The sequence below is a fragment of the Notolepis coatsorum genome, assembly GCF_963971535.1.
Source record: "Notolepis coatsorum genome assembly, chromosome: 15".
Lineage (NCBI taxonomy): Eukaryota > Metazoa > Chordata > Actinopteri > Aulopiformes > Paralepididae > Notolepis > Notolepis coatsorum.
The window spans coordinates 10,676,902-10,748,990 of NC_140179.1; the positions used below are offsets into that span (position 1 = coordinate 10,676,902).

The 72,089-nt window shown below is 42.8% G+C and overlaps 1 protein-coding gene across 2 annotated transcripts; it reads left to right on the top strand.

Annotated features, from left to right (window-relative positions):
• The first annotated feature begins 21,362 nt into the window (after positions 1–21,362).
• LOC311241688 (phosducin-like protein 3) lies at positions 21,363–46,401 on the top strand. Of its 2 annotated transcripts, XM_084330567.1 has the most exons (7): positions 21,363–21,699; positions 37,916–37,984; positions 38,539–38,656; positions 39,454–39,544; positions 41,617–41,760; positions 44,055–44,263; positions 45,734–46,401. In XM_084330567.1, exons 2-7 carry the CDS (start codon positions 37,979–37,981, stop codon positions 45,877–45,879), a joined length of 714 nt encoding a protein of 237 aa, XP_084186693.1. In that variant the 5' UTR covers positions 21,363–21,699; positions 37,916–37,978; the 3' UTR covers positions 45,880–46,401. The 2 variants fall into 2 exon arrangements, with proteins under 2 accessions (XP_084186693.1, XP_084186694.1); XM_084330568.1 differs by lacking the exon at positions 37,916–37,984 and having other exon boundaries at positions 21,364–21,699.
• Positions 46,402–72,089: the final 25,688 nt, after the last annotated feature.

The window sequence follows — 72,089 nt, forward strand, 5'->3', positions numbered from 1 at the left end:
GGTGCCTGATCAGAGGGGAACTTACAGGTGTACACTTTGACCATAACCCCCTTTTCCCCTTCCTCTTATCATCGTTGTTTAAATGACATTTGTTTGCACAATTTACCTGGAACCCGATCCTACCTTAAACTATTATGCTGGTATGCTCTAATTTAATTTTGTTTTGAATTTTCCTTTATCCATTGGTACTATTACATTGCGACGTTGATGCGCAGACTCGGAAATAGATGGTTGCAGGGTTGATGTTGAGTTGTTATAATAATGACTATTTTTTATTTTCTCCTTTTCCATTATAGTTATCTCATGTTAGGGCCAAGGCTCACGGTGGTTTTCGACCGATATCTTTATTGAAACAATGTATGATAACAGGTGGTGTCAGGTGTTGCCTATTACCATCCCCAGATTAATGAATGTGTTTAATTCTATTCTTACATAGGTTATGTCATTTCAGCCGTTGTGCCTGATCAGAGGGACTGCTTCAGGGGTGCACTTTAACCATAACCCCTTTTTTCCCTTTCTTATTATTGTCATTGTTTAATTGACATTGTTCACACAATTTTGCACAATTAACCTGTGACCCGATCCTGCCTTAGACGATCGGCTGGGATGCTTTAATTTAATTTTGTTTTGAATTTTCCTGTACCCATTTGGGCTATAACAATGCGACGTTGAAGCGCAGATTCGGAAATAGATGGTTGCAGGTTGATGTGGAGTTATTATTTAATAATGGCTATTTTTACCATTATGGTTGTCTCATGTTGGGGCCAAGGCTCAGGTGGTTTTCGACCGATATCTTTATTGAATTTTATTTTTATTATTATTTGTGTTTATTGGACTAGTGGGGGTTTACTCAGGGGTTTATCTAGAGGGGGGTTGGAGTGGGGAGCGTCTTATTGGATCCATGTCTCTAGTGGGAAGTGATAGGAAGATGACCATCCTCAGTGGATGGGGCATAGGGTGGGGATTGGAGAGTGGGTATAGGGGGGCTTATAATAGGACGGGTGGGTTAGGGTTTAGAGTAGAAGGAGGGGGGGTTGTAGCTGGGGTGGTATTTTTATGTGTTTTATGTACTGTTGTCTTATATGTGTGTAATTGTTCCTCCTCTGAACTCCTGGGATTGACCGTCTGGGCCCGCCTGGATCAGCGCCTCTGTACTCAGCCTGGCTGCACTGGTATGTTCTCTACGCATTTAGACAAGCTCGACCATGGCTAAATTGAATATTTTAATTTGGAACGCAGGAGGGCTTAACGCCCCACACAAGCGTGCCAGTGTCCTTTGGCTATTGAAGAGGAGAAATATTGACCTTGCTCTCCTTAGTGAGACGCATTTATTGGTAGGTGACGTGTCAAGACTGGCAAATCGGCAATATCACGTTATCTCCTCATCCTCAGCCGATGATAAAACGAAAGGAGTAGTCATAGTTACAAGACGTAACCTTGATATCAAAGTCTTGGATGTATGGTCGGACACGGAGGGAAGGATTACTATAGCAAAAGTTGAATTCTCGCATAGGAAGATGGCTATAATAGCATTGTATGCTCCTAACACATTTGATTCAGCGTTCTATAATACAATCACGAAGAATATGTTGGAACTTAATGGATACGCTCTCATTGTGGGTGGCGATTTTAATGCGTGCTGGGATGCGGAGGTGGATAGGTCCGGGCCCTCTGAAACGAGCGACCAAAAACGGGCCTCTAAGGCCCTTAGGATGTGGGCCAAGGACACGGGGCTCACAGACCTTTGGCGCTTATCCAACCCCACCCTCAAAGATTACTCTCACCTGTCAGCCAGACACAAAAGCTTCTCTTGAATTGACTATGCATTCGCGTCCCCTAATATGTTTGATAGTTTCGATGTCTCATTGGTTCCCTTGGCTCTCTCAGACCACAAGGGGATTTTCCTTACGGCAACCTTTGGCAGGCTCTCCGCAAGAGCTCCCAGGTGGCGTTTTAATTCGACCTTGCTAAAGAACGATGACTTCTGTTCTGAGTTCAGGAGTAAACTAGCTGAATTTTTGCAGATCAACGTTGGCACAGTAGAAGACCCTAGGGTCCTGTGGAACGCATTGAAAGGATTTATCAGGGGTCATGTCACACTATTTGCCTCCAATTTGCGAAAATCCCGGTCAAAAAAGCTAGAAGGACTGGAATCATTATATGCGGACCTATACGCATCCTTGCAAACTAACTATAATGAACGACTAAACACACAACGTAAGATAGTCAAAAAAGAAATAAACTCCATACTTAAACAACAGTCTGAGTTCTTGATACATAGGACAAGACAAAATTACTACTTTCACGGCTCCAGACCTAGCCATCTATTGGCAATGAAAATACGCTCAAATGATCATTTCTCGGATATCCCCTCGATTAGGACGAGCCAGGGTGCAGTCACTACTGATTCGAAAAAGATCAATGACACTTTTAAAGAATTTTACTCACAGTTATATAGCTCAGAGGGTAATCTTGATGACTCTAAATTTGAATCGTTCATTGGCGGGCTTGAGATACCGGCCTGGCCGTGTGGCAATAAAAGAAACTTGAAACTTGAACTTGAAACCCCACATTTCTGAGGAAGAGGCCAAGGAACTGGGGAGACTCTCGTGGAATTGAGGGAGACGATTGTTGAAATGCAGAGGGGTAAGGCACCAGGCTGGGATGGTATTCCACCCGAAGTGTATTTAGCTTTCTGGGACCAACTGGGTCCATTGATGCTCGATATGATCAATTACGCTATCGAACAAGGGGAGTTCTCAAGAGATGTCAATATGGCGTTGATTTCTTTACTTCTCAAGAAGGACAAAGATCCCAATGATTGTGGTAGCTATAGACCCTTGAGTCTTCTCTGGGCCGATTTAAAAGTGTTTGCCAAGGTGCTGGCCCGTCGCCTGCAGAGATTTATGTCTGTATTGGTACACTGCGATCACTGGTTTTATTCCGGGGCGTCTGGCTGCAGATAATCTTAGGAGGCTGTTGCATGTAATCGATAACAGTAAAGACAATACAACTCCATCCACAGTTCTGTCTTTGGATGCCATGAAGGCGTTTGACAGACTTGAGTGGTCATACCTGTGGAAGGTACTTGAGGTCATGGGTCTTGGGAAGAGTTTTATTCATATGATTAAAGTCCTGTATGCCTCGCCGTCTGCGATGATACTGACAGGCAAAAACTGTTCCACACTCTTTCCGGTCTCCAGATCTTCTAGACAGGGTTGTCCTCTGAGTCCAGGACTGTTCGCGCTTTCCCTCGAACCTTTGGCCCAATTTATTAGGCAATCGGAGGACATCGTCCCCATAATGGTCAATAATACTCCACACAAAATTGCTCTCTACGCGGATGACCTGCTGATTTTCATGGACGACCCCTCCCGGTCGGCCACAAAATTATTGAGGATAATCGACGACTTTGGTAAATTGTCAGGCTTTAAGATTAACTGGAACAAATCAGCCTGCCTACCTCTTAATGAGCTGGCCAAGGCGGTACGACTACCAGCTGATATACCCATAGTAGAACATTTTAAATACTTGGGCATAGAGATATTCCCCACGCTGAACCAAACTACTAAGTACAACTTCACGGGTACTTATGATAAAATACGCCAGGATCTAGACAGGTGGTCGTCCCTTCCTAACTCCTTACAAGCCCGGGCTTCCATAATCAAAATGAACATCCTGCCTAGGATAAATTTTATTAGCTCAATGCTCCCCCTGCCCCCTCCAATAGACCACTGGCGCAAGGTACAATCGATGGTATCTAAGTTTATCTGGAATAACAAACGCCCGATAATCAAAAGGGCTACTACTCAACGTAGAAAACAAGATGGGGGCCTCGCAATCCCTGATTTTAAACTTTATTTCTGGTCCTTTTCACTGAGACCTCTGATGTGCTGGCTAGACCCTGTAGAGGCTGTATCGTGGCGCTCCTTAGAAGCGGCGGCGGTGTCTCCGCTAAGATTGCAGGATGTGGTGTACTCCACTGTCTCTATTTCGAAATGCCGGCTGAGGTATGGACCGATCATAACTCACGTGATCCAAACGTGGCGTAATGTACAGAGGTTGTGTGGGGTTAAATGCCCATGGCACCTGGACTCTCCAATTTTTAATAACCAGCAATTACTTGTAGGGCACAAGCCGGTTAATATTACTCAATGGCAAAGGAGGGGAGTGCATACTCTGGAGGATATTTATGATAAGAACGGCCTCCGTGCGTTTCAGGACTTAAGAGAATTTTATGATCTTCCCGGCGAGTCCTTCTTTCTTTACCTTCAACTAAGGTCAGCACTGAGGGCGCATGGCGTACCGTGGGCTCAAGCTTTGCACCCACACCCCTTCCTCAGGCTCATAGTGGACAGAACGACATCCAGAGGGTTTGTCTCAGACTTTTATACGCTCTTAATTCAATCCACGTATAAAAATTTATCATTGGATACAATCTGGCGTGTGGATATCCCGGAGTTGGACCCCGAGTTTGACTGGGATGATGTTTGGGCAAATGTGGCATTATCTTCCCGCAACCCCAATCACCAGCAAATTAATTTTAATTATATTCATAGGACCTATCTTACACCTAGGAAGCTATTTGCTATGGGACTGATAACCGACTCTCGGTGCACTTTGTGCTCTCAAAAGGCCACTGGCACTTATATGCATATGTATTGGGATTGCCCACCAGTGGCCCGCTTCTGGAGGTCAATAACGGACAAACTTTCAGATCTGTGTGGCTTAACTTCAACGTTGCAATGTTATAGCCCAAATGGGTACAGGAAAATTCAAAACAAAATTAAATTAAAGCATCCCAGCCGATAGTCTAAGGCAGGATCGGGTCACAGGTTAATTGTGCAAAATTGTGTGAACAATGTCAATTAAACAATGACAATAATAAGAAAGGGAAAAAAGGGGTTATGGTTAAAGTGCACCCCTGAAGCAGTCCCTCTGATCAGGCACAACGGCTGAAATGACATAACCTATGTAAGAATAGAATTAAACACATTCATTAATCCGGGGATGGTAATAGGCAACACCTGACACCACCTGTTATCATACATTGTTTCAATAAAGATATCGGTCGAAAACCACCGTGAGCCTTGGCCCTAACATGAGATAACTATAATGGAAAAGGAGAAAATAAAAAATAGTCATTATTATAACAACTCAACATCAACCCTGCAACCATCTATTTCCGAGTCTGCGCATCAACGTCGCAATGTAATAGTACCAATGGATAAAGGAAAATTCAAAACAAAATTAAATTAGAGCATACCAGCATAATAGTTTAAGGTAGGATCGGGTTCCAGGTAAATTGTGCAAACAAATGTCATTTAAACAACGATGATAAGAGGAAGGGGAAAAGGGGGTTATGGTCAAAGTGTACACCTGTAAGTTCCCCTCTGATCAGGCACCACGGCTGGAATGACATAACCTATGTAAGAATAGAATTAAACACATTCATTGCCCACCAGTGGCCCGCTTCTGGAGGTCAATAACGGACAAACTTTCAGATCTGTGTGGCTTAACTATCCCATTCACAGCTGTTACGCTACTCCTGAACGATATAACGACACTACCCGCGTCCGTACAACTGAAAAGGGTTGTCCTAGCGGGCGTCACAGCAGCGAAGAAGCTTATAGCAATGAGATGGAAGGAGCCTGAGAAGCTTACAATGATTAACTGGTCCCTAACTCTATTGGATGTGATTTATCTTGAGATATCCACGGCTCGGGTGATTGGGGTAGGGCAGGCTGGCATTGACCTGTGGTTCGCAGCAGCTGAGAAGGTAAAGACCGCCGTGTGCGGCTGAGCGGGGTTGGGGCGCTTGATCGGGGGGGTCCGGCGGTCTCTGGGGAGGGGGAGGAGGAAATGTCTTGTCTGTCTTGGTTTTTGTCTTGTCCTTCTTAACTTTTACTGGGGGAATTTTAGGGCGGGTTGATATTTAGCTACTCTGCGCTATATGTCAATTCACATGCCATCTCCCCAAGGGACTAATATTGGCAGACTGATTGACCTGTCAACCAACCTGGAGGAAGATTTTCTTTCTTCTTACACTTTACCTTCTGCGAGTTTGGCAGTCTTGAACATGTGTAAGGGACCTAGGCTATCTACAGTAAATCTGCGGCAATACTCTCGTAAACAATCTGTGAAGTCACTCCACTTTGTAAAGGTGGGGAAAGGTTGGCATGTTTGAAAACCTTTTTGTTATTGAAATAGCCATCTATATTGATAGGTTGGACGCTGTTTCTTTTTCTTTTTGTCTTTATAATTTATTATTCTGTATTATTCTGTATTATTATTGGTGGTTATTCTCCTGTGAAGTTATGTGTTTTTTGTTACTGTGGTTATTGTGTTGTCTTGTTTCATGTGATTAATAATAAAAAAAAAATTGATCAAAAAAAAAATCTTACTCAGCACTTAAGTGGCAGATTCTCAACAGCTAATTCTACAGAGTATGTAAACAATACAGTACAGCATCATCTGCATGAAAATGAGATGAGACGATATCAATAATAGAAATAGTAAACAGGACAGGACCCAACATTGATCCCTCTGGAACACATTTAGTTACCGGTAAGAACTTGGGATAGGGTTCAATTGATCCCTGTTGAATCAAAACCAATCCTACGTAATCTCTCTAAAAGCAGTGAATTGTATCAAATGCAATCCAGATTGATGAAAAGAACAGCACAATGTTTTCTGTTGCCCATAGCAGATACACTATTTAAGACTAAATAACAACAGAGATGGTGCTTAACTCTGAAACTAACTGTTGAGAGCTCAATAGAGACTACATTGGGTTGATTATTCATTACAGGATTTTTGTTAGACAGTATAATTTGGAAATTGGTCTGTAATTATTGAGATAACTTCTATCTTCACCATTATGTAAAGGAATGAGTCATGACTTTCAAAAATCTACAAACTATGCCAGATTAAATATGATTAAAATAGGTGTTATTTACTCTGTAATCAATGGAGCAGATAGCTTTAGAAAAGTGATCAGTTCTCCTCTTATCAATGGCTTGCAATTCCTCAATAACACTAGGAGAGGAAGGCTGTATGTTTACAGAGAAAAATGACTTATTGGGTGCACAGCCTCTTAACATGCAAGGGCCCACATGTGGGCCTTTTTTAGGACGATTTGCCCACCGGCACTTTGGCGACCACTAGTGGCTCGGGTGTGCATATTTCGTAATTTGTTGCCTGTCGAGAGCCCTTTCAGTTGACAAAATCCGTTCAGCGGTTCTCGAGTTACATGCCGGTATTTGAGGCTTGTGCAAAGTACACGGTATTGCGCAAAATACCACTCCAGACTCTTGGGGCTCTAGTTCCGTCAATCATTTGGCGATCTCGAAAATGAACATGGAGGGTTGTAGCCAATGAGTGTGGCTTTCCAATGATACCCCATGTGGGGATGTATGAATCAGGGATCTAGGTGAAAAACTAACAAGCGAAAACAGGGAGAGAAAAACAGCCGAATGAATTGAAGTCTATGAGAAAACTGAGTTTTTCTTTTGTACACAGTTTACCAAAATCACTCCTAATCACTCATTTCTCAATGGATCTTTATCAAATTTGGACATGTACTACATAAGGCAATTCTTTTAAAGCCATACCACCTTCTGGGGAAATACTACCTCTGGGCTACTAACTACTACAGAAAAACTAGAGTAACATGTTTTTCTACAATTCAAGTTCAGACCTATGTTACTCTATTTCATTAGCATTAAAAGTGATCTTTCTTTTTGTATCATAAACTTCAGAATGTTATCTTTCAAAAGAGACCAGGCTCATGCATGTGCTATAAGTATAAAGTATAGTACTTTGGTTTGCAAAAAAAGTATGCAGTCCTCAAAAACGAAAACTAAAATGGCCACTTTTGGGGGCGCAGTTAAAAGGGACCGTGTTTTCATGTTTAAATACATGACCAGCAGACCAGCAGCAAAATGTGTATTAAAGGCTAATCTCTTTCATCTCAGATATTAAACAGTCAACCTCACACTAGAAATAACGACCATCTATGACTGGAATTGTTTCTATACTCTGGCTAGTGGCTACTGAGTTATATATTGGGTATATATGGCTATATAAAATATACCCTCACCACCCCAACAACAGCCTGTTTAAGCTGCTGCGGTCAGGGAAGCGCCTACGGTCACACGCTGCAAGAACAGAGACTCCGACTCAACTTTTTCCCCCAGGCCATCAGAACACTGAACACTGAACTCTCCACTCACAAGTACACATGAGCACACACACACACAACACTCATGCGGCAACCACTAAAACAATCACTTTAAACAAAATGTCACTTTAAAAAATAGAATCTTTAGAAACACTTTAAAAGAAGGAGGTACTGTATAGTTTAGATACATTAAGAGTTAACATTGTAAATTGTATATTGCATAGTAGTGTATATAAGAACCAGTTTCTCAGGAACCTAGCATGTATTTTTTTACCATGCATATCTTGTGTTTTATCTATTATATTTTTTCTATTTTATTCTATTTTATTATTGTATTTTGCACAATCAAGGTGGGCATGACCACCCGCATTTCACTGTATGCCCTGGTATGTATGTGACAAATAAACCTCTTGATTCTTCTTGATTCTGACTGTAGATCTGAATTAAAGGATCAACCACAAGGGGGGGCCAGTTTACCTGACATATTCTGCTCATAGAATTAAAGCCCTGTTTGTTGCCTGTCAATTATACCTACTTATTACATGGCGTTTTAACATTAGCCGAAATGCTTGATTGTGATTGGTCAATAGCGCTCGTCAGAGGTCCGTTATTACTCGATAACGGACCTCTGCCGAGCAATAATGACCGCTGTTCGCAGCTGTAGCAATCAAGCCTACTGACACACACTGCATCAGTGCAATCAGTCCACACACCTGCCGGCTGCCGGCGATAATAATAACTTTATTTGGGCTGACAGCGGACGGAGCCACAGAACAACTGCGTCTGCATTTGATCTCGTCTTGTCGATGGTGTAAAATGAATTAGGTATATTGTTAGTAAGTTAGCCATGTAATAAGCGGGATAATGTATAGCTATACTCGGTCATTGTCGCAAAATAATTGACCTTCACTACGTTTAAAACACCTCGGCGGGGCGCCTCGGTATTCTAAACTCTGTGTCGGTCAATTATTTTGCGACAATGACCTTGTAGCTATACATTATCCCTTACTTATGTAGCCACCTGAATATGTCTGGCTATTATTCAGGGTGTCTAACGTTAATCTCTTGCATTCCCTGTGTTCACAAGGACGTTGTAACCAGTTGACCGCGCTTGATCATCCCTCCCGGACATGGACACGTAACGTACGGTTCTCTTTGATCATTCCTACCCCGACATTGACTGTTAACTTGCTGCTTTCTGATTCTCCTTATCCAAAACAGGAAGGACATCAGGAGAAGAAGAAATGGTTCATCGCACGGTGCAGCGGGGAGGGGCTCCCTCTTCAGCGTTCTACACGGAGGAAGAAGGACGTCTGGAACGAGAGCCAGCGATTCAGCATGCAAGGAACAAACTCAGTTACCAAACGGGTTATCCTAGAAGAATATGCGGTAGTTTAGCGTTTGATTAATGCGCCAGATAAACTCAGTTACACAACGGGTTATCCTAGAAATATCTGTGGTAGCTTAGCGTTTGGTTAATGTGCCAGAGACACTGTGAATGAATTGACAGGCGAGCATCGCCGAAGACCAGGTGGTAGACATTGGCCACCTTGCGTTAGCTGTGTATAGGCGTCATAGCAGGAGGGTTCAGTGAATCCTAGGCCCCATCCGCTCCTGCTGCTCGACCTCCACTTTGACATTCCTGGCCTACAATCGGGGATCCAGCTAAACTCAGCTCTGCTGTGTCCCGCTACCAGGTGGCCGTGTACAACCACTCCCATAAAGCAGGGATAATCCACCCTGCTACAATTATTTAACCCTTTCCCCACCCCTGCCTATAGTTCATTGTTAAAGGTCTCTACAGGTCATTAAGGAAGGGTACTGCTTTGGGGAGCGAATACATCATCCATCTTACTGCCATCAGGTGTGGGAGGGCTCAGGAAGTATTGGGGGACCTGGGCCTGGGACCTGGGCTATGACCTCTGCCAGTGGGTCTTGGACTTCCTGACTGGCAGACCCCAGGTGGTGAGAGCAGGCAACTGCACCTCCTCATCCATCACCCTCAACATAGGGGCCCCCCAGGGCTGTGTTCTGAGTCCCCTCCTCTACTCCCTGTACACACACGACTGTGTGGCTCAGCGGAGTAGCAATACAATCATCAAATTTGCTGACGACACAGTGGTGGTGGGCCTGATCTCTGCCAACGACGAGAGGGCCTACCTGGAAGAGGTCAAGGTCCTGGCGGGATGGTGCCAGGAAAACAGCCTCTCCCTGAACGTCAGCAAAACAAAGGAGATGATTGTGGACTTCAGGAGGTCGGGGGTCAAGGACTACAGCCCCCTCAGCATCGACGGGGCACCGGTTGAGAGAGTCAACAGCTTTAAGTACCTCGGAGCCTACATATCCGAGGACTTGACATGGACCACACACATTGACAGTGTTGTGAAGAAGGCACGACAACGCCTCTACTTCCTCAGGCGCCTAAGGAAGTTCCAAGTCAGTCAGAAGATCCTTAAGAACTTCTACTCATGTACAATAGAGAGCATCTTGACCGGCAACATCACCTCCTGGTTTGGGAATAGCACTGCACAAGACCGAAGCAGACTACAAAGAGTGACACGTTCAGCCGAACGCACAATTGGAGGGGGGCTCCCCACCCTCCAGAACATTTACAACAAGCGTTGCAAGGGCAAGGCTAAGAGAATCATTAAAGACTCCAGTCACCCGAACAACTGCCTCTTTGAACTGCTGCGGTCAGGCAAGCGATACCGGAGTCTCAAGGCGAGCACAGAAAGACTCAGAAGAAGCTTCTATCCCCAGGCCATCAGGCTGCTAAACGAACAATGAATGAACACTACACAACAACAACCACCAAACGCACATAGCACACACATCCACACGCACACACTCACTTTAAACAAACACACTGTAGCACCCACTCCACACACTTTATAGCACACACCCACTTTAAACAAACACACTGTAGCACCCACTCCCCACACTTTATATTTATTGATGAAGGATTGCACTACAACTCGTACACCTTACTGTAAATTGTACCTAAAACTGTACCTCATCCCATTTCTGCTTTGCACTAGATAGTACTGTACATTAGTACACTGCATAGTATTGTATATTATATGGTAACTCAGAACATTGTACATATGTCTATACCGAACACTGTGACCTCATTTTTCTTCTTCTAAATTACATGCTATATTATGTTATTTGATACTATCTTGTCTAGCACAGTCTCTGGAGCGTAACAGTAAGAAGCATTTTGTATGAAAGTATTCTGTACTTCTGTATGACAACTATTAAAGAACTTGAACTTGAACTTGGAAGTGGGGGTGTGTGGGGAGCTACTGCTGATCGCCCTGGAGGGCAAGAAGGACCAGAGTACCATCCCTAAGTCAGTGAATCCTAGGCCCCATCCGCTCATGCTGCTCGACCTCCACTTCGACATTCCTGGCCTACAGTCGGGGATCCAGCTAGACTCAGCTCTGCTGTGTCCCGCTACCAGGTGGTCGTGTACAACCACTCCCATAAAGCAGGGATAATCCACCCTGCTACACTTATACACCTACATACAAGATACAAGATACAAGAGTTTTATTTGTCACGGCATACAGGTATACAGTGAAATGCGGGGGGTCTCGCCCGCAACGATGTGCAATAGTACAAGTAATAATAATAAGAGTCCAACCAATAGAGCGACATAGTGCAATAAACAAGTAAACAAAGTAGGCATATCGGTATCTGTACATGAGCTATTTACAGAGCATGGTAGGACATGCTAGGTCCTGTGGCAGTGCAGTACACTGTTAGCTACGGATGAGGCATTGGGTCTTTATGTACACTGCTATACAATGCTATATTATACGATCTCAAGCTATACTATTCTTAAAGTGATCTTTCCTTCTGTAAAGTGTCCATAGTGTGAGCGTGTGCAGCATGAGTGAGTGTGTGCTCATGTTAAAGTGGCTGCTAGTGTGTGAGCGTGTACAGTGTGTGTGTTGTGTGTGTGCTCATGTGTGCGTGTGCGTGGAGAGTTCAGTGTTCAAGGCTCTGATGGCCTGGGGGAAGAAGCTGAGCCTAAGTCTCTCTGTCCTCGTTACTGGTGCTCGCAGGCGTTTGCCTGACCGCAGCAGCGTGAACAAGTCAAGTCAAGAGTTTTAATTGTCACGGCATACAGGTATACAATGAAATGCTGACTGACAGGCTGTTGTTGGGGTGGTGAGGGTCTTTCATTATCCTGCAGGCTCTGGATTTGCACCTCTTGTTGTATAGGACCTGCAGGGTTGGTAGTGCAATACCCGTGGTACGCTCGGCTGAGCGCACCACTCTCTGTAGGGCCTTCTTGTCCTGTGCCGTGCTGTTGCCATACCAGGCAGTGATGTTTCCAGTCAAGATGCTCTCTACAGCTCCGGAGTAGAAGGACTGGAGTATCTTCCCAGATACTCTGAACTTCCTTAACTGTCTCAGGTGGTAGAGGCGCTGCTTCGCCTTTTTACGACTGAGTCTATGTGTGTTGTCCATGTCAGGTCCTCTGAGATGTTTCAAGTTTCTTTAATAGTTGTCATACAGAAGTACAGAATACTTTTATACAAAATGCTTCTTACTGTTACGCTCCAGAGACTGTGCAAGACAAGATAAGTATGAAATAAAATAACATAGTATAGCATGTAAATTAGAAGTACAAAAAAAAGGTCACAGTGTTCAGTATAGACATATGTACAATGTTCGATGCAGAATAGACGTAACTGAGTTACCATATAATATACAATATATGCAGTGTACTAATATACAATACTATATAGTGCAAGGCAGAAATGGGATGAGGTGCAATTTAGGTACAATTTACAGTAGGTGTACGAGTTGTAGTGCAAATCCTTTATCAATAAATATAAAGTGTGTTTGTGTGATCTAAAGTGTGGAAAGTGGGTGCTGCAGTGTGTTGTTTGTTTAAGTGAGTGTGTGGGTGTGTGGGTGTGTGTGCTGTGTGCATTTGGTGGTTGTTGCATAGTGTTTATTGTTCGTTTAGCAGCCTGATGGCCTGGGGATAGAAGCGTCTTCTGAGTCTTTCTGTGCTCGCCTTAAGACTCCGGTATCGCTTGCCTGACCGCAGCAGTTCAAAGAGGCAGTTGTTCGGGTGGCTGCAGTCCTTGATGATTCTCTTAGCCTTCCCCCTGCACCGCTTGTTGTAAATGTTCTGGAGGGTGGGAAGCCCCCCTCCAATTGTGCGTTCGGCTGAACGTGTCACTCTTTGTAGTCTGCTACGGTCTTGTGCAGTGCTATTCCCAAACCAGGAGGTGATGTTGCCAGTCAGGATGCTCTCTATTGTACACGAGTAGAAGTTCCTAAGGATCTTCTGACTGACTTGGAACTTCCTTAGGCGCCTGAGGAAGTAGAGGCGTTGTCGTGCCTTCTTCACAACACTGTCAATGTGTGTGGTCCATGTCAAGCAGTGGCGTCGCGTGGGTAAAATAACAGGGGAAGCCAAAAAAAAATTATTAAAAAAAAAATTATTAAATATTTTTATTAATAAATTTTTTTTTTTTAAGTCAAGCAGTCACCATGTACACTACAGTATGGCTCGGCGGCCAGTCAAACTTTCTTTTTATTTATTTAACAGATTGCAGAATGGGTACAATACAGTACAGCTCAATACACATTGTATAAGGGGATGCAGACCAGAGAAAGACGTTTGTCTTGTTTACATCAGGGTCATTAATACTGCTGGAGCATTGGTTCATTTTTGGTCCGATTTTTCCTTGCACGATTTTGCGCGCCGCGTGGGAGCAAATTCGAGACACATATTCGGTTGCAAAAAGGTGTCCCACGGTCTCCTCTATGGCCGTGAATATTTTCACGCGGATCGGAATCACGGCGCGCCCGTGGGACACTTTTCCGTTTCGGCGAGTTTATTCCACGCTTTCTGTTTTCCTTTTCTAAGCATTTTCGGGGCTACATGTGAATAAGTAAAAGTTGCGGGACGCCCAGATGTTTCCACGATAGAAAGCTCGCGTGGATCCCATAATAGGCTCACTTAATACAGCGTTTTTAAAATCACGCGACATTTTCAGGGTCGCGAGCCGACCTTTTCCCCTCGTTTTCGATGATGGAAGTGATTTAGGAAAAGCTTCGGCACGCCGAGAGGTCCCCGTGGATTTAATCTCGCGAGGATCGGGGCAATATTCGGCCCGTGGGAACAGTTACGGGTTAATACAATGTTCAGAGTGCAGAGGGGAAAATATGCTGAGTGTTTTCCTCACAGCCCCGTTTTAAACTTTTAGGGTGTGGCAGTCAGCTCGAATCTGATTGGCTAGGATCGGATTTGGACTCTATAATGCTGGAAGCCTGGAGAAAGAGACCTACCCCCTGCCTCTCTCCTATACTAGCATCAGTGAGCACAGTGAGTCTGACAGTGTGTTAGAGGGAGTGAGAAGGAGAAGAGGGAGACATTTAAAAAAAATAAAAATAAAAATTATAACACAGATGCACAGATGAAAAAGAATGTAAACTATATTAACACTTTGAGTGCCGGGACACGTCTTTTCACGTCTTTGCTGGCCATGCTAAAGTTGCCGGGGGACGCTGTACAGCGTCCTTATATCAATATTTCAAAAATCTGCGATCGGATTCATAATGTCCCTCCGCTGGCCTGAGATCCACCAGCAGGACCCACTGAGCTCTCTGGCGGTTCAGGAGCGCCATCTGGTGGCCGATCGGCGCAATCGCCAAAACAGGATGTTGAATAGAGGTTGTCATGACGACCGTAGTACTTCCGGGCGCTCGCTATGGTTCATGTGACTCTGGCTCGTCACGCTACACGGTGATCGATTGCCAATAACTCGATAAACAACATGATTTGGACGTATATACCATTATACAAGCTGGAGATGGACCGGGTAAAAATATATCCCATAATGATAAAATTTCTACTCGACGATGATCGCCCAACGGCGCGCGGAGACTGGGGTGAGTTTCAGCGTGTAACGTTACCTTCTTCGATAATAACTGATATTATCAACATTTGACCCACATTAGATGATTGGTATAACGCTGCCCACGGAATTATAAACGCCCCCTCGCCCATCCGGTCAACATCAGATGACGTGTAGTAACTTCTAGAAGTACGTCTAGTTGGAATTTTTTATATCGCGCTGATTGCCATCAAACTGTATTTCATCATCAATATAATGCATTTGGGGCTATATATCACGTTCTGGAGAAAGCTGCAGAAAGAGATGAAAACATACTTATACATTAGACCAGTGTTTCTCAACTGGTGGGTCGCGACCCAAAAGTGGGTCGCGGGGCCATTTTGAGTGGGTCGCGGATGTGTGTGCAAAAAAAAAAAAAAAAAAAATTATCTTTTTTTTTACTACCTATCTTTGTGAAAGTGGCTTCTCAGCTCTGGTCCAGCTGAAGACAAAGCAGAGAAACAGATTGGACATTGAGCATGACCTCAGAGTTGCTTTGTCTACCATCACCCCAGACTCTTGTCAGGAGCAAACAACATCCCCAGTTATCCCATTAGTTCCCTGGGATGTTAAGCTAAGAAGTCTGCTAAGAAGGATATATTATTTATTATTACTATTATTATTTTATTTCATTGTGTTTTTAGCCCTAGTTGCACTTTTGTTGCAACCCCAGTTATCCCATTAGTTCCCTCAAACTTACTGTATGTCTGTTATTTTAAGCTAAGAAGTCTGCTAAGAAGCATAATTATTTATTATTATTATTATTTTATTTCATTGAGTTTTTAGCCCTAGTTGCACTTTTGTTGCCCTTTTTTGTGTTTATTTCATGTTTTTAACAGTGCATGATAGATTGTGTAATACTGCAAAAAAAAAAAAAAAAAATTATAAATCATAGTGGTTCAAAAATGTGGGTCGCGACTTAATGACTAAGGAAAATGTTGGGTCCCGAGGCTAGACCAGTTGAGAACCACTGCATTAGACCATACTTTACTATGAATATGTGAATGAAAAAGTTTAACGTTGCTACACAATGAACAATACATATAGGACTTTGAATGGGCCCTAATAATGGCAATGTAGCAATAGAATTTAAAAAGTTATAGCCCTGCAAAGAAGGGGACTTTCTCCATAGACAAATAGCGCTGGCAATCTATGGTATATCATTAATTTAACCTTAGGCAACCAAAGTGTTAAAAAAAAATTATATATTTTTTTATTTATTTTTTTCATATTTCATATTTGATATTAATTCATATTTTAATATTAGGGAGGCATGGCTTCCGTTGGCTTCCATAAGGATTCGCCACTGATGTCAAGTCCTCGGATATGTGGGCTCCGAGGTACTTGAAACTGTTCACTCTCTCAACCGGTGCCCCGTCGATGCTGAGGGGGCTGTAGTCCTTGACCCCCGACCTCCTGAAGTCCACAATCATCTCTTTTGTTTGGCTGACGTTCAGGGAGAGGCAGTTCTCCTGACACCACTGTGACAGATTCTCTACCTCTTCCAGTGGTTCCCAAGGTACTTGAAGCTGCTCACCCTGTCCACGGTAGCCCCGTTTATCCTCAGAGGTGTGTGTGTCTCCTGCTGTCTCCTCCTAAAATCCACGATCAGCTCCTTGGTTTTACCAATGTTCAGGAGCAGGCTGTTGTCCTGGCACCAGCGTTCCAGTACCTCAACCTCCTCCCGGTAGGCCTTCTCGTCGTTGTCCGAGATCAGCCCCACCACCACTGTGTCGTCCGCAAACTTCAATAAAAAGTCAAAATTTTTCTTTTTGTTGCTTTATAATCCCATTAATGCAGTCCTTGATGATTGCTGTGTGCTATAAGTATAAAGTATAATAAATCGCAAATTACTTTGGGTATGCAATTGTCAGGCGTTTTATGCTAAATGTGGAGTATGCTTGCAGATATATAAAACGTTATACACTGTGTTATCTTCATTTTAAGGGTAAATAGGTTGTGCGGCTCCCTGAGCATTTTATTTTGTGGGACGGGGGAAACGTGGCTCTTTTGATAGTAAAGGTTGCTGACCCCTGGTCTACATCAATAGCATTAACCATACATTGTCGAGGTTGACAGAATAAAGTCTATATCAACTTATTTCCATCAAGGACCTTGGTGTAGGCTAATAACATTGGCTGTTAGTAGAGTTGTATGGAATCACGTTAATATAGAGAGATGAAAACAATACGTTATTTCGATTGATATGAATTGGATAATGCAGGCACGAGCAGGCAGCGTCTATTCTTTTACCAACGGATTTATTAGCGCACATAAAGTCATAGGCGGAAACACGGAAACAGCTGTTTGGCACTGGCGTAGATGCGCTATTTTCTTTCGTAGCCGCATTTTGCGGAGACGCTCTCTGATTGGCCACTTCATGTGACATGTGCGCCCAATCGGCAAAACTAGCGTACGTCAGTAAGTAAGTAAGTAAGTAAGTATTTATAAAGCACCTTTCATACATGTCATGTAGCTCAAAGTGCTGTACACAATTATAGGCATATATAACGATAAAAGCAATAAAGTCACAGTGATCAGTTAAGATCAGTGTTTAAAAAAAAAAAATAATAATAATAATAGTAACGTAAAAATGAAAATAACGTAAAAACAGTCATTTGCTTACCAGTTTGGGAGAACAGGTCCGCACAAACATTTCCGCTCAGTAGCAACCGGAAGTGCACTAAACCAATGCACTTGTATGGTAGGTAGCAATGTTTAGCTCTTATAACGCTAGTGTAGTTACGTTTTTATCAGTGGTCATAGTTGGGTCCATAGTGCTTTACCAAGTCCCATGGATCCATCAGTGGCCGTGTATTGTGTGCGTATGTACCCGTTCCCTCATGTGGTCAGTGGCCAGAGTTTGGGTCCATAGTGCTTTACCAAGTCCCATGGACCCATCAGAGGCCGCGTCTTGTGTGCGTATGTACCCGTTCCCTCATCTAAAGAGTTGGGTCCACAAGACTTTTCCAAGCCTTACGGATCCATCAGTGGTCGTGTATTGTGTGCGTATGTACCCGTTCCTTCATCTAAAAAGTTGGGTCCACAAGGCTTATCCTAGCCTCATGGATCCATCAGGTTTTTCCAAGCTATAACTATTTGTAAGCTAGACTGTATAGGTACGTTTTTAATTTTCCTTTAAAAATGTGTATAGAGCTGGCGTTTCTGATGTGTGTTGGTAGTGTGTTCCATAGTTTTGGGGCATAGTTGGCAAATGCCATACTTCCTATCCTTTTTTGGTTTCTGGGCGTGTCTAGTAAACCTGTAGTGGATGACCGTAGCGTTCTTGAGGGCAGATAACTAACTAGGGAATTTGCTATGTATTTTGGGCCTTGCTCATTAAGAGCTTTATATGTTAGGAAAAGGACCTTAAAATCAATTCTATGAGTTATTGGAAGCCAGTGCAGAGTGGCCAGGACTGGAGTGATATGTTCTTTTCTCCTTGTATGAGTTAGTAATCGAGCTGCAGAGTTTTGGATAAGCTGAAGCTTCCCAATGGTTGCTTTGGGAAGACCAGTGAACAGTGCATTACAATAGTCAAGCCGACTTGATACAAAAGCATGAATAAGTTTCTCTGCATCCTTTTTATTTACGAAAGGTCTTACTTTCGCTATGTTTCTTAGGTGGAAGAATGATGTTTTCATGGCCTTATTTATATGAGACTTAAAGGTCAGGTCTGAGTCCAAGATGACACCTAGGCTTGTAACCTCAGTCTTTACATAGGATGACAGACTCCCCAGGTTTTTACAAAGCACTTCCCTTTTCGCTTTTGGGCCGATCAATAGGATTTCGGTCTTGCTTTCGTTTAATTTTAGGAAGTTATTGTTCATCCACTTGTTTATTGCTAACAGACTATTTGTAATGGACTGTATGGCTGTAGTGTTATTTGGTTCTGCGGAGATATATAGTTGTGTATCATCAGCATAACTATGGAAGCATACATTGTGGTCTCGAATGATGTCCCCGAGGGGCAGCATATATAGTGAGAAGAGTAATGGACCAAGGCAGCTTCCTTGTGCGACTCCAAAATTGCTGTCATGTTCCTCGGATACATTGTCTCCAAGCTTAACATAGAACCTTCTCCCCTTAATGTAAGTTATGAGCCAATTTAGTACATGATCGGAAAAGCCAACCAGTCTTTCAAGACGACTGATCAAGATATTATGGTCAATCGTATCGAACGCTGCACTAAGGTCCAATAGGACAAGAATTGAGACTTTGCCAGCATCGGAGTTTAGCCTGAGGTCGCTAACTATTTTGGTAAGGGCAGTTTCAGTGCTGTGATTTGTTCTGAAGCCTGATTGTAGTTCCTCCATGATGTTATTATCTTTGAGAAAGGAGTTTATTTGTACTGAGACTATCTTTTCTAATATCTTGCTGATAAATGGAAGGTTCGATATTGGCCTATAGCTTTTTAGTTCGTTTACATCTAAGTTTGTTTTCTTTAGTAGTGGTTTTACTACAGCCGTTTTAAATGCATCTGGAAAAGTGCCTGTTTGAAGAGACATATTTATGATTTCAAGGACATGATTTGAGACACTATCAAACACCCGCTTGAGAAATGCTGTTGGTATAGGATCGAGGCAGGAGGTGGCAGAATTACACTCAGAGACAATCTTACAGAGGTCAGGTAATGTAATACATGTGAATTCCCCCATTGTTATCTCAGGTGGGTTTTCACTCACAGCCAGATCTATATCAGCGGTAATGCTTGCTCTAATCAATGATATTTTTTCATTAAAGAAAACTGCGAACTCTTCACATTTTGTGGCTGATTGCTGCGGTATATGGGGGGGTGGTATGTTAATCAGCCGGTCAATGGTGGAAAAAAGTACCCTGGAGTTACCCATATTTTCTGAGATCATTTTGGAAAAATATTCCTTTCTCGCAAGTTGTATTGCTTTATTGTATGCGCCCATGGCGCCTTTGTATAAATTAAAGTGAGCTGTGAGTTTGAATTTCCTCCATTTTCGCTCGGCTATCCTACATTTTCTCTTGTTATCTTTAACATTGGTTTTATTTAGCCATGGAGAGATTCTATCAGTTTTTACCTTTTTAACCTTTAGAGGGGCAACAGTATCTAACACTGTTGACAAGGTGCTGTGGAAGTTTTGCACTTTCTGATTTAAGGAGGATTCACTGCATTGGTCATATGATTTCATCATACTAGAGAATTTTGCTTCAGCTCTAGCGTCCAGAAGCCTTCTGTGAACTAGGAATTCGCTTCTGGTCTTATGTAATATTAGGCTTGTACCATAGAACACACAATAATGGTCAGAAATTGGAATTTGTTTTACTGATACATTCTCAATGTTTAGCCCTGTTGTTATTAGTAGGTCCAGAGTGCTGCCATGTTGGTGGGTGGCCTCGTGAACATGTTGCATCAGTCCAAAACTGTCCAGTAGGTTCAGAAACTCACAACCCCTGGGGTCATCCTTTTTGTTGATATGAATGTTTAGATCTCCATTAAGAATGATTCTATCATACCTGGTAATGCAGATCGATATGAGTTCTGAAAATTCCTGTATGAAGAGTGGCGAGTACCTTGGTGGTCGATACAATGTCACACATATTACTGGCATTTCTGTTTTCAATACAATAGCAAGGTATTCAAATGATAAAAATGTTCCCAGGTCAATATCATTGCACACAAATTGAGTGGAGATGATTGCTGCTATTCCGCCTCCCCTCCCACTCTGTCTGTTTGATTGATAGAATTTAAAATTGGAAGGGCAGGTCTCAATCAGTGTTGCTACACCAGTGATATTGTCTAACCATGTCTCTACTAAAAACATACAATGTACACCATGTTTTACTATGAGTTCGTTTATCAGAAATGATTTTTGTTTCAGCGCTCTAACGTTGAACAGTGCTAGTTTTAGCTGTACGGGTTCTGTAGTGGGGTGTGAGATAGTCTGTGGTTGAACACTGATATTGATAAGGTTAGATTTACATATGGGACGTGATAATGAGTAATTGATTAGTCTTTTGGTGATCAGAATCGGGATGACACTCAATGTGTTTTTTTTTAGCTTAGGCTGCAGTGGCCAATCAGATCGCAGAACGCGAACCCGGAACTGGAAATCCGTTGGTAAAAGAATAGACGCCCACCGGAGCGAGGTACCTGGGGCATGACGTCATCTAAGATGGCTGAGGGGAGGGGTCTACGGGGTCACCAGAGCGAGTTCTCAGGGGCGTGACGTCATCTAAGATGGCTGTGCGTCGCTGTTAAAATTAGCAGCTAACGTTTCTACAGCCAGACTGTTTACATTGAGGAGCTTTTAACTCGCTTCTCTGCTACAAAACCCTTATCAAAGGACAAGTTAAAAACAACACATCTGTGATCGCTCACCGTCAACTCCTCCGTGCGAACATGACTGCCTTTTAACCCGATTGGGAAGCAGATCAAGTGTGTTGTTGTCTTTGTTGTGAGTCGGAGCAGAGACATCATCCATGTTGGAGACAATGAAACGAGTCTCTTGCTAACGTCTCTGTGGAGAACAGAACTGTACTGGAGCAAGACTTCACATCTGATCCAAACCTTCTTCTTGTGGAAACAGATCACACTGTGGACAGGACACCACAACATCTGTAAGTACATTATGTTCACATTGTTTTCCTCTTCTTGCTGCTTCCTGAACGGAACTGTTGCGGCGACATGGAGGCTGTCAATAAAAAGATGAGGAGTAAACACTGACGCACATCTTATCATAATTCAGTTCCACGTCCTGAATATGATGCTTTTAAACCATTTATTCTTTCACTTAATGAAACACACGTACATACATAAACTAATACCACCTCCTAATGTGTTCCCTCCCCCTCGTATGTATATATAAATGTACTGTTCGGATATGTTAACAGTACTGTATATTATCTTGTATCTCACAAATGTAACGGTACTGTATATCTCATAAATGTCATGATTAGATTATTATATCTGTATATCTGTATGTTGTGTATGTCATAAATGTCATTATGAATTGAAAATGGGGGACCCTGATGTAAACAAGATGAAAGTCTTTCTCTGGTCTGCATCCCCTTAACAATTGTGTGTATTGAGCCGTACTGTATTGTACCCATTCTGCAATCTGTTAATTAATGTAATCAATCGCGATCTTGCGTTACTTGCGCTCTTGCAATACTTGCTGTCAATAGAAAATAATACGCTCCCTGAGCTCACCCCCTCTCTCCTCAACTCGCCCCTCTCTCCTGAACTCACCCCCTCTCTCCTGAACTCACCCCTCTCTCCTGAACTCACCCCCTCTCTCTAGCCCCTTTCGTGACTTTCGGTTTCCAAGCCTGGGGCTTTTGTGACCGCAGTCACTTATATTTACGGCGCGATTACCCAGTAAAGAAACAACCAAGCGTGATCGCGGGGCTCGCAGTGGGTCAAAAATACATCAGATCTGAATTTCAAAGATACCCAGCGTACAATATGGGTCTAACACAGCTTCACGATGGGGTCTGGAAGCTCGGAGTTGCTGATAAACATTTTAAATCATTTTCATAAAACAAGTGTACTCACAGAGCGAACCTTGGCAAAATGGCTGGTGCGTCCAGCGATCACTGCGCTCCCTATCGGTCCCTGTTGGTCATTACAACAATACACAGGAGACGCGCTCAGCAGATTCTACCCTGTAATGGCCTATAGGTAATGACCAACAGGGACCGATAGGGAGCGCAGTGATTGCTAAATGCACCAGGAATGCGACAAGGAAAGTTGCAGAAGGAGAAGACGCCATCTTGCTGCCAGAGTTCGCTGTGAGTACCACTTGTGTTTCCCAACAATGTTTTAAACTGTTTATTAGCAACTCCGAGCTTCCAGACCCCAATCGTGAAGCTGTGTTAGACCCATATTGTACGCTGGGTATCTTTGAAATTCAGATCTGATGTATTTTTGACCCACCGCGAGCCCCGCGATCACGCTTGGTTGTTTCTTTACTGGGTAATCGCGCCGTAAATATAAGTGACTGCGGTCACAAAAGCCCCAGGCTTGCAAACCGAAAGTCACGAAAGGGGCTACCCCTCTCTCCTGAACTCACCCCTCTCTCCTGAACTCACCCCAAGAAAGAGTGGTACTGTCAGTTAAGTAAACATAGTGGGTGATTGATATGTGTGATTGTGTGATTGTTGAACTTAGATTTTTAATATATTTGTATATTGTATTGAGATGTATTGTTGAGCTTTAAGTGAAAATATATGCCTTGAAACATGATCGAGTAGATGGGTATGTGTGATTGGTGAACTTAGATATTTTATTATATAATATTTTTAGGTGTTATTGAGGTGTATTGTATTGTTTTATTGTATTGTATTAATTGTATTGTATTGATTTTATTGTATTGTATTGATTTGTGTGGACCCCAGTAATAGTAGCCTATGCCTGTGGCAATGGCTAATGGGGATCCGAATAAACTAAACTAAACTAAACCCCCTCTCTCCTGAACTCACCCCTCTCTCCTGAACTCACCCCCTCTCTCCTGAACTCACCCCTTCTCTCCTGAACTCAACCCCTCTCTCCTGAACTCACCCCTTCTCTCCTGAACTCAACCCCTCTCTCCTGAACTCACCCCCTCTCTCCTGAGCTCACCCCCCTCTCCTGAGCTCACCCCCTCTCTCCTGAACTCACCCCCTCTCTCCTGAGCTCACCCCCCTCTCTCCTGAACAGTAGATTGATTGATTGAATGAAAGTTTTATTAACAGATTGCAGAATGGGTACAATACAGTACGGCTCAATACACACAATTGTTAAGGGGATGCAGACCAGAGAAAGACTTTCGTCTTGTTTACATCAGGGTCCCCCATTTTCAATTCATAATTTCATAATGAATTGTAAGGGTGCAACTTGCTCCGTCCAATCCATTCTTTGAGGATCTAGCCCTGAGTCTGCACTTGTCTGGTGAACCCATACAACAGGTTGATACGGTTAAATTACTGGGAGTCATAATGGGTGGGTGGGAGAAAATATATACATACGGTGGGGAGGAGACTGTCTATTAGGGGGGGGGGGGGCGTTTGGACGTTTACGTGGCCAGTTTCGAATTGCAGCCCCCCGTAGGTGCTCTTTAACCCTTTCACCGCCGCACTACCAAATGGTTAACCCTTTCACTGCGGCAATACACAGAAGGTTAACCCTTTCACTGCCATACGCCAGCCGTCGGTAGTGTGATAGTAAAGGGGTAACCTTCTGTCGCGTGGCAGTGAAAGGGCTAAGAGCGGTTTTGAATGTGGGTAGGGATTCACATTTGTTTACGGCTGTAGGGCGTTCCACATTGTTGTGGCATAATTGCGAAACGTGTTTAGTCCCTGCAGAGACAGCGTTTTTTTGGCTGACTAGAGGAAACTAGTGACAGTATTTAAAAAAAATAAATTACATTAGAATCTAACATCCCAACAGGCCACATTGTTTATGGTTTGATTCAGTTTTAAATAGACAATAATAAAAAGAGTAAGATAAAATAGACGAGTAAAATAGTGCAATAGTGCAGTGCAATCAAATTGTAGAATAGAATAGATTAAAAATATATATATATTTTACAGTGCAATAAAATAGTTCTGGATTACTGTTCAACAGTTCAAAGTCGTCTTTACCTTCTCTGTTTGGTATCCACAGTTTAAGACTTGACAGTCTTCCCTCCTGTTTGATACCCACTTTGACCCGCCTTTGAACCTCCCTCCCAGGGCACAGTTCCCTCTCTCAGGGTGCAGTTCTAGGCCTGGATCCTACAGTTTTAAAGCCTGACAGTCTCTTGTTTGATACCCACACACAGGGAGCGAAATTAACTTTTTGACTCACCGGCCAGTGGCGGGTAGATGGGAAGAGTCTACCCGCCAAGCATATTTCTTACCTGCCAATATATATTTTATATAGGGATGCACCGATATGAAAATTGGCCGCCGATACCGATACCGATTGTTCAACTAACACTATCGGCCGATACCGATACCGATACCGATATTTGTATATTTGTATATAAGTATTTGTAAAATTTTTTTTTTTTTTTTTTTTTTTTTTTTTTTTTTTTTTTAATGAAACTACTGTATATTTGTATGTGTATGTTTGTATTTGTAGGCCTCTTTACTTACTTAAAAAAAGGAAACATCAAGAAATATGTTTATGGTATCACTATCTCTCTCCCAGTATCGTCTTGCGGCCTGCAGAGGGATACTATTTTCTCAACCAGAGCTTTCAACCAATGCAATGGAACCATTCTTGCGGCCTGCAGCAGGATACTATTCTCTCAACCAGCGCTTTCAACCAATGCAATGGAACCATTTTGATTGACAGTCGATTCGGCCAATTACGCCACACCGGTGACCGCTAGCACCCACCTCCTGCTGTCCTTACCACCAATCGGCAAGCGTTTATAAATTTTTCTACTTCCGGGCATTCTGTTTGCGAGAGCAGAACACACTTAGCTACGTTAGCTGCCCGGCCCGCCGACCGGCGCTCCACGCATGACCAAATGAGACATAATGATTTTACTGCAACAAATGTTATAATAAAACAAAGCCTTTCTATACATTTGTCTGGTTGAAAACTTTATTAACAGATTGCAGAATGTGTAGTTGGGTACGGAATGAGCAACGGAATGGAACCGAGCTATGAACGTACTAACGGAGTAATGCCTTGTTTACTGCTATCTTCGGGTAAATAATATGCTTGTTATTGAACGTGTAACACTTCATTTTAACAGCAGATACTTTCTTAAATGCCATCTTCCCGAGAGAGGGTGTTGACGGGGAGTTGTGTTATTAATAGCATTGAACAGCTAACCGAAAGCTAGCGTTAACTATTGTTAAAGGTTTAGCCATAACGTTACCTTGGCTAAAGTTGCGGCTATTCATAATGCAGCAATAATGACTGCAGACCTGCAAGTAAAGTACAGCAAGTTGACAAAGGAGTATTCCAACGCAAATCACATTTTCACCAGTAACGTTAGTCTTGCATCTAATAGCTAATAACGTAGCTACGTTAGCTGCCCGGCCCGCCGACCGGCGCTCCACGCATGACCAAATGAGACATAATGATTTTACTGCAACAAATGTTATAATAAAACAAAGCCTTTCTATACATTTGTCTGGTTGAAAACTTTATTAACAGATTGCAGAATGTGTAGTTGGGTACGGAATGAGCAACGGAATGGAACCGAGCTAATGAACGGACTCGGAGTAATGCCTTGCTGCTATGGGTAATAATAATATGCTGATGTTATTGTCCGTGTAACACTAACTATATAACGCTAATGCCACAAAACGAATGCCTTGTTAATAATCATAAGTAGTTACTTTGATGCAGTAGATTGTGTGTGTGTGTGTGGGGGACGGCGGGCGTTGTGCAGGTAGATCGCCCGAGTGAACTTTTTTTTTTTGCCTTTTGACGCTACACAAATTGATGGGTATTTATCGGCGACTGCTATCGGCACATTTGAGCTTATCGGCCGATAGGCCGATAGCAGTCAACAAGGCACTTATCGGCCGATACCGATACCCGACCGATATATCGGTGCACCCCTAATTTTATATATACAATTTTTTTTTAAATAAAATATATATTATATAATCATACTTGTAGTTGTATTATCTGCGAGACATCGCCACCACGCAATAAGTCAAAATGCTTGCTATCTGCAAACAGCTCCACTGTCTGTTTTGGCTGTGTTGCTCTTTTAGAAAAATAATCCTTTCAGGGTTGCCTATTGAAATACTGTACACTTTCCTACTGTACACTTTCCTGATTAATTGAAATGGGGGACCCTGATGTAAACAAGACGAAAGTCTTTCTCTGGTCTGCATCCCCTTAACAATTGTGTGTATTGAGCTGTACTGTATTGTACCCATTCTGCAATCTGTTAATAAAGTTTTCAATCAATCAATCAATCACACCTCCAGTACAGAAACATTGTTTGAGTTTGCGTGTCAGGTAGACCATTGATTGACAGTCGAGTCTGCCAATTACATCACATCGCTTGCACTCCGGTGCTGCAGCTGGACCCATTGCCCACCTCTGCTGTTGATAACGCTAGCCAAGTTATTATACACACAGATACACAGTGGGCCAGTGACTTTGGTGTAGGGGTGTAACAATGCATCGATCCTAAGGGGGAAATTCAACTGCATCGATTTGAAAATGTTAGAATAGATTATCGCAATTTTAATGTGTACACGTTATGTTATTGTCATGTCCGTTACAGCCAACACACCGACATACGCTACTGCATCAACGTTATGATTAGAGCCATATGAAATCCGTTTTATTATTTTCCAAATTCCATTTTATTTTTTCCCAAATTCAGTTTTTTCCGTTTTAATATTTCAGAATTCTGTATTTTGCTTTTTATGCTCATTTTACCATCAGAAATAGTGTCTAATAAGTGGGAATGAATAAATGTCCACAATTGAATAAGATATAACAGTCCATTTAATGTTTTTAAGTGCTGCAACTCAGAAATACAGTTCAATTTTACACAATATTTTTCAATTAATATTGTGACAAAATAAAAATACACATTTCAAGTGTAAACAATAGATACAGCTAGCTACTACTGACATTATCACAATGACAATGTTAGCCTATCTATTATATTGTGATGAAATATAGTAATGCATCATTTAGGCACCTTTAGTTTAGTTTATTTCGTTTATAAAGGACAGTGTATAATGACAATCGTTTGCATTAAACAAATGAATGGGTGCACTAGAATTAGCAATAAGCTATAATTTCCATCTATAGTCCTATGTACTGTAACGTTTCATAGCTATTTAAGTTTATTTAGATTATAAAGGGCAGTGTATAATGACAATCGTTTGCATTAAACAAATGGATGAGTGCACCAGATTTAGCAAGAAGCTATCATTTCCATCTATAGTCCTATGTACTGTAACGTTTCATAGCTATTTAAGTTTATTTAGATTATAAAGGCAGTGTATAATGACAATCGTCTGCATTAAACAAATGGATGGGTGCACCAGATTTAGCAAGAAGCTATCATGTCCTAACGTTATAGCTATTTAATCACAATAGTGTCGCAAGTGTTTTTGTGGGTCCAGTCCAGGGAACGTTGACAGAATTAGCAAAACACCTTATCACCGGAGGCATAAAAGTCATTAGGATACTGCTCTGCTCTGAATTGAGAGCTTATTGCAGAATTTCTTAGCTTCTTGACGATGTTAACACTGAAGCAGCCAGACGCTTGGAGACTGCCGTGTTGTGTGTAACGCGCTATAGCGTCCCCGCCTCCCCGGTCGCGTGTGCACCACAACGTTCCACCCAAAAACGGAATTTCAGTCCAGATTAGGCCAAATTCTGCAATATTCCACATTTTGCAGTTGATTCCATTTTTATTGCTTAATTCCGCGATTCCGTCCGCGATTCCGTGAACGCGGATTTCATATGGCTCTACTTTCAACGTAACTATTATAAATCCGAGAAAACTCATGAGTGGCAATCAAAGTGTTAATTACCTGAAATTATTCCATTTTTTGGGGGGGGAAACCCTGCATATATCGGTATCGGTTGATATCGGTATCGGAAATTAAGAGTTGGACAATATCGGTATATCGGTATCGGTAAAAAAGCCAATATCGAGCATCCCTAGTCTAAACACTCCGGCAAGACAAGCGCTTATAGGGATGGCATCGACGAGGGTCCCCGCCCCCCCGTTCATGTGCAATGCTGGATAACGTTGGACACACGATCGCGATCAGTATTTGGAATGGCGATCAGATAATTGGATTATTCTTTTTGCAGTACATCATAGACAAGGGAAGGACTATATGTTATCAATCTTGCGTTGATCCGATAATTTCTTCCCCGCGATTGCAGCGTGTGTCTGTAATGTACTGTGTAATGTATGCCGTTGGTGGCGATCGAAGCATAGAAAAACGACCCCCCCCCCCCCCCCCCATCCTTTTATGCATGCATGATGAAACATAATACCGATAATCTAGCATTGATTTCAGATTGATTATTGATTCAGGCGAGAAATGGCATGATTTATAATGAAATGCAGTAAAACGCTGTTTTGCGTAGTTTCCCGGGATTACACAGAATAACTCTAAAACTATACTCATATATTCACCACGTTATAAAACGGAAATGTATGGATGAAAAAATTATCTGTTTTTTGCATGTTGACCGGAAGAAACTCACTGACAATCTACTACGTTATTAGATCCATAGCTATAATATTTAATATAGTTTTAGCACTGCAAACACCGGAATGTATCCCCATTGAACAGAGCGCTGGCACACACCGGCCATACGCCCATAGCGACCCCTGGCGCTGAAAGTGTTAAGGGAGCATCAGGATATTTAGTGTGCGTGTGAGTGTGTGTGTGTGTGTTTGGTATATTACCACTTGATTGGAATGTGTGTGAGGCTATTACAAAATTGCTTTCCAGGGTCAGATTTGCCCTTTTTTGATCATCTGTGTGAGTTTGAAGTTTGGAGTGCGAGTGACGTGAGGTAACTTGACCCATGGGTCGACTCCTGTTCTGGGGTTTGATTGATTGATTGATTTGAAAACTTTATTAACAGATTGCAGAATGGGTACAATACAGTACGGCTCAATACACACAATTGTTAAAGGGGTGCAGACCAGAGAAAGACTTTTGTCTTCTTTACATCGGGGTCCCCCATTTTCAATTCATAATGACATTTATGACATACACAACATATATACAGTACTGTTACATTTGTTACATACAAGATATAATAATAATAATAATGGATTGGATTTATATAGCGCTCTTCTCTGACTCAGAGCGCTTCACAGAGTCCATTATTCGTTCATACACAGTCATACCGGTGGTGGTAAGCTACAATTGCAGCCAGAGCTGCCCTGAGGCAGACTCACGGAAGCGTGGCGAATAATCATCGCCTACGGCCCCTCCGACCACCACCAACATTCATTCACATGCATACACATTCATACGAGGCAAGTAGGTTAAGTGTCTTGCCCAAGGACACAACGGCAATGGGATGGACATGGGCTTGAGCGGGATTCGAACCACCAACCCTTTGATCATTGGACGCTCCGCTCTACCCCTGAGCCACGCCGCCCCATACAAGATATGCAAATATACAGTACTGTTCTTAATAGTCCAATACAGATACAATATACACTTAAGCCCCGCCCACCCTGTAGGCCATGTAGGCCACCAGAAAATAAATGTGTGGCTGCTACCTGGTGGACATTTGTGTTCTACTGAGTGCTCCTTTCTAGTTTCAGTGTGTGTGTGTGTGTGTGTACACACTGTATACCTTGGAGTAAAATGTGGCATTGTCATCTGCGTTCCATTCTGAAGGCCTTGACTCATTGTACGACTTGTGGGCAGATGGGTAGTTCAGTCTACCATCTATGCTTCCATTCCCAGCTGAAAGCAACATTACCTTAAAATGTCAACTGAATGTATAATAATAATAATAATAATAATAATAATAATAATAATAATAATAATAATAATAATAATATATAATAATAATAATAATAATAATAATAATAATAATAATAATAATAATAATAATAATAATAATAATAATAATAATCTAGAAACTGGTTTAATTATTAGGACTGTCCCAGTCAACAAACGGTTATAGGACTCTGTCGACTGATCAATTCGTTTATTTAGTCAACAAGTGTGTAAACCTGTGCTTCTTACATGCCGTCATGCAGAGGGACTTCTTTAAGTCCATTTCTTACCACATATTTTCTTGTGAATCTTCCGGAAATAACTAGAAAAAAGTGTTAAAAAGGTGAACTAAGACCAAGTTGGCTTTCGAGGGGCCTGGCCTATTGAGGAAGTAGCAAAGCTGCCGGAACTCTATCACTCTGTTGCTGGGACCACTCATGTCTGCCATAATTCATTTGATGCAAAACAGTTTTCCCCCCCCCCCAAGGCTTTTTCAATTGTCCTGTCAACACCAAAGTTGTCAAGACAGCCTAAGGAGCTTGAGATACACAAACGGTTTTCAAACTGGCCAGTCGGTTAAACGGCATGGCTGCTGTCAACCAACGAACATCCCCCTGGGTTCTCAGTGTCATCCATCTTTCTCAGTGTCGTCTCTACCATCTTTCTCTCAGTGTCATCTTTACCATCTTTCTCTCAGTGTCATCTTTACCATCTTTCTTTCAGTGTCATCTATACCATCTGTAACTGAGGGGTACAATTCCCTGACTGTATTAATAAGTATGGTATCATTAAACCACTACCGTCTTATGTACATTACTACTGGCCATACAGTACACAGGTATCTTATGATGAACACTTCCCACAATGACTCGGTTCCACACAAAACTGGATTTAAGTATTTATTAGCAGCAATGATAGTACATAATATACTTTACTTTGGATGCGCTTATAAGGCAAAGGAATGTGCGTAGGCAAATCAATTCCTAAGATTCAGGTTGTATTATTATCTCCTGCGTAATATGAGAATGGACATACGTTATTGACAATAACGTATGTCCATTCTCATATTACGCAGGAGATAATAATACAACCTGAATCTTAGGAATTATATCTATGGTACTCTGGTAAGATAGCGGGAGATACTGGTAGGGTCACAATGAGATTTCACCACAGCGACACTCAAAGTGAAGGCCATTCCACTATATAGGCCCTGGGCTGGAGTTAAAGTCAAACTACTAGTAAAAGTTGACCTTCCACCCCTACTGTGGGAAACCATGGTGACAAACACAGACACAATGCAACTCTGCGGGCAGGAAGTTCCCTCTATTCTGTTTTATGAGAGACTGTGGACAAGACGTGTGGGGAAGTTCCAAATGAAGACGAGAGCAAAAACAGGACCAGAGGGATGGTCTATATATGTCCAGACAATAGACAATGAACTATATAACAGTCCAGTCATGTCCAATATACTGATATACTAACATTACAGATGGAACGAAGTCCATATAAACAGATGTTGATCATTGTGTGTGTGTGTGTGTGTGTGTGTGTGTGTGTGTGTGTGTGTGTCTGTGTGTGTGTGTGCGTGTGTGCATGTGTGTGTGTGTGTGTTTCAAGATTCAAGAGTGTATTATTTATCACATACATACCAGGGCATACAGTGAAGTGAGTGAGTGAGTGAGTGAGTGAGTGAGTGAGTGTGTATACAGTAGGTACAACTTGTTCCAACTCGTAGTACATTATGTCTGACAAGCAACAAGTCAATATTTGTACAACTTTAAATTGTGTGTACATGTTTTGTTATCCATGCAGACTGTGATTGTAATGTAGTTACTAGGACAGAAGTGAGTCCTGACTCAGTGATGTCCTGAGAGAAGTGAGTGAGTTACATTACATTGATATGGGTTATTATTATTATTATAAGAGCCATATGGCCAGGCAGGGTGGGTGGGTGCCCTGCCCTGACGATGGAACTGGTTCGGAACGGGTGGGGGGGGCGTTATATGATATTATTACCTGAGATCTTCCCGGCGGACTCTCCATGTCCCCTCCTCCGCTGCAGCAGAAAGAAATCGTTGGACTTCTCAGTCATCCACAGCTTCAGTGCGTTTTTGAGCAAAACCTCCTCCGGATTCAGCCACATACTTCCAAACCGAGAGAGATCCACAGGGATTGTGAGAGGAGGAGGAGGAGGAGGAGGAGGAGAAAGTACAACAAGCCGCCACTCTGTTCCGTTGTTGTTGTCACTCTTGTGAAGTGTCGGGACTGATCTTGTCAGCTCTAAAAACAAACACAATGCATGGAATTCATGATACGAGATTCCGAACCATCCATGACAGCAGGCGCTCCGCGCGACATCAGCCCTTTCTCTGCGTGTTTTCTCTGTTTCTTTCACTCTCTCTCGTCCCGATTGCAAATGTGAGCTACAGTCCAACAACCAGCAACCAGCCCGCAGCGCAGCACTCGCTTCCGCATTTCACCCTCCAGCCTTCTCTCCTTCCCTTAGTTCTTCCAGCCTTCTCTCCTTCCCTTAGTTCCAGCCTTGATTCGTTCCCTTAGTTCTTCCAGCCTTCTCTCCTTCCCTTAGTTCCAGCCTTGATTCCTTCCCTTAGTTCTTCCAGCCTTCTCTCCTTCCCTTAGTTCCAGCCTTCTCTCCTTCCCTTAGTTCTTCCAGCCTTCTCTCCTTCCCTTAGTTCCAGCCTTCTCTCCTTCCCTTAGTTCTTCCAGCCTTCTCTCCTTCCCTTAGTTCCAGCCTTAATTCCTTCCCTTAGTTCCAGCCTTCTCTCCTTCCCTTAGTTCTTCCAGCCTTCTCTCCTTCCCTTAGTTCCAGCCTTAATTCCTTCCCTTAGTTCCAGCCTTCTCTCCTCCCCTTAGTTCCAGCCTTAATTCCTTCCATTAGTTCCGGTCTCCATTCCTTCCCTTAGTTCCAGCCTTAATTCCTTCCCTTAGTTCCAGCCTTCATTTCTTCCCTTAGTTCCAGCCTTAATTCCTTCCCTTAGTTCCAGTCTTAATTCCTTCCCTTAGTTCCAGCCTTAATTCCTTCCCTTAGTTCCAGCCATAACCCCTTCCCTTAGTTCCAGTCTTAACCCTGTTTCCCTGCCACACTACAGAAGGTTTGATTGATTGATTGATTGATTGAAAATTGTATTAACAAATTGCAGAATGGGTACAATACAGTACGGCTCAATACACACAATTGTTAAGGGGATGCAGACCAGAGAAAGACTTTCGTCTTGTTTACATCAGGGTCCCCCATTTTCAATTCATCATAACTGTCGGTAGTGTGATAGTAAAGGGTTAACCTTCTGTAGTGTGGCAGTGAAAGGGTTAACCTGCTGTCGTGTGGCAGTGAAAGGGTTAACATTCTGTGTATTGTCGCAGAGAAAGGGTTAACCTTCTGTAGTGTGGCAGTGAAAGGGTTAACAACCTTCTGTAGTGTGGCAGTGAAAGGGTTAACCTTCTGTAGTGTGGTAGTGAAAGGGTTAATTCCTTCCCTTTGTTCCGGTGTCCATGCGAGAGGGCCCATTGTGATTGGTCATTCTCATGCTACTGTAATCACAGGATAGCAATCATACAAATGATTGCTTAGTTGTGTTTGTTTGTTAGTTTGATGACTTGACTTTGACTTCAATTTATAGACTTGATTTCATCAGAGCCACGTGACGTAGTAAAAGTATAACAGCAGGTCGCTGCTGATGATCAATCAACCTATGAAATATCATTATTTTTGATAATGATATAGTATAGTATATTATCATATACTGTATGATGGTGTTGATGTTGATCATCATCCAGGCAGAGTTCTATATAAAAAAACGGTGCGTTGGGTTATCACCTCAGTTTGCCTGAGCAATAAACAAGTTTATTTAGGATCATTAACATAATGTGATGTTCTCCCACCCAACCCCCTCCAATGTATATACTCTCTTTTAGAAACTCTGTCTCTGTATATTTGTATACCTTGTATGTCATAAATGTATAGATGTAGCAGTACTGTATATCTGTATGTCATGTATGTCATAATGTTATGATGAATTGAAAATGGGGGACCCTGATGTAAACAAGACGAAAGTCTTTCTCTGGTCTGCATCCCCTTTACAATTGTGTGTATTGAGCTGTACTGTATTGTACCCATTGTGCAATCTGTTAATAAAGTTTTCAATCAATCAATCTCTAATATTGTATAATCTATTATTCACCTATTATTATTATTATTTTATTATTATTATTATTATTTATTATTATTATTATTATTATTATTATTATTATTATTATTATTATGGTCTTGGTTTTCTTTTCATAATCCATCATGTTTGTTCGTGTTTGTAATATATTGCATGTTGTGCCTTATTGTTTTTAAATGTCCTCACAGTTCAACCAAGATAATCATTTTCAGCAGAAATGAGGAATTCTCCAATAAATAAATAAAAACGTGAATGTGTCCTAAAGTAAACAGGTTTGGAGGGACGTGTGTGTGTGTGTGTGCGCGTGTGTGTGCGTGTGTAGGTGTGTGTGAGTGTGTGGGTGCGTGTGTGTTCTTACACAGAGTGACAGCACAGCATGTAGATGGGAGGCCGAAGGTATGAATGAATGAATGAATGAATGAATGAATGAATGAAAACTTTATTTAACAGATTGCAGAATGGGTACAATACAGTACGGCTCAATACATACAATTGTTAAGGGGATGCAGACCTGAGAAAGACGTTTGTCTTGTTTCCATCAGGGTCCCCCATTTTCAATTCATATAGACATATATGACATACATGACTGATTGATTGATTGAAAACTTTATTAACAGATTGCAGAATGGGTACAATACAGTACAGCTCAATACACACAATTGTTAAGGGGATGCAGACCAGAGAAAGACTTTCGTCTTGTTTCCACCAGGGTCCCCCATTTTCAATTCATCAGGACATATATGACATACATGACATACAGATAGTCAGTACTGCTACATCTATACATTTATGACTCTAGAGGCTTCCGTTAATGAAATGATTGATCTGGTTAAACAGACTATATGTTATTGTAATATGAACTACATAATATACTATAATAACACATTTCCGTTTGTTGGCAACGGTTGTTGGGTCATATCTTTATGAAATTAATGTGTTGATAAGATAAAAACTACCTACGTTTGTGAAAAGGGGCGTTGCTGCGGAACCAATCAAAACGCGTTACAACGTCAGGTGACTTGATTTCTCCCAATGACATTCTTCAAGCCCTGGAACCAGGAAGTAAATATTGCTACTCGTCTCCGTTCACAATACTGGATAGCTCTGCATTCGGTAAGCTCTCAATTCATTACTATTACTATTGAAATGCATTTGACTTAACTTTACAGCATTATTCAAACGTGATAGGAAGTTGCATATAAATTGCATAAATTGCATATAGCATTCTCTTTGGTAGCATTCATTCTGTGTTTATTGTGTCATACTGGGGAATAATATTAATATTATTATGTCCTATTGGGGACATCATTTTAAATTCTGAGCAATTCAATCGTTTTTTTTATAGACGTCTGACATTGATTGAAAACGGTTAACAGATTGCAGAATGGGTACAATACAGTACAGCTCAATACACACAATTGTTAAGGGGATGCAGACCAGAGAGAGACCAACAAAGTGAGGTATGTAATACATTTGAATCAAATTGTGGTTTTGATTGATTGATTGATTGAAAACTTTAACAGATTGTAGAATGGGTACAATACAGTACAGCTCAATACACACAATTGTTAAGGGGATGCAGACCAGAGAAAGACTTTCGTCTTGTTTACATCAGGGTCCCCCATTTTCAATTCATCAGGACATATATGACATACAGATAGTCAGTACTGCTACATCTATACATTTATGACATACCAGATTTGCAAATACAGTACTGTTTGTGATACAGAAGGAGTCAAGAAAAGGGAGTATATACATTTGACGTAGAAACTGTACATTGGAGGAGGTTGTGTGGGGGGGGTTGGGTACATTGGGATATTGACAACCATACTGGGTAATTTACATTGGAGGTGGTTGGGGGGGGGGGGCCGGGGGGCACACTGTATAAACAAGTAATACTGTACATTGAGGGGGGGGGGGGGGGGAGACACTGTACAAACAAACAAAATTGTACATTGAACTATTGACAAAACCATACTAGGTAAATGACTGTACATTGGAGGGGGTTGGGTTAGGATATTTACAGGGGCCAGTGTTGAATTGCAGTCTCCCGTAGGTGTCCCTTGAGAGAGGTTTTGAAAGTGGGTAGTGATCCACATTCCTTTACAGCTTTAGGTAGGGCATTCCACATTGATGTGGCATAATTGCGAAACGTGTTTAGTCCCTTATTTGAGCCGAATCTGGGTTTAACATGATTTGTGGAGCTCCCTCTGGTGTTGTGATCGTGGTATTCACTGACCTTTGGGAAGTATTTTGACATGTACATGGGTACCAATGGTCGGTTAGATCTAACGTTAATATCACGTTATCCATCTAATGGATAGCAAGCTCACCTGACGTCGGTATGGCTTGCGAAATACAATCTTATAGTAAGAAACAAAACACAAGTTGAACATAGTTTTGAACGTTTTATTACAATAGTATTTAGGTCGGACCGTCGGATAGATAGCGTTAATATCACGTTAATCATCTAAAGCTCATCTGTGACGTCGTTATGGTTAATACAGTGCGAAATACAATCTTATATAGTAACAAACAAATTGAACATAGTTTTGAACGTTTTATTACAATAGTATTTACTGTCTTATGTTGTGTGTAATCAGCTAGCGTTCCAGTCAGATGCATTCTCCGTTGTTCATGTTGACAATTTTGGGGTCCCGAAATCCCGTTTCTGTATCCTGATTGGTTTATCAGCTAGAGGTGTCCAAAGATATGCATGAGAAAACATTTAATTTAAATGTAAGATTACGAACACCGATGACCAACAGACGGCTGGCCAACAAACGTATTTTGACTCAACATAATAATTAGATATTACACACAAAGAATTGTGTAGTCTGCCAACATGGATCAATCAAGTCCACTTTAGACTGACTCGGCCTCCCATCTAATGGTCACACTGTATCTACAGCTGTTGCTCCACAAATGGAATGCTGCGCTCCCACTCCTTATATGGACATGTGGAGACTCCAAGCGGATGTCGACGCTACCTTTATTATTGTCCCCTCGACATTGTGTTCCCTGCTTCTTTTTTTTATTAACATTACCGAAGTTAAACGCGTAACATTAATATAGACCCTTATTATACAAATCATTATTTTCATTTAGACGCCGAAAGTACTTTTACTTGAGCGTTAGGAGAACTACGTGTTGTTTTCTGAGATATTATTTAACGTTGTTGTTTTCCATCGGAACCCCTACGGGAGCGCTCCTTCTGTTTCCGTGTCTGCAGTGTGCTGCTTCAGATCTTCTCTCTCTCCACCGACAACATGCAGGTTTGTTATCTCTATAAACTAACTATTTAAGCGCAGTCATGAGTCATCTATTAACGACGGAGATTTGAAACAATAATAATCGACGTGAACTGTGTTTAGTTTAGAGCTGCCCCTTTCTTTCGCCTTACTTCCGTGCTGCGAGTCTTTTGAGCTGCTAGGCTGACACAGTCGGATCACAGTGTAGTTTGCTCTGCCATCAAATAGGCATTTTGGTTTTCATTTGTTTGTTGAACCCTTGATGTAAATGGTGTTTATTTACGAATGTCGTCTTTGTGTTGAAGCAAACTCTAAGACTAAAGTCTTTCTCTGGTTTGCATCCCCTTAACAATTGTGTGTATTGAGCTGTACTGTACTGTGTGAAATGAATGAAAACTTTATTTAACAGATTGCAGAATGGGTACAATACAGTACGGCTCAATACACACAATTGTTAATGGGACTGTACTGTACTGTACTGTACCCATTCTGCAATCTGTTAATAAACATTTTCAATCAATCAATCAAACTCAAGATGGAATAGATCTTCAAAAATGTATTTTATTTGTACCGTCTAGGACCCCAATGAAGACACAGAGTGGAATGACATTCTCAGAAAGAAGGGGGTCCTTCCTCCCAAAGAGACACCCAAAGATGACGAAGAGGAGGAGCTGGCCCTCCAACAACAATCTGTTGGTAAGAGAAGAGCGCTAGGCCTGTCGTGATTTTTGTTGGACCTGGGTGTGGCACATTATTAGGTGCACCATTATGGGCCAGGTCCATACATATTTGGACTATACTATTTACTATTTAGGTCTGTACACCACCACAATGGTCTTAAAATGAAGATTTAAAATGACTTTCAGCTTTAATTTTCATGGTATTTGCATCCAATATCAGGTGAACATTTAGAATGTTTCTTTTCATGTCCATTGTGGTGGTGTACAAAGACACAATGTTGTCAATGTCCAAAACATTTATGGACCTGACTGCATATAACGATTTTTATCCAAAGCGCTTTACAACTTATGCCTGACATTCACCCATTCTTTCACACATTCTCACACCGATGGCGGTGGCAACCATGGAAGGTGCCAACCTGCTCGCTGGGAGCATTTAGGGGTTAAGTGTCTTGCTCAAGGACACTTCAACACGCTGCCGGGGGGAGTTGTAATTGAACCTGGAACCTTCTGATTACCAGATCAGAAGGTTCTGAACCTTCTGATTCTTCCTACTCCTTTTCGAACATGTACATTGAGTTATGTTTTGCTTGTGTTTAGTTATTTATTTTGTTTGAGTTATGTTTTGATTTTGTTTAGTTATTTATTTTGTTTGTATTCATTTACATGTTCGAAATAAAGATTTAAAAAAAATAAAAAAATAAAAAAAAATCAAACCAGATGACCGCTCCACATCCTGAGCCACTGTCGTCCCATAGTACTGATACTGATATCAACAGTATATATGTACCTTTTGTGCTTTTGTCTCTTCAGTGAAAACCTATGAGAGCATGACGCTGGACGAGCTGGACGATAACGAGGATGAGTTCGGTGAAGAAGACGAGGCTGCCATCGAGATGTATAGGTAAATCTTTTTATGGTTATTTTTCTTCTTTCTATTTTTTTACTGCACCGTACAAACGCATACAAATCAGTAATAACTGAACAGCCAACACAACGTAACACGGAACATAACGTAGTTGATCAATAACAAACACAACAGCAGTCTTTTTATGAAGCTAACTTACGAGTGTTATTATGAAGCTAACTTATGAGTGTTTTATGAAGCTAACTTATGAGTGTTTTATGAAGCTAACTTATGAATGTTTTTATGAAGCTAACTTATAAATGTTTTATGAAGCTAACTTATGAGTGTTTTATAAATCTAACTTATGAATGTTTTTATTAAGTTAACTTATGAGTCTTTATGAAGCTAACTTATGAGTCTTTATGAAGCTAACTTATGAATGTTTTATGAAGCTAACTTTTGAATGTTTTTATGAAGCTAACATGAATGTTTTATGAAGCTAACTTACGAGTGTCTTTATGAAGCTAACTTATGAGTCTTTATGAAGCTAACTTATAAGTCTTTATGAAGCTAACTTACCGGTATAAGTCTTTATGAAGCTAACTTATGAGCCTTTTTATGAAGTTAACTTATTAGTGTTTTTATGAAGATAACTTGACCAACAGTTGACTGATGCAACTCATGTTAGTGGGGACCGTTGTTAATTTGATATTACTGTTAGTGTAAAACTTAATTTAAAATCTCTCTTTTACTGGCTGGGTCTGGCACAATGTTGTGACAAATAAAGGGCCGTCTCTCTATTAGAAGCTGGGTCTAAATTAACTGTGTGCGTCGTTACCACAGTACACTTCTCTTTTATCTTTTAATCAGCATTTGCATCATGAGATCATTAAAATGTCCACGAGGCCCCACTTGTGTTGGGAATCGTGCAAATAAAAGCAATGCATAAAATGCAGACATGTGGTCAGGTTTACTATACTAAGCATAAAACTAACTATACAACTAAAATACAACTCTAATCTATAAATATTCTATTATGGAATAATGAATGGGGAGTCGACTGCATCTAAGAATCTGTCATACATGTCATTGCTTTTCTTTCACATTTGAAATCACTAGTAAATGACTGAAAACAGAATTATTCATTTGGTCGAAAAGAACAATTTTGTGATGGAAATAGTTGTATCCCCTTAAATCCGCCCCTCTACGTGTGCACCACCTGCCACAGAGTCCTTATAGACCATGACAACTCTCTTTACAATTCCCAGCCTTTTGGCAGAGATTGTGATTCATTTCAAACATCTTTTAAAAGTCACATTTCACCTCAAGATGCAGAGAATTTGACTCGACACAAAATGATGTGACATGTAATTATTTCCTCTGAATATGTTAGTTTTGTAGCAAGTAGTTTAATTGTTGCCGCCATCTTTAGTGTTACAGATTTCTCCAAACTACCACAGTGCTCCATCTCCTCATTACATGGACTCGATGTCCCGATAGAGATACCAGGATTGCTATCGGGTCTGATACTGTGCTCATGTACTACCTGTACTCGTGAAACTACTCCGATACTACTACTCGGTACCATGTTTGTTCAGGAAAACATAGCATTTTATGTTTAAAATATAATTATATTTACATTATTTTATATTTTAAGTTTGAATATCAGCAACGGAGTCACGTTGTATATTTCATTTGTTACAGTCAGAAAATTAGGAACATCTCATGAAACCAAAACATGTTAAGAACTGTAATGGTATCAGTACTCTGTATCAACAAGTACCCACATGTAAATACTTGTACTTGGTCTGAGAGAAAGTGGTATCGGGACATCCCTAACATAAGACCGTCTGAGAGAAAGTGGTATCGGGACATCCCTAACATAAGACCGTCTGAGAGAAAGTGGTATCGGGACATCCCTAACATAAGACCGTCTGAGAGAAAGTGGTATCGGGACATCCCTAACATAAGACCGTCTGAGAGAAAGTGGTATCGGGACATCCCTAACATAAGACCGTCTGAGAGAAAGTGGTATCGGGACATCCCTAACATAAGACCGTCTGAGAGAAAGTGGTATCGGGACATCCCTAACATAAGACCGTCTCTGCCTGCATCTCTTTCCCGATCAGACAGAAGAGGCTGTCGGAGTGGAAGGCGACTCAGATGAAGAACGTGTTCGGGGAGCTCGACGAGATCTCTGGCCAGGACTACATCAAGCAGGTCAACAACGCAGGAGAGGGCATCTGGGTGGTGCTCCATCTGTACAAACAAGGGTGAGTCCCGCCCTCAATACGGCTCTTTAAGAGGAGGGAGTGCCGTTCTATGGAACCATGTACACGTCGCCAGTGGTGTAAAAAGTACCCAGAAATTATACTTAAGTGAAAGTATGGGTACCGTCTCAAGATCTTACTCAAGTAAAAGTCAGAGTTAATCTGGCTAAAAACACACTTGAGTAAAAGTAAAAAACTTTTCAACTTTTTTTTATTCCGGGGCAATGAAATGTTACGTTTCGTCCTCTTCATCACTCGTACTATCGTTTGGGGCCATCTTCTGTAGCTTGTCACTCTGACTGTCTATTCTTCTGATAGCAGGTGTTTAATCAAAGATCCCCGCTTTCTAGTCTTGCACAAGGACCAATCAGCATGGGTATGGGTGGGTTCATTTTCCATTGATGGGGATTTGATTGGCTGCTTTTAAATAAAGTGTGGCCGCAGGATTTATAACATTAACGTTAGTTCGGCCAGAGAAACAAATACACTAATTAAAATAGTTGGACCTGTGAGATTTGTACTTTGTAGGTCTGCATTTTAACACTTTGGTTGCCTTGGGTTAAATTCATGATATACCATAGGTTGCCGGCTCTATTTGTCTATGGAGAAGTACCCCTTCTTTGCATGGCTATAACTTTTTAAATTCTATTGCTACATTGCCATTATTAGGGCCCATTCAAAGTCCTATATGTATTGTTCATTGTGTAGCAACGTTAAACTTTTTCATTCACATATTCATAGTAAAGTATGGTCTAATGTATAAGTATGTTTTCATCTCTTTCTGCAGCTTTCTCCAGAACGTGATCTATAGCCCCAAATGCATTATATTGATGATGCAATACAGTTGGCAATCAGCGCGATATAAAAAATTCCAACTAGACGTACTTCTAGAAGTTACTACACGTCATCTGATGTTGACCGGATGGGCTAGGGGGCGTTTATAATTCCGTGGGCAGCGTTATACCAATCATCTAATGTGGGTCAAATGTTGATAATAGCAGTTAGTATCGAAGACGGTAACGTTACACGCTGAAACTCACCCCAGTCTCCGCGCGCCGTTGGACGATCATCGTAGAGTAGAAGTCTTATCATTATGGGATGTAAATTTACCCGGTCCATCTCCAGCTTGTATAATGGTATATACGTCCAAATCATGTTGTTTATCGAGTTATTGGCAATCGATCACTGTGTAGCGTGACGAGCCAGAGTCCCGGGACCTATAGCGAGTGCCCGGAAGTACTACGGACGTCTAGCACAACCTCTATGGCACATCCTGTTAAGCGATTGCGCCGATCGGCCACCAGATGGCGCTCCTGAACCGCCAGAGAGCTCAGTGGGTCCTGCTGGTGGATCTCAGGCCAGCGGAGGGGACATATGAATCCGATCGCAGATTTTTGAAATATTGATATAAGGACGCTGTACAGCGTCCTCCGGCAACTTGAGCATGGCCAGCAATGACGTCTAAACACGTTTCATGGCAGTCAAAGTGTTAAATGTAAGGAGTAAAAAGTATGGTTTTTTCTTCTGTGAAATGTAATTGAGTAAAAGTACAAGTATACAAACCTAATAATACTAGAGTAAAGTACAAATCCCCCAAAACAGTACTTAAGTATTGTAACAAAGTACAAATACTCAAGTACTTTACACCCCTGCACGTCGCTATAGACTTTTAGGAACCAATCTGGTCTTGGATCAGCACTCTTACTTACTTTCAGAGGCTTGATAGATTCAGGTCCTAGGCTTGGAGCGTACATGGTCGTTTTTAGTTCTGCATCTTGATATGCATGCTGGGGTACATAAAACACTACATCTTGATACACATGCTGGGGTACAACCAGTCATGTGCTAGACCCTTCCGTCGTCCTTCCCTCTCCCCCAAGGGCAGTCGTGAGCAGACATGGGCGTCCGGGGACCAATCCAAGTGCTCCTGTCCGTCTTCATCAGGGACGCGACAGCGTTAGCGATCTGTTCTGCATCTTTTTCCATCCTTTTTTTTCTGGAGGGGAAACCCTTGCAAGCATGGGGAGAACATGTAAACTCTACACAAAAAGGCATGCGAATTACCCCACCTGGGTACCTGGCAACTGGGCAAACTGGTCCCCAATCGGGCATCGAACCCAGGACCTTCTTGCTGTGAGGCGACAGTGTTAACCACTGCACCACCGTGCCGCCCCACGAGAACTGATTTTCAAAATTGATGTTGGATTATTATTTCCGTAAGCTATTTCTTATGCCGATGAATGTTGATTTTGGCATAGATTAACCAAGTGATCTGTGTCTCTCCTCCCCTGCTGCAGCCTTCCTCTGTGTACTCTGATCAACCAGCACCTGAGTGTGTTGGCCAGCAAGTTCCCTCAGACCAAGTTCCTCAGATCCATCTCCACCACCTGCATCCCCAACTACCCCGACCGAAACCTGCCCACCATCTTCGTCTACTTCCAGGGGGACATGAAGGCCCAGTTCATCGGCCCTCTGGTCTTTGGTGGCATGAACCTCAAGCTCGACGGTATGGATGCGTCTGTGGTCCCCTCCACCCAGAACCCCATGCTTTTAATACAATGGTGGCCTTTTAATGCCATGGTGTTTTAATACTAGTATCCTAGTATAATCCCAGTACAATGCTATTATAATTAGGGATGGGAATCGAGAACCGGTTCACGTTGTCCTAATTGTCCAATTCCTGGAATCGCATGCCTCTGTGACTATCGATTCCTCTTATCGATGCCATGTTTTTCCGACAGTTGCGCATTTAAAAACAATAACGTTAGCGCCACGCATGCAGCCATAGTAGACCATTTGATTCCTTCCCTTGACTAGGAAAACCTAAATGAAAATGAATGCTTTCACTGTATACATATTCTCCCATTTCATCCATTTTAGATGCTCACAATAGACTCGGGCTGCAGCTAGTGGTTCTCGCGCACCTCAGGAAAATCCTTTCGCGCTAGCACAGCGGGGTAAACTGACGCAGGAAAAGGTGAACGAGTGTCACCGAGCAGTCACTAAATGTTTTAAGGGCTCGAAATTGCGACCATTTTGGTGGGGGCTCAACAATAAATGACAATCGGAAATGTCAAGTTGCATGTTGTCATTCTAACCAGCTTAGTTCTGTTGCATTTCCAATGTATTTATGTAAATTATAAATGTATCAAGAATCGATAAGGGAATCGCCAAAGAATCGGATCGATAAGCAGAATCGATAATGGAATCGTATCGATAGTACAATCCCAGTACAATACTAGTACAGTGCCAGTACAATGCTAGTATAAGCCTAGTATAATCCTAGAATAATGCTAGTATAATCCTAGAATAATGCTAGTATAAGCCTAGTATAATCCTAGAATAATGCTAGTATAATCCTAGAATAATGCTAGTATAAACCTAGTATAATCCTAGAATAATGCTAGTATAAACCTAGTATAATGCTAGTATAATGCTAGTATAATCCTAGAATAATGCTAGTATAAGCCTATTATAATGCTAGTATAATCCTAGAATAATGCTAGTATAAGCCTAGTATAATGCTAGTATAATCCTAGAATAATGCTAGTATAAGCCTAGTATAATGCTAGTATAAGCCTAGTATAATGCTAGTATAATCCTAGAATAATGCTAGTATAATCCTAGAATAATGCTAGTATAATCCTAGAATAATGCTAGTATAAGCCTAGAATAATGCTAGTATAAGCCTAGTACAAACCTATGAGTAGATGGTAAAAGATAAGGGCTGCTAGCTAAGAAGCAAATTGCAGTATTTATTTGGGTGGATAAGCAGGTAAGAATGAGCCTAGACACATTTGTATTCGATTTGAATGAAGTTAGTGTCTGTGTTGACATACATTTTACCAGGCTGCACGCCGGCTAAGAAGAACCCATTACATTTTTCGTACTACCGGTAATCTTGTTATCGACACTATTCTGTAAATCCTCTGGTCTCACCCGTCTCCTCCTGTATCCGTCTTCCCCCGTCGTCCAGAGCTGGAGTGGAGGTTATCAGAGTCCGGCGCGGTGAAGACGGACCTGGAGGAGAACCCCAAGAAGCAGATCGAAGACAAGCTGCTGTCCTCCATCAGATGCTCGCTCCCCACGCGGAACGACAGCGACTCAGACGAGGACTATTAAATTTTTTTATATAATAATAATAATCAAACCCTGTAGCTCCAAACGTGATGAATATAATGAGGCTCTGGTGCCACCATGTGGAGCATGCTGGGATGACATGGAGAGAGGAATGACGCAACACGCCACACCACTGTTCAAAAAGTAGAATATCTCATCGCTGTTCTTCTGTGGCACACAACACACCTTTTCCAGTATCCATCTGTGTCAATCACACAAGCTCCAGGGTGGGGGTGTGTGTGTGTGTATGTCTTTACCTTCTGGTGAACCAGTTGTGAATTAATCCATTAATAACTGCCATTTCAACACATTTGTCAAAGAGACAATTCTGGGTCATTTTTTTTTTAATTTTTTTTGATATAATAATGTATTTGACAAAACTGCTTGTGTACATTTCTAAAAGTCCCCCTCAAGTAGAGTTCACTTCCATGCCAAAAATCATCACCAATGTCTCCCTTCTGATTTATCTGTGTCGTTAATTGATTGCATAAAGGATTATTCTATAAAAAAAAGGGAGAAGACAGACCTGAGGTATTTGTGACTTTTTTGTTTTGTATTCTAAGATGCATTGTGTATTTTCTGTCGCCTGTTTAATAGTACAAAGATGTCAATAATACTTTGTATCTGCAAGTATAAACAGTATGTTTTTTTTATAATTCAGTCTGCTACATTAAAGAGCAGGAAGACACATGACAATTACGACAATGCATGACTATTATTTATCTACAATAATTTATTTTCTGAAAAATGAAGGTCTCTTTATTTTTGCCAGAGAGACATTCGATGATCCTGCGTGTCTCTCCATCCGCCATTTTGTGCCTGTTGTCCAGAGGCGATGCAGCTTCCTGGGTGCTCATCCTCTCGTCATCCACCATGTCTACAACTTGTCCGGGAGACCTCGGAGACCCTGTTCCCACGAGCCAGATCGGAAGAGAAAGAAGTCTTGGGTCAACATGCCTAATTTAAACTTCTTATAAGCTAATATAATTTATTAAATAAGATATTATCTTTCTTGTGCTTATAGAATCATTTAATTGTTCAATATTTTTTTTTTTTTTTTTATTGGTCTTTTTCCCCCTCCATTTTCCTCCGATTTTTCTCCCATCCCAATGTTAGTCGTATGCCAATTCCCAGTCCCTTCCTGATCGCTGCGCACTTACCCCCCACAGTCAGATCATCTGGGAGAGTGGAGGCTACCACGTGCTTCCTCCGACACACGTCCAGCCAATCACCGCTTCTTTTCACCTGGCAGCGCGGATTCTCATTGAGAGGGCGTAGCGTGTGGGAGGATCACACTATCCCCCTCGAGTCCTATCCGCGCTTAGCAGGCGCCCCGACCGAACTGTAGGAGTCGCTGTTTACAACGACCCGGACCCACCCCGCCAGCTTCTCCCACCCTCTGATACTGCCAATTGTATCAGTGCAGACGGCCAGCCAAGCTGGTGACAACCCCGGAGCTGTGAGCTGGATTCGAACAGGCGAATCGAGCTCACAGCTCCGGGGCTGGTGACGAACGCAATCTCCGCTCGGCCACCTAACCGCCCTGTAATTGTTCAATATTCTAAGCATCAATAGCATTTGCATTGGGAGATGTTTAGTTTATTTTTTCTGTTTTGGTGTAATACATATACAGTTGAATAGTTTTAAGAGTTAATCAATAGATTATGATTCACAGATTGGGTTTTTTGGTTGCTCATAATTTGCCGCCATTAAAAAAAATAAAGATATATATAAAGTATATACTTTTTCTTTTAAACACCAAATTCAGCTCACTGGCCCAATAAATAGTATTTAAGATGTTTTTTCTTTACCATAAGCACCAACTTCTTCCTCCTCTGAGAGAGCTTTGGGGACAGGCGCATCAGCGGGTGAACTGAATGAGACTAGAGAGAGAGGAAGAGTAAGGTCACTGCATCCGCTTCAGCTCGTGCCGTGGCTTCTGTTTACAAATGGGTTCTTTGTGACTTTTTCTACCAAGATTTGGGGATATCTAGTCCCATTTCCTATTCAACAATTTCCTGATGAATTGAAAATGGGGGACCCTGGTGTAAACAAGACGAAAGTCTTTCTCTGGTCTGCATCCCCTTAACAATTGTGTGTATTGAGCTGTACTGTATTGTACCCATTCTGCAATCTGTTAATAAAGTTTTCAATCAATCAATCAAATGATGATGTTGATGGCAGAGTCCATGCCATCAAGGTCAAGCTCCTGCCTGTATAAATTGCCTGAAGCTCACTCCACAGTGCACACAAAGTATAGATTCCAGTGAGACTCAATCAGTTTGTACAGACCGGAGCTTGACCCTATTGACTTTGCATTCGTTTGTGGTAGTATGAGGAACGGCATGGATTGTGCTGAGAAAGGACTGGTAAGTATGACATATGACTAAGAAGAGGGTCACACAACGCCAACGACTGCTGGGTTTTGATGGTCGTGTGGGTGATGTTAAAGGGTAAGGTCTATTTCCTACTTATTAATGAGCGTCTCAGCACAACGCACACTGTTTTTCATACACCCGCAGCTAATGAGGCCATGCTCCATTCTGTACAAGCCCTGAAATAAATGCTGAAACCTACTCCACGGTGCACCCAAACTACATTTCTGCATTTATTTCAGGGCTTGTATAGACTAGTGTGGCCCCATTCTTCGTCCCAAGGACTTCAAAATTGCGAGAGTGACCCCTCTGCACAAAAAGGGCAGCAAATTAGACCCAGGCAACTACCGCCTTGTTTCTATTCTTACCTCCATCTCGAAAGTCATGGAGAAAATAGTCTACGAACAGGTCGAAAAGTACCTGGCGGAAAAAAATCTAATCTACGAATTCCAATCTGGCTTCAGAACATCCCACTCCACTGACACATGCCTTCTCTATTTGAACGACCACATCAAACAAGAGGTGGACGCGGGCAAATACTGCGGCATGGTCATGCTGGACCTACAAAAGGCCTTCGACACTGTCAATCACTCCATTCTGATTGACAAGCTAAAAGCAATTGGTTTTGATCGTTTATCAGTGAGCTGGATGCAATCCTACCTGGAGGGGAGAGAACAGATGATGGAGGTAAACAGTACTCTACCCCCCTCACAATGAGCTGTGGTGTTCCACAAGGAAGCATACTAGGACCGCTACTGTTCCTAATTTATGCAAATGGCATGTCGTCAGCTTGTGACTGCAACTTGTTCCTGTTTGCGGACGACTCAGCCCTGCTGGTCTCTGACAAGAACAAGTTGCAGGTTGAAAAAACCCTCAGCTCGGAACTAGGCAAAATCTGCATATGGCTCGTTGATAGCAAACTATCATTACACCTGGGTAAAACAGAGTCCATTCTCTTCGGTTCAAATAACAAACTCAGCAAGACCGACGGCTTCTCAGTTACAGTGGGTGACAATATTGTCACAAGGAAAGATGAAATTACCTACTGGGTTCCATCCTAGAGGAAAATCTTTCCTATGACAAAATGGCATCCAATGTAATAAAAAAAGTCAACCAACGAACTAGATTCTTGTACCGGATCTCCTCTCTGGTAAACAAGAATACCCTGAAGACTGGCAGGAGCACTCATTCAAGGGTACTACGACTATGCTTGCACCTCATGGTACCAAAGGCGCTAAAAACAAGATTACAAACATCACAAAACAAACTGGTCAGACTTCTACTTGACCTGACTCCTAGAACCCACCTCACCCCTGCCCACTTTGACAACCTAGGATGGCTTAGAGTAGACGACAGAGTACAGCAACTTGCAATGGGCCTGGTCTACAAGATACACTATACGACTATGGTACCCATGTACATGTCAAAATACTTCCCAAAGGTCAGTGAATACCACGACCACAACACCAGAGGAAGCTCAACAAATCATGTTAAACCCAGATTCGGCTCAAACAAGGGACTAAACACGTTTAGCAATTATGCCACATCAATGTGGAACGCCCTACCCAAAGCTGTAAAGGAATGTGAATCCCTACCCACATTCAAAACTGCTCTTAAAGAGCACCTACGGGAGGCTGCAATTCGAAACTGGCCACCGTAAATGTCCAAACCCCCCATCCCCACCCCCTCCTAATAGACAGTCTCCTCCCCACCGCATGTATATATTCTCTCCCCGCCATATGTATATTTCTCTCCCACCTACCCACCCCCTCCAAATGTACAGTCTCCTCCCCACCGTATGTATATTTCTCTCCCACCCACCCACCCACCCCCTCCTAATGTACAGTCCCCTCCCCATCATATGTATATACTCTGTCAGGATCTATGGGTAACAGTACTGTATATTTGAATATCGTATATGTCACAAATGTAACAGTACTAAATACCGTATGTCATGTGTCATGTATGTTGAGTATGTCATAAATGTCAATATGAATTGAAAATGGGGGACCTTGATGTAAACAAGACAAACGTCTTTCTCTGGTCTGCATCCCATTAACAATAATATTGAGCCGTACTGTATTGTACCCATTCTGCAATCTGTTAAATTAAGTTTTCATTCATTCATTCATTTTCATTCATTCATTCATTCATTCATTCATTGACTTTGCATTTGTTTCAAGTTCAAGTTTCACATCCCTGACTTTTTACAAGAGGAGTGAAATGGTTGTTTCTTGGATCATCTGCCTCCTATAGCAGCAACATCACACAGTCGTACAGACAATAAGAACAGTGTAAACAATACAACTATTTAAAATAGCAGCATACTACAGTATTAACAATAAAATATAGCAGATATTAAATATGAATTATAACCTTAAGTGTTGCTATTAGTTTTGTGGCTAACTATAGCCAGAGTCTTAACATTTTCTAAATAAATCTATTTAAACTCTAGTAATTCTAAAAGTATCCAAAGTATTAAAACACATGTTTATTACATGTACATTATTCATTCGGAAATCTAAGATAATGCCTCAATGTTGCACATTTGATTGTCGGGGGTCTAATTATTATCCAGGGTAACAACATTATCCCTTGGAAGAGAAGACAACCCTACATTGTAATTTTCAGTAATCGTTTCTTCAATGAGCCACTGGCTGTGATGTATATTTGATTACCTCGTGCTGGACGGCGCCTACAGAGCTGTGAGCCTTAGAGTAGTGAAACAGGAACTGAGGAGAAGAGAACATCCACATTTAGACTTAAAACCATCTCCAGAAGAAAACATGAAACGGGTCACCTGGTTCATTTGTGTGAGAAACTTACTCTTTTGAAAACATTCTGAACCTGCTCCTGTGAGGGCAAACAAAATGCAGATTAAATCAAGGGTATAAATATACAAACACAAGTTTACATTTGTTATTTAGTTTTATCTATTATTTCATTGTCTACATCCTCTAAAATGGTATGGTTTTGTAAGCAAAGGTCTTAAAGGAACACGGCAACATTATGGGAAATGTGCTTAACCTTACCGTCTTCTCCAGAGATACCAATGAATATCAATTTCCTGTATTGTGTTCAGTAGGAAGCTATCTGACTGCAAGCTACCCTAGTTTAGCACAAATGAATGGAAGCGGATACAAACCACTAGCCTAGCTTAAAACTCTGGGAGAGGTGTTTTTGGCCAACAGCTAGGTTAGCTGATCCGTATCCGCTTCCATTCATGTGTGCTAGGCTCACACTACCTAAATGCAGCACTGAACAGCACAGGAAGTCCTTCATTCCAACAGCCATCAGACTATACAATGCATCACTGTGCCTCACTGCATCACACTGAGCACAGAGTGACAGTTACCATCTTCCTGGACTCTTACTTTTGAAACAGCACTGTGCAATATTACACCTACTGTAGACCTCAGTATATTTTTTATGTATTTATTTACTGTATATTTTATTCAATTTTTATTCTATTTTATTCTACTCTTATCTTAGGCAATTAGATTTGTTTTGTTATTCTTATTCGTGACCTGTTCTGTCTAAATGTTTAATGTTGACCGATTTGCAGTGTCAAATTTCCCTCGAGATAATAAAAGTATTTCTATTCTATTCTATTCTATTCTATTCTATTCTATTCTATTCTATTCTAAACTAGACTAGCTTGCAGCCGGATAGCTTTCTACTAAATGCAAAGAGAGGAAATTGGTATCAGTCTTCTTGTCTGACTCTGGAGAAGACGATAGATGCATTCCCCGTAATGTTGCTGTGTTCCTTTAAAGGAACACACCTGTTGGGGAAATTTGCTTACCGTCTTCTCCAGAGAGAGAGACAAGAAGATAGATACCAGCTTCCTCTCTATGCGTTCAGTAGAATGCTATCTGGCTGCATGTTAGCCTAGCTTAGCACAATGAATGGAAGCGCACATGTACGGGTAGCCTACGCATTGTCCAACTAACACCTCTCCCGAAGGCTACCTGTACATGTCCGCTTCCATTCATTGTGCTAAGCTAGGCTAACATGCAGCCAGATAGCTTTCTACTGAATGCACAGGAAACTGGTATTTATCTTCTTGTTTATCTCTGGAGAAGACGATAAGCCTTTTTCCCAAAATGTTGGCGTGTTCTTTTAAGTATTAACAATTTCTTGCTGCTCCTTAAATATGAACTAATATATATATATAACTATATATTACAATATGTAACTTAAATATGAATGAATATATATAACTATATTAAAATATGTAAACAATAAAAAAAAAAAAATTATTATCTTTTTCCCCCTCCTTCTTTTCCCGATTTTTCCCCCCATCCCACTGTTAGTCGTTATGCCAATTCCCAACCCCCTTCCTGGTTGTTGAGCACTTTCCCCTACTGTTGGTCCGAGAGGCCGGAGACTGTCACATGCTTTCCTCTGACGCATGTGCAGCCAGCCGGCAGCGCAGATTCTCACTGGGAGAGTGTAACGTGTGGAAGGTCGCACTACCTCTCTCCAGATCCTACCCTTGCTGAGCAGGCGCCCCGACCGAACTGTAGGGGTCGCTGTCCACAACGCCCAGGACCCACCCACGGCTCCCCTCCCCCTAACTCAGCCAAACGAGTTAGTATAGCGATCAGCCCGAGCCAAGGCAACGCTGACTCTCCGGGAGTCGAGACCGCAGCCTCTTGCATTGGTGAAGAGCACAATCTCCGCTACGCCACCTGACCGCCTTAAAATATGTAACTTAAATATTAAATCATATATATTTAACTATATTAAAATATGTAACTTAAATATTAAATCATATATATATATAACTATATTAAAATATGTAACTTAAATATTAAATCATGTATATGATGATATGATATGATATTTTCATTTATAATGCGCCCCCAAGGCGCAGACAGGACAATGGAGACAGGGAACATAAGTACACCTCAGACACACAACACAACATAATAACTACATTCAAATATGTAACTTAAATATTGAGTATTTCCTGAAAGTAAGCACAGTCCCCATAATGTTGCCATGTTCACTTTAACAATAGCTGTGTCAACTTCCGTTTCCAAGATGTACTTTTTAACCCTTTCACTGCCGCACTACCAAAACGGTTAACCCTTTCACTGTGACAATTCACAGAAGGTTAACCCTTTCACTGCCGCACAACAGCAGTGACCGGTGACCGACGGTTGTGTGATAGTAAAGGGTAAACCTTCTGTCATGTGGCAGTGAAAGGGTAAAAGTGTCCTATAATTCTTTGGCAGCAGATATGTCAGATAATATCTCACGGCTGCTCGTACCTCGTTGTGATTTCTCCACATCATGTTTCCCACGTTGTCGTTCTGAAACTCTGGCACCTGCGGCAGACGGGGGGAGCACACTCAGTTCAGTTCAGTTCAGTTATTTTTTATTTCGGGTTTTGGACACATAACAATGGTAATTCCATAAATCTCCAATTGTCCGAAAAGGGCTAGGGAGAAGCACTAGGCTTGTCGGGCCCTACCCCTGAAGACTTACGTTTTTCTGTATTTTTTCTTTTTTACATTTACATACATACATAGTACATACATATAGTACACATTACAGTACACACATATAGTACATATTACAGTACACATTACAGTATAGTATACCTGCAGTATATAATAGTATATAGTACATACTAGTGTATACAACACATATATAATGTGATATGAGATATATAGTACATGATATATACAATATAATATAGTACCATAATATAATAGTATATAGTGTAAATATAGTTTAATATCATATACATCCTGGCATTGGACAGTATAGTAGTTAACTAGCCTGCATGTAGTTTAATTACTAGTTTAACTACATTTTTCAGTAGTTGGGTGGTAGTTTACATTCAAATCTCAGTAGCCTTTTCAGCAGTTAACTACTTTGGATGATGTATTTTTTTTAGGTAGTCAATTACTGCCACTGTCGGCCCAATACTCACTCCTAGTTTGAGATGCTTGATAAGTACACAGGCTATTTCATTGTGCTGGTGGTGGTGGTGGTGATGATAGTGGTGGTGGTGGAGCCGGAGGTGATGGTGGTGATAGTGATAGTGATAGTGGTGGTGATAGTGATGGTGGTGGTGATAGTGATAGTGGTGGTGATAGTGATGATAGTGGTAGTGATGGTGGTGATAGTGATGGTGCTGGTGATAGTGATAGTGGTGGTGATAGTGATGGTGGTGGTGATAGTGATAGTGGTGGTGATAGTGATGGTGGTGGTGATAGTGATAGTGATAGTGGTGGTGATAGTGATGGTGGTGGTGATAGTGATAGTGGTGGTGATAGTGATGGTGGTGGTGATAGTGATGGTGGTGGTGATAGTGATGGTGGTGGTGATAGTGATGGTGGTGGTGATAGTGATAGTGATGGTGGTGGTGATAGTGATGGTGGTGGTGATAGTGATGGTGGTGGTGATAGTGGTGGTGATAGTGATGGTGATAGTGATGGTGGTGGTGGTGCTAGTGGTGGTGATGGTGATAGTGATGGTAGTGGTAGTGATGGTGGTGATAATGATGGTAGTGATAGTGATGGTGGTGGTGGTGATAGTGATGGTGGTGATAGTGTTAATGATGGTAGTGATAGCGATGGTGGTGATAGTGATGGTAGTGATAGTGATGGTGGTGGTGATAGTGATGGTGGTAATAGTGTTAATGATGGTAGTGGTAGTGATGGTGGTGATAGTGAAGGTGGTGATAGTGAAGGTGGTGATAGTGATGGTGGTGATAGTGATGGTGGTGATAGTGATGGTGGTGATAGTGATAATGATGGTGGTGTTAGTGATGGTAGTGATAGTGATGGTGGTGATAGTGATGGTGGTGATAGTTGTTACGAAGGATCAGATTAAACCGAGTATATATATTTATTTGTTGATATATATTGAATAGTATTTGTATATCGTTTGATATCCCTTGTATATTCCTTGTACATATACACGGAATATCCCTTTAGCCTACTATAGCCCATAATAGTTCATTCTCCTATTGGACAAAGGACCAGGCGCCAGGGGACCAGCCCCCGGAGTCAAGTTCAAAGTTACCGACAAGACATGTCTGTACTAGCCCCGGCCCTGCCCAGGGATACGGCGACAGAAATGAGAGTGGCACTATTTGTTCACGTGCATATAAATATGGCGTAAGTGAATACAGAGGCACTTAGTCAGAAACTTAGTAACCAACGTGAAGCCTCACCCACGATACGACGTGCGGTGAAGTATGGCCTGTTTGGCCCCAGAATAGCATTGAGACCGCGTGCGAATTAATAACTGAATTGTCAGAGTTTGGCACTGTACCGTCGAGTGCGACGTATTTCTATTAAGTTAATAATAGTCTATTGTGTATGGTGCATCGTGCGGTTAGAGTTCTAAAGTGACCAGCATCTCCAACGCTTCCTCGTGTTAGCTAGATTCTTATCCAGGCTGGGCCGACCACATGGCGCTTTCATCCGAGGAGATCTAGGCGAGGACCGAATGGACATGTACACTGGATTACCTACCCGACGTCTGCATAGCCCTGTGCGGCTGGAATATATATTTGCTTTGGTACTGTGATTTGTGGAGCGGATAATCGCCGACGCCTGTGAGTGTTGGATTTACCCCCGAGAGGAGTCAAGGTCGAGTCGGCGCTCAGAGAGCCTGAGGCCGCCTAGTTTTCTTCTTCACTGTGGAGCTACAGCCTACAAGAGAACCAAGCTGTATTCGTCTGCGGATCAAGAGTCTATCGCACTGTCTTCTGTACTCGAAGTCTCCCTAGATATCGTTGACCAGACGTTCTACTACCGACAGCTCTCCTACCCCCCCTGCCGGCTTACAACCGGGAGGACCCCTTCCAGTATATCCCGCTATATCATTAAGTGTACCATAGATATAATTCCCTAAGAGCCAGGTTGTATACTTGCCTCCTGCGTAACCAGAGAATGGACATTCAGTGTTGATTTGCCTACGAATACTCATTTGCCTTACAAGTGCAATCAAATGTAATATAAGTATCATATGTACCTTTTGCTCCATTAAATACTTGATTAATACCTTTGACTGGAACCGATTTCATTGTGGGAAGTGTTCATCATATTCATATATTGTGTACTGTATGGCCAGTAGTTAAAGTACATAAAGCGGTAGTGGTTTAATGATACCATACTTATCAATACAGTCAGGGAATTGTACCCCTCAGTTACAATTGGTCCTTCGAGCCGGAGAATAACTAGTGTAATATTAATATAGTGGTATTAATATTGAAATGGCCTATGATGAACACTCCACAAAACGGTCCTCCTAAAGTAGATCGCCCGCAGCGTAGACGGCAGCCACCTCAGTACTTAGAGGATTACGCTGCCAGTATACTACCTAGCCTTCTACAGACGGTAAACGCGGTAAAAGTAGAAAGTAAAATTATGTCCGACCCTATCAACCAGGATACCCCGACCACAGAGGCCCTAGTGGGTTCTAATGTAACTGACCAAGCTCACGGTGGGGACCAGGAGGGAACCGACACGACTTTACCCCCCGCCAAGACCGAAGAAGTAGTCCCCGGAGAGCTCCGGGAGGAAGACAACCCTCCAGAGATGGAACTCTGCACGGTACAAGAAGAGGAGAGCGCCGCGGAGATAGAGCTCCAGGACTCCCCGCAGGAGAACGCATCTCCAACGAGTACTGCCAGGAGCGGATCACCTCAACCAGCGTCTTCCCCCAGCGAGGCGGACAAGATGCTGGCACAGGCGTTCCTCGCCAGCCTAGCAGCCTCAACAGAGCGCGATCGACTCCAAGCACAGACGCTTAGTGAGCGCGAACATTCTTCCATGGAAAGAGAACGCATTCAAGCGCGGCAACGGAGCGACGAAGATCGTATACGTCTAGAGATTAGACGCCTTCAGACGGAAGAGAATATGGTAAGAGACCACGCCGAAGCCCAGCGCGCCGCCGCCGAAGCCCAGCGCGCCGCTGCCGGTGCCCAAAGAGAAGCAGAGCGCGACATCGCTCTCACCAAGCGCGAAGCCGAGCGCGACCGATTACAAGCGCAGCTAATGAAGCAGCTGATCGCCAGGGCAACACCCCCTCCCTCCACACAGGGTTCCAGGGCCTCGTCAAGACACGGGTCAAGGGCACCCTCCCCTAACCGATTAAGCGACCCTGAGCCCGACCACCAGAGAGAGCCTATACCCCCCTCCGAACTCCTTCCCCGACCGGTCCCAGTGAGACCCAGCTACAAGGAAGGAACGGTATACACCGCGGAGAGGCTAAATAGACGACTACAGGACCTGACAGAGGAAGAAGAAGAGGGAGAGGAGGAGAGTCAAGCCCGACAGCAGCACAGTACTCCACAGGACCAGGAGGTCCAGTACAGCCCAGGCTCTACCCCCTTCTCATTGTGAAGAAGGGGGTAGAGACCCCCGACTCTAGAGCTCTTCTTCTCATTGTGAAGAAGAGCGCTACAGACCCCCGACTCTATTCACGGGTGAGCATGACGCACGACCAGTCCTGAGGAATAGCACCTGGATACGCGGGCCATGGTACCCTGCCGGTACCAGCCCACCGAGAGGCGTAAGAGGAGACTCGCCTAGGAGGCCTCTCTTCCAACGCTCACCGATGTGCCAGCCATCTACGGCGTCATACATTGGCACACCGACGTTTCCAGACTTCACCCATGAGAACCGAGCACAGTACACGGAGTTACGGATGTGCTTAGAGACAATGATGGTTGACGTAGCTGATGAACGCCACAAGTATGCTATCCTATTGAAGCACCTGAAGGTGCCCCGAGCGCACAACATAGCGCTGGCCTATGCCACCTCTACTACCCCATACACAGCGGCTCTAGCAGCACTAGACCAAAGATATGGACGCATATGGGATTACGTAATACAAGAGATAAGGCATATTGACCGCCTACCCCCAGCAACAGACGATCGCTCACTAGACGACCTGTCTATCAAAGTACAATCCCTGGTAGGGATGCTGGGGGCGCAACGAGAAAAGGGTATGCACGAACTATACGCAAACTCTAATGTCGAGAGGATTTTAGAGAAGCTGCCGCCCGCCCGACAAGAGCGCTTCAGGCGGCAAAGAGACCACCGTGATCCTAACGGTCCCGAGCCATCCCTCCTAGACCTAGCCGACTTCCTGGCGAGAGAAGTCAGCAGCCTACGATTGGATACGTTCGTGCGGAGCACACCAAGCTCCAGAGAGGGACCTAGGAGAGCAAACGATGGCCGAAGATTGGTGACCGTCATGCACCAATCAGAATCAGTACCGAGCAGCAAGAACCACAGTACCCCCTCGATGAAAGAGAAGTGGAAGATGGTGTGCCCGTACTGCGAAAAGGAACACTGGTTGTCACAATGTGACATGTTCAAGAAGATGACCGCTGAAGAAGTGAGTCAATGGATAAAGTCCAACCGACGCTGTTACCGATGTGCGCGCAGTCACATGGCAGCCGATTGCCGCTTAAAGAAGAGGTGTAGTCGGTGTGACGGAGCCCACCTAGATGTCCTACACGACAGTAACAGAAGAAAGCCTGCACCTTCCAGCAGCACAAAGGCAAGTGTTATGTACATTGACCCCGCCAGCAGCGGGGGCGCCCAGGTGCTCTTAAAGGTGGTCCGCGTAACACTGAGTTACCAAGATAAGGTCATGGACACTTACGCCGTCCTTGACGACGGGTCAGAGAAGACCCTTCTCCTCGCGTCCGCTGCGGCCCAGCTGGGGCTGCGGGGGAGCGAAAACCAGATGACGATTCGGACAATAAGAAGAGATCTAAAGACGATAAAGGGCGAGAATGTCTCCTTCACTATCGCAGCAAGCGGGCAGCCAGAGAGACGGTATAGGATTACTAATGCTTTCACCAGCCAAGAAATAGGCCTATCACAGTACACCTACCCCATCGCCAAGCTGATGGATAAATATGTGCACCTGCGCCAACTACCTATCCCGCTCATAGACGGTGCCACCCCGACCCTGCTGATAGGCTCCGACCATGCAGACCTCATAGTCCCGATAGACCGGGTCCACACAGGACCCAGAGGCTGTCCTGCAGCAGTCGAGACCTGCCTAGGATGGACATTACAAGGCCCCCTCGCTAAGTCTCTTAACCGAACAGCAGCCACTAACTGCCTCCACTCCAGAGTGACAGAAGAAGACACCACTCTCCTACAGCACGTCGAGAGGCTATGGACACTAGAGACAATGCCCTTTAAGAACGAAAGGAAAGACATTCGTTCCAAGGAAGACATTTACGCTATAGCCCTCCTCGAGCAAGGGACAAAGAGAGTCAACGTCAACGGAGTGATGAGATACGCAACTCCACTCCTGAGGCGAGAGGGTATGCCTACCTTTCACGCCACAAAAGAAGCGACGGAGCGGTATCTATTGAACACAGAGCGGCGCCTAGCCAGAGACCCCGCTCAAGAGACTGTGTACCGCGCTGAGATTAACAAGCTAATCACAGCGGGACACATAACGAAAATTGACATTAAAGAGGCCGATCAGACGACCGAATCATGGTACGTGCCGCACCACAAGGTCCACCACAACGGCAAGGATCGTATTGTGTTCAACTGCAGCTACCAGATCGGATCACAAAATCTGAATAAAGAGCTCTTGCCCGGCCCAACACTCGGCCCCTCTCTACTAGGCGTGTTACTACGTTTCCGCCAGGACAAGGTGGCCATCAGCGGAGATATCAAAGGGATGTTCCTGCAGGTGAGACTAGTGGAGGAGGACAAGCCCCTGCTGCGGTTCCTATGGAGAGAGAGGATCGGATTTGAGCAACCAGCCATCTATCAATGGGAAGTCCTCCCTTTCGGAACCACATGCAGCCCATGCTGTGCTACGTTTGCACTGCAGAAACACGTCGCAGAGGACCCAGCAGCAGATGAAGAGGTCCGACAAAGTGTAGGAAATAGTTTCTACGTGGACAACTGTTTGCAAAGCGTCTCGACGCCAGAAGAAGCCGAGGCTCTTCTACTCAAGCTCCGCGCCTCCCTGATCAAAGGCGGCTTTGATCTCAGGCAGTGGGCCAGCAGCGACCCGCAAGTATTGCGCAGCCTCTCCCCCGAGGACAAGGCAGCGAGCAGCGAGACCTGGATGGCGACCATCCCAGGAGAAGCCCAAGAAATGACACTAGGACTAGTCTGGCGCTTCAAAACAGACTCGCTCCATTATAGACACAAACCCCTGACCAAGGAGCAGGGAAGGTCGACGGCACTACCGACCACCAGACGGAGTGTATACAGAACACTCGCCAGACAATATGACCCGTTGGGATGTATTCTACCTTACACCACCAGGGCAAAGATGATTGTAAGAGCGTTATGGGACAAGGACCAGGGCTGGGACGACCCCATACCCGAACACCTTGCATCCACATGGAGAGAGTGGGAGACGGAACTCCGCTCACTCCCAGGTGTTAACATACGCCGCAGCTACTTCCCACCCACAGTGAGGCCAGAGACATGCAAGATGGACCTGCACGTCTTCAGCGACGCCTCCGAAGTAGCCTACGGTTCGGTGGCCTACTTGCGTGCCCAAGAGGAGGGAGGAGAAATACATACTGCTTTCATCCTGGCTCGCTCAAGAATAGCCCCACGAAAGCAACAATCTATCCCGCGTCTAGAGCTCTGCGCAGCCCTAGCAGGAGCGCAGCTCGCCACGTTAATCCAACGTGAACTCACCATTCCGGTGCAAAGAACAATCTTGTGGTCAGACTCCACGACAGTACTCACATGGATCCGGTCTGATTCGTGCAGATACAAGGTCTTCGTGGGAGTCAGAGTCACAGAGATTCAAGAGTTAACAGAAGTAGCGAGCTGGAGGTATGTGGACACAAAACACAACCCAGCTGACGTCATCACCCGGGGAATGTCCCTGGATGACCTCACCCGTCACAACCTCTACAGTGACGGACCAGAGTTTCTCAAGCTCCCGGAAGGCGAGTAAAGAGGAGGCCGAAAACAAGAAATCTATGTTCTGTGGATTGAACACACTCGTCTCCACAGACCCCGACATAGACGATTGCCTCACCCTAGAGAGTGCGCAGCTAAAGACATTTCTGTGGCACCACCCAGAGGTTCAGCCCACTACTGACATTTCAGCAGCTGACTACGAAGAAGCAGAACTTCTTCTACTACAACGAGCCCAGAGAGACTCGTTCCCCGACGAGCTAGACTGTCTACAGGGAGCAAAGCCCGTCCCATCAGACAGCAGACTGCTCCACCTAGCACCCGAGAGCGACACCCAGAGTCTCATCAGAGTGGGTGGTCGTATGCGGAGAGCCCCAGACTTACCGGATGACGTCAAGTACCCGATAGTCTTGAACAGCCGACACAAGGTCACAGAGCTGATCATAAAGAAATACGACGAGGATGTGCACCACGCCGGGGCAGAGAGAGTCTTCGCGGAGATCAGACGTCGTTATTGGATACTGCAAGGGAGAGAAGCAGTGCAGCGCTTCCAGCGAACCTGTCTAGACTGTCGTAAGTGGCGAGCGCAGCCCAGTATACCCCGGATGGCTGACCTACCTCCCTGTCGCCTCCGACTCGGCGACAAGCCCTTTCACTCCACCGGTATGGACTGTTTCGGCCCGCTGTATATAAAGAAAGGAAGAGGAACCGAGAAGCGGTGGGGTATTGTATTCAAATGCATGACCACCCGAGCGATACATATCGAACTCCTTCCAACCATGAGCACAGACTCATTCCTTATGGCCTTCCGAAGATTCACATCACGGAAAGGAAAACCGTCTACATTATTGTCTGATCACGGGACAAACTTCAAAGGCGGAGAAAGAGAGCTGAGAGAGAGCTTCCAAGCTATGGGCCCAGAACTTAAGACCCACCTCGCTCCATCCCAGATTGACTTCCAGTTTAATCCCCCGAACGCACCTCACTTCGGTGGAACCTGGGAACGAGAAGTACGTTCCATCAAGACAGCCCTGTACGCCGTGCTTGGGGCCCAGACCGTGGCGGAAGAAGTCTTAATGACAGTCCTCACGGAGATCGAGGGAGTATTGAACTCAAAGCCCCTCGGTTACGTCTCAAGTGATGTAGCAGATGTCGACCCAGTCACCCCCAACACACTCTTGATGGTGCGGCTGGACCCCGCGCTACCCCAGACAATGTACAGGCCTGAAGAAGCGAGCGGCCGAAGAAGGTGGAGGTACAGTCAAGTATTGGCTGACAAGTTTTGGAACAGCTTCCTACTCCACTACCTACCTACATAACTTATGATTAACAAAGCAAGGCATTCGTTTTGTTGCATTAACGTTATATTACTATTGCTATCGATAAATCTAGGTGTTCTAAAATCTATTGCTATTGGTAAGAGAGACTATAATAAGTTGGTGTCTCGGAAAACGAGAGCCCTGATCGCGGAGTTTCAGGAAGTAAACAAGAAAAATGAGAGCTTCCGATTGGTCATTTGCTTTATTTCCCATGAAACCAGTCACTTCACTCTACTGTGATTGGACCGTTGGCTTGAGTGCAATGTGGGACTTGTAGTTTTTTAACGATCTTGCAGCGGAGGAAAAAAAAGACAAGAGAGGCTATAATCTGTATTCGCACAGCGTGCGCGTAATTGATTTTTACCGTTCGCATACAAATATTTTTAGGGGCCTGCTTATGAACTACACGTCTACACGCCACACGGCGGGCAGCCCTCTAAGTGTCATGCGCCAAAGGTAAAAACAGACCGCCCCTGGCGGGCGGCGGGCTTTAGTTTCGGTCCCTGCCCACACAGTTTAATACCTGACAGTTTTGAACCTGAAAGGCAATAGACAGAGTAAAATAATACAGTGCAATAGTAGAATAGAATAGATAGTAAAATTATGCAATAGAATGGACAGAGTAAAATAGTGCTCCAGTACAATCAACAGCGGGGTGTATTAGAAGGCTATGGTGAAGAGGTACGTTTTTAGCTTATTTTAAAAAATATTAAGAGATCTAGCTTCCCTAATGTCTATAGGTACAGTAGTGTGTTCCATAACTTTGGTGCATAGTTTGCAAAGGCTGCATCCCCGATTTTCCTTAGACTGTGGCTTGGAACAAAACAGAGGATATGGAGAGGGCTTCAGCGTTCTTATTTTGTTTCAGGTAGGTGCTCTTTGGATTAAATCCGGGGTAGGATTCGCTTATAAAAGAAAGGTTGAGATCCAAGGCAGCTCTACAATTTTTTTAAAAAGCCTTTAATTATTGGCTTACATTATTTAGAAAAATCTTTTAAAAAAACCAACATGTTTCGGCCTACATGGCCTTCTTCCGGGTGTTGTAGCTGTGACAAAAACAATACTGTGACAATACTGCGACCTTCAATAGACCAGTAGTAGATGATCGCAATGTTCTAGGAGGCACATAGTTGACTAGAGAATTTGCAATGTAGCTTGGTCCTGTTCCATTTAGTGCTTTGTATATAAGGATAGGGCTGGGGGCGATATGACGATATTATATAAATATCGGGTACAGTTCATTAACGATACACTTTTTAAACGTATCGTGGATATCGTGATGTTTTACCAAAGAGGATTGTGTTGCGTCAATCTGGTCCACACGTTCAAACTTTTGAACAACGCCGCACCACACACACACTACTGCATCAAAGTTACTACTTATGATTAACAAATGCATTCGTTTTGTGGCATTAACGTTATATAGTTACACGTTCAATAACATCAGCGTATTTACCCGAACATAGCAACGTCCGAGGACAACCTAGATAGATAGCAAGCATTACTCGTTCATATCTCAGCCCGTGCTGAGTAAGTTGTGCCCATTCTGCGGTCTGTTAATAAAGTTTTCAATCAGACAGATGTATGGAAAGGCTTTTATTATAACATTCGTTGCAGTAAAATCATTATGCCTCATTTAGTCATCCTGCGGAGCTAAAAGCTAAACGTCGGCCGCGGGGAGCTAACGTTGTTGATGTTGTTGAGCTCTCGTCAAAATCAATGGCGGACAAAGGCGGAAGTAAAACATGAATACGCCCTTGCCGATTGGTGCTAAGAACAGCAGGGCGGGTGCAAGCGGTGTGACGTAATTGGCAGACTCGACTGTCAATCAAAATTATTCTGTTTGCCGTCTGAATGAATTAAAACTTTATTAACAGATTGCAGAATCGGTACAATACAGTACAGCTCAATACAACAACAGTGAACTGGAGGATGAAGACCAGAAAAAGACTTTCGGCTTTTTTACATAAGGGTCCTCCATTTTCAATTCATCAAAACATTTAGAGACATACAAATATACAGTAGTTTCATAAAAATGCTAAAATGCTATTTATTGATTGATTGATTGATTTAAAACTTTATTAACATATTGCAGAATGGGTACAGTACAGCTCAATACATACAATTGTTAAGGGGATGCAGACCAGAGAAAGACTTTCGTCTTGTTTACATCAGGGTCCCCCATTTTCAATTCATCATATTTCATATCTAAATCATATAATATCTCATTGCTAAATATATGCAATATATAATCTAATAATCCAATAATCTAAATCTAATATATAATATAAAAATGCTAAATGCATGGGTATTTTATTTTGTCTTTAATGTTAGCTTGCAAACTCAAATACTGTCTTGGTAAGCCTCATACTGAATTGTTTGGGGGAAAAAAGAAAAACATTGTCATGTGTATCGTGTATCGCCGAAAGGTCAGAAAAAATATCGTGATATCATATTTAGGCCATATCGCCCAGCTCTATATAAGGAGGAGGACCTTGAAATCAATTCTAAATGTTACCGGAAGCCAGTGTAGGTTAGCTAATACAGGACTGATGTGGTCTCTCCTCTTGGTTCTAGTTAGTTGCCGAGTTTTGAATGAGTTGGAGTCGTTCTGTGTTTTTGGGAGGTCAGTGAGGAGTGCATTACAGTAGTCAAGTCGGCTTGAGATAAAGGCATGGATCAGTTTTTCAGCGTCTTTTTGATTTATAAACGAAAACGGCCGTACCTTAGCTATGTTTCTAAGGTGGAAAATGATGTTTTTGTAACCTTGTTGATGTGTGATTTAAAGGGGACATGCATTGCTATTCCTAGCACTATTTGGGCAACTTTTCACAATTCATGTGAGTCTATGGAACACCTCTGTAAGGTTTTATAAAAAAAAAAATTCATTATTTTATATTTCTAATCAAGTACTCAAAAGCCACATTTTTCTCACTTTGGATTTCAGGCTGTGTTGGCCTGGCTCCACCCATAAGCACTTGTGACAGTCATCCACACAGTCTGCGAGCGGCAGACAGATAGAGAGAGACACGGAGCACTGTGTAAACAAAGCTGCGTGTGTGAGATAAGCAGGTCCCCTTCTCTCTCTCCCTCTCCTGTTTGAGGAAGTGTTCCACTGTGCGCTACAGCCAGGGGAGGAAATTAGGCCATTTTACTCACGAAATGAGAGTATTCTTTATGTTTGGCGAGTGATTCATGAAGAGCACTCGCCACACTGGTGAGTAGTAAACAAAACAAAAAAATCATTCTGCAATCTGCTGATTCGCTCACTGGCACAAGCCGAACTCTGACTCCCCCCTTATGATTCCTCCCATTTGTGCCTCATAATAATCCATAACCAATGAACATCATCGTTGGGCTCTAAGCTCCTCCAATGAACACTCATTTTCTAGAAGATGCCGCCCATCTAGGGGAAGTGGATAGACCACTGCATGCAGACCTACAGACTCCTGTCACCGGCTTGACAACGTAGACAAACTTAGACAAAAACACATCAGTGGATGAAAATAATTGCACGTAGAGTCGTCGCTTTCGGACATCAGTGCGGTCTGACATGGGGGCGAACAACAGCACGCGACGCGTCTCCTTCGAGTCGGATGAGAATGACAAGTCAACCAGCATTAGCCGGCTAGCTACCTAGCATGTAACAAGCTACCATAACGCGCATTCAACATAGTGGACGACTATACTGAGCGGCTTTGCTTAAATGCAGCCGAGTGACATTTTATTATTACCGAATTATTACCGGGTTTCCCCCCATATCACCACTATTTATGGCTGGTAAAAAATCTGTTTGGCTGGTAAAAAAAATCATATACACGCCAGTTGGCTGGTAAGCCAAAAAGTTAGTTTCCTCCCCTGGCTACAGCCATAGACGGGGCGTTAGTTATGCTCCCGAATCGAGAGAGAGATAGAGAGGGGGTGAGAGAGAGACGACAGCACGACGCACGTATGTGTGCTCTGTCGCGAGGGTGTGTAAACTAAGCAGGGGCAGACAGCTGAGAGAGATCGCTCAGAGAAACACAGCGTATGAGCCTCTCTCTCTATCTGGTTCTCCCTCTCTCTCGCTCGCTCTCTGTCAAACCCCGTTTGATGAAGTGTCGGGTTACACTATGCGCTATAACCACAGAGCCAATCGGATCACTATCCGCTCCATCCTCGCCTCGTTACGTCACGATGCGAGTCAAATCAGAATGACCTAATTAACTGGAGCAGGAGGAAATGGTCTGACCTGAATGAGAGCAATCGCCAATATGGTATTTAGAGACACAGACACATTGATACTAACTCCTATTACTATAATACAATGCTAGACACTGAAAAAAGCTATTCATAATGCATGTCACCTTCAAAGCTTAGGTCTGAGTCTATTATAACACCAAGACTTGTAACTTCGGGTTTGATTCAAGGAGTAAGTTGCCCCATATTGCTCTGTAACATTTCTCTTTTTGTTATAGGACCGACTAGTAGGATTTCAGTTTTGCCCTCATTTAATTTTAGGAAGTTGTTCGTCATCCATTTGTTTATTGCTAAGAGACAGGCGGAAATGGAGTTTATAGCTGTGTGATCATTTGGTTCAGCGGAGATGTACAATTGTGTGTCATCTGTGTAACTATGGAAACATACATTGTGCTTTCGAATGATGTCTCCGAGTGGCAGCATGTATAGTGAGAATAATAATGGACCAAGTCAGCTCCCCTGTGGAACTCCGAAGTAGGTGTCATGTTTCTCAGAAGAATGATCTCCAAGCCTGACGTAATATTTTCTCCCTTTGATATATGTTCTGAACCAGTTTAATACATAGTCAGAAAGACCAACTAACTTTTCTAGACGATTTATCGATCGATTGGTCGATCGTGTCAAACGCTGCGCTTAGATCTAATAGGACGAGAATTGAGACTTTGTTTGCATCAGAGTTTATTCTGAGGTGACTAATTATTTTTGTAACAGCAGTTTCAGTGCTATGGTGCGTTCTGAAGCCTGATTGAAATTCCTCCATGATGTTGTTTTCTTTGAGAAAGGAGTTTATTTTTTAGACCATTTTTCAAGTATCTTGCTGGTGAATGGGAGGTTGGATATTGGCCTATAGTTGGTTAGTACATTACTGTCTAGTTTGGGTTTCTTTAGTAAGGGTCTTACGACAGCTGTTTTAAATGCGTCTGGGAAAATATCTGTCAGAAGCGATGTATTTATAATATTTAGGACATGACTTGCAATACTCTCGAATATTCGCTTAAAAAATGCTGTGGGTATAGGGTCAATAAAGGAAGTGGAGGAGTTGAATGAATGAATGAATGACTTTATTTGACAATAAAAAATAAACATGTGACAGAAGAGCACAGTCATGATATACTGCCAAGGATAAAACACAAAAAAGCTCAGAGCTTATTTCCATTGTGGTCCTTGTAGGGGGGTGGGGGAGTGTGATGCTAAAATACATGCATCAAACAAATCGTGACATCACAACACATCACATATACCATTTAACATTTATATACATACAGACTCATACAACATGCAAGGGTGCCTTAAGCTAAGTGACTAGGTCAAGTATAGTCCATTTTGAGCCATGTCTTCAGGCTGGACTTGAATCTAACGGCGTTGTCTATGATTTTCAGTTCACTGGGCAGACTATTCCAATAGACAGCTGCTGAATACAGGAAAGACTCCTTCCCCATACAGCTCCTGAATCTGACTGGCACAAAGTCAGTAGAGCTGCGCCTAGTTTGGTATGCGTGGGTGTCTCTGATTCGGTTGAAGTAGTTGTTAAAGTACACTGGCACTACCCCGTGCACTATTCTGTGAACTAGGCACATCCCTATCTGATTTACTCTGTCTTCCACCTTAAGCCATCTCATGATCTCAAAGTGAGATGGGTCAAGGTGGGTTCGGGTAGGTAGCCTTAGTATTACCCTGATTAGCTTGTTTTGTGATGTCTGTAGTTTTATTTTCTGACTTTTGGGGGCACTGTTGTACCAGGAGCCACACACATAGTCATAGTGACACTGTATGAGAGCTCCAGCAAGAATCTTCATCGCTGACTGATCTAAAAAATGAGAGATTTTGGCTAGGTATCTAGTCCTGTTATTTATCTTTGTAAGTGCTTGTTGAGCCATGCTTTCCCCTGATAAGCTGTTTCCCAGGACGCAACCGAGATATTTCACAGATGTTTTGTCTGTGAGAACAGTATCTCCTATTCCCTATTCTAATGTTAAAACCTGGCGATTTTCTGAGCCTGACCTTTGACCCAAATAGAATGGACTCAGTCTTCCCCACGTGGAGGGACAGCTTGTTGTGGCCTAGCCAGTCGCTAACCTTCTCTAGTTCTGCACTCAATGTCTGCTCAACCACTTGTTTGTCTTTGTGAGACACTAGTAAGGCGGAGTCATCTGCGTATAAAAAAAGGTCACATGAGCAAGCTGCTTTTAGGTCATTTATATACAGCAGAAAGAGGAGCGGACCCAAAACACTCCCTTGCGGGACCCCGCACTCTACTGTCCGAGGACTGGAGAGTACTCCGTTTATATCTACCACCTGTTGTCTTGTCTCCCTGTTAGGTAGGAACCAATCAATTTCTGAGCTGCCTCATTAAAGCCTAGGGCCCTAAGCTTCATTAACAGGATGTTGTGATCCACTGAATCAAATGCCTTCTGGAGGTCTAACATTACCATTCCACAGAACTTTCCCTCATCTACCTCTTTCCGGATGTAATCTGTGAGGAACAGCAGGCAGGTGTCAGTGGAGTGGGACCTCCTGAAACCAGATTGGTATTTGTACATGATGTTATTAGTGGAGAAATACCCATCTATTTGCTCATATACTAGCCTCTCAATGGTTTTTGATAGAACGCCCAGGATGGAAATGGGTCTGTAGTTACCCGGTTCCAATTTGTTTCCCTTTTTGTGGAGAGGAATAACTCTTGACGATTTCATTTAGCTTGGAAATGTTCCTGTGTCAATGGCTAGGTTGGTAATGTGAGCTACATATGGGGCAATGATTTCTGCCGCATCCTGCAAAAATTTACCAGGGATGTTGTCTAATCCAGTAGCCCTTGAGGTGTCAAGTTTTTTAAGCTTTTCCTGGACCTCCATCTCAGTCACTTTCCTAAAGGAAAAAGCATTTGCTTTAACCCCCTGATCTAGGTAGAATTTATGGACTTCACTCTCTATGTTGTTGCCGGGTTTAACTGCTATCTTTTCAGATATCGTTTTTGCAATGGATGTAAAATAGCTATTCAGACAGTCTGCCACCTCTGATTTGTCTGCTGAAATTTTGTCTCCAATTTCTAAACTGATATTGCCCGATTTAGTCTTTAATTTCTTACTGTATCCTACCTCTTTAAGTGTCCTCCAGAGTTTCCTTGAGTTGTTCCTATACTCTGTTATTTTTTCATTAAAAAACCCTTCTTTGCCCCTTTAATCAAACTATTTACATAGTTTTTGTGTTTCTTTAAATCTAGGAAAGCCTGTTCTGTCCTGGACTTCTTAAATTGTTTAAAAAGATTGTTCCTTATTTTAATAGCTTTTAAAATGTCATCATTAATCCAGGGCTGTGTCCTTTGCTTTATCCTGACCATCTTCCTGGGTGCTAATCTGTCAACTACTTTAAGAAATGTTGTTTTTTGAGGCTTCCGGTTTAGCTGCAATATGTAGCACACGCATTTGGTTATAGCTCCGCTCCCGTTAACGTTAATTTCGTTTAAAAACCTTATTTGGACAATACCAAAAGAGATTAAACCACATCGTATGTATTGATAAGACCTTCTACTAACTATATCAAAAGACAACATGGATAAGGATAAGAAAAAGGGTGGAAAGAAACAAGAAACAGCAATTCCAACGGCGCCGATTGAAACACGTTCAAGAAAAATAACAGGCGACGCTGCGGCAGATCCGTCGGTGACAAGCCCCGACGAGGGGAATATAGAGGAGAATACACCGGGACCAAGGACCACTGGCCCCGAGAGGGAGACAATAGATGACAACATAACAGGAACGACAGGAAAAAGTACCGTGAAGGATAAAGCAGGTGATTTTGAGAAGATAATAGCAAACATATCCATCGGATCCCTCACTGCACCCATAACATCAACCGACACAAGCAGTGCAATTACACAACCCGACTTCAACTCTCTGACTATCCTGATAAAAGAACAGATGGTCGCTTTCAAATTACACGTTGCACACATCGATACTAAATTCGAACACATCGATGCTAAACTCGAAGAGGTTATGAGAGCGGTCGCTGTACAGTCCATGCGAATCACGACAGTGGAGAATACGGTGACAGAAATTACACGGGCAGTCAAGGCGAACGAAGGTGGCATGACAGAGATGGAAAAAGAGATAGAAAGTGTGAAAGAAGAATACCGGAGGGAAATACAATTGCTTAAAAACGAAGCGACGGAGAGGCTACTAGAATCCCAACGCTACCACAGGCGGAATAACATCCGCATTGTAGGGCTTGATGAAGCAGTAAACTGCGAAGATGCCAACTTTCCAACAGTGCTATCAACGATTTTGGGTAACAACGATCCAAACACAGTGCCAGAAGTGGACCATGTTTACAGAATCGGTTCTCGGGGGCAAAGACACATCGGGCCAAGAGTCATCATTGTTACTCTGCGGAAGACTACAACAAGGGATGACATCATCAAATTTGCTCGCATCCAACGTGGGAATCTGAATTATGGTGATAAATCAATATTTATCTACGAAGATTTGAGCAAAGAAGCCATCATTCGACGTCTACCATACAAGGAGGTGATGCAAAAGCTGTTCAAATCTGGTCACAAGCCAAGGTTATCATACCCGGCGCTGTTATCATTCGTGGGCAGTGACGGCCACAGGTCTGGTGTATACACACCTAAAGAAGCTGAGGATTTTCTGAATCGAAATGGAGCAAATAACCCAAGGCAGGACGACAATGCCGGAAACAGATAAGCCTCTTTCTCAATGTATACCAGTGTTAGAATGACTTTATTGTGTTCATCAAGGTAGCAGACGATATGCAAGCCGTCTATAACAATATGTACTGTGTATAATACGATTCGTAATACATTATAATTTCAGACTCTGGTCTCTGGGGAGAAAAATACATATCATTGCAAAAAGATCTATCTGGAATATTCTGGGTTTATCGCTCAAATGCCCTGGGTCTCTTAGATCATTCTGGAACATAAAAATAGTCTATTGCACTAGTATACTCTACAACCTTCTAGAATATAAGGCACCATGACAACGAAGGCCTACAACTCTAACAATAAACATCCGGTGTGTATACACATAGCAGATAATCAATTGAATGAAGTTCAATCAGTCCTTAATAATACTTTAAAAATTAACCACACCTAAACGTATGAACACTACAAGGTTATTCTAACAATTTAAGTAATCACTCCATTGATGGTGACTGGCACATTGAAGCTCTAAAAGGCTCTGCTTTTCTATCTTATCTAATCTGTTAATTCGGTTCTAGTGGCTTCTCCACGTTGATAATTATTCTATCTCTCATTCCTTATCTATATCTTTCCTTTAATTTTTATTTTATTTAATTTTTTCTTCTCATTACTCTATTTTTTATATATATTTTAACTTACATTGTTCTTTTCCACTGTTCTT

What these genes read in the sequence shown, in the direction of transcription:
- LOC311241688 (XM_084330567.1), top strand. An exon ending in CTCCATCTGTACAAACAAGG is followed by an intron (nt 41,761 to 44,054) that starts GTGAGTCCCGCC and finishes CCCCTGCTGCAG; the next exon opens with CCTTCCTCTGTGTACTCTGA. An exon ending in CATGAACCTCAAGCTCGACG is followed by an intron (nt 44,264 to 45,733) that starts GTATGGATGCGT and finishes CCCGTCGTCCAG; the next exon opens with AGCTGGAGTGGAGGTTATCA.